At 45.1% G+C, this 72,089-nt stretch overlaps 2 protein-coding genes across 5 annotated transcripts; both read right to left on the bottom strand.

Moving 5' to 3' along the window:
- Positions 1 to 21,753: 21,753 nt before the first annotated feature.
- LOC136467744 (uncharacterized) lies at positions 21,754 to 54,285 on the bottom strand. Its single transcript, XM_066466522.1, has 6 exons — positions 54,090 to 54,285; positions 53,942 to 54,000; positions 53,624 to 53,857; positions 51,066 to 51,510; positions 21,907 to 22,718; positions 21,754 to 21,822 (listed from the first exon to the last, which is right to left on the bottom strand). The coding sequence occupies exons 1-6, from the start codon at positions 54,283 to 54,285 to the stop codon at positions 21,754 to 21,756; spliced, it is 1,815 nt and encodes a 604-aa protein (XP_066322619.1).
- A 1,216-nt stretch (positions 54,286 to 55,501) lies between these two features.
- LOC136550000 (MADS-box transcription factor 1-like) lies at positions 55,502 to 67,336 on the bottom strand. Of its 4 annotated transcripts, none has more exons than XM_066541444.1 (8): positions 66,985 to 67,336; positions 60,326 to 60,401; positions 56,995 to 57,056; positions 56,790 to 56,889; positions 56,665 to 56,706; positions 56,522 to 56,563; positions 56,234 to 56,312; positions 55,502 to 55,868 (listed from the first exon to the last, which is right to left on the bottom strand). In XM_066541444.1, exons 1-8 carry the CDS (start codon positions 67,167 to 67,169, stop codon positions 55,837 to 55,839), a joined length of 618 nt encoding a protein of 205 aa, XP_066397541.1. In that variant the 5' UTR covers positions 67,170 to 67,336; the 3' UTR covers positions 55,502 to 55,836. The 4 variants fall into 4 exon arrangements, with proteins under 4 accessions (XP_066397541.1, XP_066397550.1, XP_066397531.1 ...); XM_066541453.1 differs by having other exon boundaries at positions 56,234 to 56,306; positions 66,985 to 67,331; XM_066541434.1 differs by having other exon boundaries at positions 56,152 to 56,312; positions 66,985 to 67,329.
- Positions 67,337 to 72,089: the final 4,753 nt, after the last annotated feature.

The raw sequence follows: 72,089 nt of genomic DNA, 5'->3' as shown, positions 1-72,089 counted from the left end.
AAGAATTTCTTGTCCACGAAGTTTGATATGATGGATCTCGGTGAAGCTTCATTCGTTCTAGGAATAGAGATTCACCGAGATAGAGAAAATGGGGTTTTAGAAATATCAGAAAAGGCATACTTAGAAAAGGTTTTAAAGAAATATAGTATATAAAATTGTAAGCCTTCACCTGCTCCCATAGTCAAGGGCGATAGATTTGGAGAATTTCAATGTCCTAGGAACCAATATGAGATCGATCAAATGAAAGTGCATATGCTTCAGTTGTCGGAAGTTTACAGTATGCTCAAATGTGTACACGCCCTGACTTAGCATTTGTTACCGGGTTACTTGGCAGATATCAGAGTAATTCAGGAATAGAACACTAGAGATTAGTAAAGAAAATTTTGTCTTACTTGCAAGGCACAAAAGTCTCATGCTAACATATAGAAGATCTGATTCCCTACACGTAGAGGGGTATACAGATTTAAATTATGCGGGAGATGATAGAAAATCCATATTGGGATATATATTCACTCTCGCAGGAGGAGCTATATCATGGAAAAGCTCAAAGCAAACCGTCACTACATCATCTATGATTTATGCTAAGTTTGTAGCATGTTATGAGGCCATAGGGCAGGTGAATTAGCTGAAGAAGTCCACGCTCGTGTTAAAAGTGGTAGATGATATACATAAGCCACTCAAGTTATACTACGATAATAATCTAGCAGTATGTTATTGTCGACATAGAATTTTATCCCATACCGAGGACACACGCAGCAAGCCAAAAGGGTTCGCTCGATGGAGCAGATCCGCCTAGCTTCAGCGCAGGGGTGGTCGATCTTGCGCAATCCTCTCGAGGCATGCCAGTCAATTTGACCCTGCAATTGACAAGAAGAGAAAGTTCATCAGTAATTAAGGGTGGAACTTGCTAGTGTTGTCAGACAGTCACGAATGTACGGCTGTAAGAGCCGATATGAAAGGAAATCGGCTAAATAGCCGATTCCAATATATTCATGAGAATAAGTCAGTTAGAGCTCATGGGGTCATGTGAAGAGAATCGGTTATCATTCAGGATAAACATCATTTAAACGAATATTAATCAATGGCAATAAGATATCAATGATGATCGGTCCATACTGAGCCAATGATTATGAGTAACCGAACTCCTTTTTATATAAAGAAATAATTCAACATCACTTAATCATTTAATAAAGGTAAATCTAATGAACATGTTAGATCTCATCTACCGCCATGACCAGTGGGGCATGAGGCAGAATCATGCAGGCCGTAGAAACAACAATAGACTCGATGACCCTAACTCATTACTAATATCAGTGGGGCATGAGGCAGAATCATGCAGGCCGTAATACAATAACAAGATCATGGGGCTAACACATCTTTCAACTTATCTCTACTTCAACGATCTCGTGATGTGAAATGTTCATGAAAGCATTCGATATCAACTAAACAGCCGATTCAGACATAGCACATAGTTAAGGTCATGTCTTCTTAGGAATGGGTCTATCAACCAACGATCCCCACTCCACGGTACCAACAGTGGGATGAGAGGCAGAATCCCATAGGCCATGATGATGGGCCATGAAACAGTTCTCGCTAACCGATAGATCTACTCAAGATCAAACATGCCTTAACCGCACGCTATGCATGATTAAGATTGACGCAAAACAGCCGATAAAAACATAACTCATCGCTTAAGATGTAGATTAGATCAGTTTTAGATTAACAAAAACGATGAGTTAAACAAGGTATAAGGCCAATCCAGATCAATCTCAATCGGGCAGAGTGATATTGCTGTAATTAGATAAGCAATGAAAGCAATAAGTAATATCGGTAACTTAATGAATCTACCAAAGACTGTCGCCCTAAGATAGAGCCGATAACTTGACCTTGATCCAATTCAAGCAGTGGGGTGTGAGGCAGAATCACACATGCCATACTTGAATTAGGTAAGAGTCGATAACTAGCTTATACCAGAGCCGTAGTGGGGGTCGACTGGATCGATGCAGCCATACAAATAGATGTATAAACTATGACGGTACTTACAACAAGCAGTGGAGGTCGACCCGATTGATGCAGCCATACTTGCCAAAGAACTCACCAAGATCTACTCTACTCCTACTCCTAAGGGGTGGCCAGAGCCGAAAAAAGTAATTGACTTATGTTTGATTGATTGATTCATCTCTTACAATAGCTGGGGTTTGGTATTTATACCCGGAGCCTAAACACGAGTCCTACTCGAGCATGATTTGTTACAACCTTTGGCATAAAATGAAAACATTCCTAATTTAAGATAACTTGGACTCTAATTTTTTCCTTTTTGTAGAGTATGACATGTAATTTCCTAGCGTCGAGCGTAGCCTCTGTCGTTATCTGTTGGCGCTGTACGAAGAAAGCTGATTCCTAGATTTTGCATCTAAATCAGCTGTTTCTAATCCACCCACAACTAATCCCTTGATGATACGATCTTGGGAGCTTCTAGGTCCTTGTGACTCTCCTTCCAAATTTTGGTGCAAACACATGCCCCCCAATTTTGGGACAAAAGAAATTTTGTTCCAAAATTACCATGTCCGTGCTCCCGATAGGCCCGTAGTCATGGGTAAGGAATCTTGATCTGGGGTCTACTATTCGTCACCGTCCATATCAACCCATGAGCCCATGCTTCAAAACTTTTTCAGAGCATTATTGCTTCATGGGCGTTTGGATTCATGCTTCCAAGCTGGCTATAAAAATGGCTATCCAACCCTGGTGGGAGCAAACTCAACAATTCAGCCATGTTTCGCTTTTATCTGCCTCATCAGGTGTCCTCGATCTCGCTGGATCCTCCATGGTTTATCCCTTTGCTATGCAGATCTTGAGCGGTTAGGAGAATTCTTGTGCATAGGGTGATTGTGTCGCTCATTCTAGCGCCTTGTTGAGCAAGAGAATCAGCTACTGCAGCTAGAAGAAGTCTTATGATATCACCTATGTCTTCTCACCATGCTCATAGAGCTGTTCTAGTGTTTGCAAGGGCTAAAATGTGTAGACACCTTTCCCTTGTCTATTCCGCTAAACGCCCACCGGGAAAGCTACCGGCTTCTTCCCCATAGTTTCCTGATTTACCGAGAAATTGGCTGATCACATGCTGGGCGAGCAGTTTTCCCTCCATGTCAATTCATGTCATGATGACCTTTGGCCTTACAGGGTTCAGGCTCCCTTCAATCCAAAGAAGCCTTGATAGGTTGATCTCTGGTCAATCTTTGAATCTATTTCTGATATTTCACAATTTTGGGGAAGCAATGGGTCTGAGTCTGCTATCTCTTCGTTATCCATCCCCTGAATTCCTGGGGGTGTCGTTCTGCTTCCATCTCTAATTTCTATTCCACAACTTCGGTGAGAGCTATCTTCTCACCTTCCTGGGCTATATATATACGGGCCACGATTACAGATCTAACAACAACCCGCTTTGTCTCAAATCTTTGGTATCCCTTAGTACAGCTCCTGCTTTTCCATAGGTTCAAGATCTGGAGAACATTAAGAGATCTGCTGAGGGGGCCCTTGATGGATCTGCATCATCGTGTCAGCGCACCCATCGTCAAGAAAGTGCATCTTGCAACGCTTCCATAGTTCCAAAGCAGATGGCTGACTCTGCCTAGCCCCTGGTGTCATCCTTGGCACCGATTTGTCACCGACTCCTGAGAGATAACGACGACCTGATTACCTCCATTGGCTGGACTGGTGAGAAACTTGCTGACTGCCTCTCTATTGCGGAATCGGCTCTGGCCATAATTCAGGGCTGATCACCTCCTAAGGCCAACCCGGTGCGGGAGAGGCTTGCCAAGGTTGAAGTTAGAATTTCTAGTGAGATATTTACCATGAGTTTCTATTTCTCCCTCACTTCGCCTCTAGGATTCTTGATCATTCCTTTCTTGAATCTCTTAGATTTAATTGCTTAGTTGGAGAGTCTCCGATCAGCTGCAGATCATGCGGCAGGATCCATTAATGCCAGGGGTGCCGCTCCAGTGATTTGCTTGCATGACATTCCGAATCGCGTTAGGGAGGTCGCCCTCCACGGCATTCATCACGGTGCAGCTACAGCGTTGGCTGCTGCCCAAGTCCGTTCGGGCCAAGATCGCCGGCTCCTTCCCCATGACTTTTCGGATGCAGCGTATCCTGGGGAACATGAGCGCTTGGTTGAGGATTTTATGAATGTAGCCAATTCTGTAGCTTTCAATACTCTGGCTAATGATATAATAAGCAAAGTATTCTCTGGCCCATAGCTTGTAATAGGCGATGTTTAGCAAATAACTTCCCCGTCTTGAGTGATTTTCTTTTGCTTCATGATTTGTATACATCGCTCTGTCTGTGTTCGCCTTGATTCTATAGGTGATACATCATATCAGCTCTTACCCCCTTGGGTCCATTTTTGTGCTAGAGGCAATATCTTTCCGACATCGGCTATTAAAAGTCATCGACCGAATTAAATCTCTTGTTAAGTATTGATCCAAACGCTAGGATAATATTTCTTTAAATATTTCCCATTGATTGCTCGGTCAAATTCTTCCTTTCCTTTCAGTGTTTCCAAAATGTAAGCATTACCAGGCACACAACGTTTGATTCGATAAGGTCCTTCCTAGTTGGGCGACCATTTGCCGAATTTATTATCCTTTGACCCGATCGGCAATTTCACTTTCTAGACCAAGTCTCCTTCAGAGAATTGCTTAACCTTAACCTTTTTATTGTAATATTTTGCAACCCTCAACTTATTGGCTTCGATGTTTTCGAGAGCACGCATCTGAAGGCAACTTAGGTCCTCCAAGTTGTCTATTATGAGATTCTTGTATACTTCTGTCGACAAATCATTCTGTAGTGTGACACGCCATGATCCTGTCCGAAGTTCCCAAGGAAGAACTGCATTATGGCCATACACAAGTTCGTAGGGTGATGCTTTAATTGACCCATGGCAGGCCATCCTATATAATGTAGACGGGGATCCCGATCTTCCGTCAGGTTCAAGATAAACAACGATTTGTTCGGAGAGCGACACACCGATCCAGCTTCAGATCACAAAAGACCCAAACCCTGCAACCTTAGCACCACGTCTCCTCTGGTTATCAACCGTATCATAATCTGGTTGACCTCGCCAAGAAGGCTAATCCCTGCTACGAATCGAAGAACACAAGCAAGAACAAGATAAAAAGCAACTCAATTAAAGTGACAATTGCAGATGAATGATTAAGCACTCGAAGTTGGGGTCTTGCAAACCGATAACGGCGACTGTTCAATGACAGATTGATCTAAAACAAAACCCAAAACCTAATGTAGGTGATGGCTACTGATTATATAGCCTAAGGGACGTCCAAGGATCCCTCTTCACGTCCTAAAGGTGTCCCAACACGTTACAAGGCCCAATGGCCCAAAAGACGACGACGCAGCGTCGTGATAGATTCTGGACATCAAATTGTTTCGACGATTCCCATTGATTCTGATAGAATTTTGATGTTGGACCACTTCCATTGGTTTCCTTATGAAATTATCTTTCCATCCATATGTGGATCATCAAAAACATAGTTCGGATGCGTCCTGGGCGTCCGTTTTATTGCAGACTGGTCCTGACGACCGAGGCAGACTCGAACTCAGATTGGACTGGGCCTCTGGCTTAGCTTGGACGTCCTTGCTGGCCTCCTAAGGTGGTGGCCAAGGAGGAGGACGTCCAAGGACATCTCTTAGGTGTTCTCCATCTTCTTGGAGCGTGCTCTAACTTGGGCCTGGGTCCTAAGGATGTCTAACAAGCCCATGACGACAGTGTAGCTCCCGCCAGAAGTAGCGACAGAATATATTGCTGATTTGGAGGCCTTGCCTATGTGATATTGAGATGGAACCAGATCTATTTGAAATCTTATCAAACAAGCTTTCCATCAAGTGCTCATTGATCTCGATCGCACTCCGGATGGATGAGTTATGGCCTTCCCAATGAGGCACTGTCGGGCTGCTGACGAACCGAAAGTTCAACTTTGATGAACTTCCATTATGAAACACATTTGAACCTACAATCAAATAGTGACATGTACATGTGGAACCAAGTGAATTATAACCAAAGCCACTATACAAATGTAGGAATGAGCGCACCTTATAATCATTGTTCATATCCGAAGGTGCCATGTCCTCATCATCCTCCCCTTCTTGACAACAAATCGTCCTCGGTTTGAGCTTAGCTGGTGGACAAGTTGTCGATAGTAGCCAACATTGCTCCCCTTCTTGAAATTTAACATGTTTCTTTATAACAAAACTAGGGGAACTTGACATGACAAGATTATAGCAATTGCAATCCTTTGGTTGATCATACTTTTGCACAATATAAGGAGATTTCAGATTTGAACAAATATAGACACGATGCACCATATACTCTCCTTTACAATTATATTTTCCAATAAAATGATATGTATGTCTAGAGAACCATGGCAAATCAGCATATGCATAAAGTTTCTCCTCTAAAGAACTAAGATTACACGGAACATCAAATTCAATGTAACCCAAAGTATTTAAAGAAGACAACAATTTCAGCTCATCAACTTCACTAGCATTATGAATAACAAGTCTATTTTCAGCATAAGTGCTCATTTTTAGCACACATATAGCATGATCATTCTTCAATGATTGCATGGGTATAACATAAATATCATCATGCAAGTCATCTTTGTCATAAGAAACATCAAGCAAATTATCTTGTGACAAAGGTAAATCAAGCGAATGCTCCACTAAAATTTGCTCTATCATAGCATGATTGGTGGAAAAATTCAGCACATCAAGAGAACTCTCACCTTCTGTGAGTTTAGCATCATGGGCATTAGCTTTGCTCTCATGTTCAGCAGGGGTAATAGTTGATGGTTCTGAATTTTTACATGAGGCTGTGAGCTTCTCATTTTCTATCACGGCATCCTTGCTCTTTTCTACATTGTCCTGCAAAAGGTTAGGCATAGCAGGAGGAATAACAACAGATCTTCCTCTAAATGGTGCACCTCATCATATGAAGTCAAAACAGGAGGTGGATTAACAAAGGTTTCTCGCATAAGAAGTTTCATATCATTCCAAGTTTGAGGCTTATCAGAAGGATCTAAAGACTCCCACCAAGATAAAGCAGAATGTTGTAAAACACTAGCTGCATTTTTTACCTTCCTCCTTGGACACATAAAGCGAGTAGCAAATATGTTATCGATGGCAATTTCCCACTCCATGTACTCATCAGCACCTATACCATCATAAGTCGGTGGATACGAACAACCTGTCATTGTAAACACAAAAACAAGGAACAAACGGTGAAAGTTATCCCTACCAAATGACTATGTGGTTGCAGTGGTGTCACCTTTCATAGCAAGTGGAAGTGTCTTACCAAGCTCTTACAAAGTTCTTACCAACGCAAGCAGTGGCGGTACAACCGGCGGCTGGTTCATGATACCTGTGAGGCAGTGGTACCGAGATTGCAAGGGTCTTTTTCTGTACCGATCTGAAGTATATGTGGAGCTTGGGAGGCACGAAAAAGAACAAATATATATGTGGCACACAAGTCAGTGACAGACAGCAATATTGAATAAATGTCCAGAGCACTTGTCCTAGTTGCTAGCCTATACGTGTTCCTATCACCAGTTGTGATAAACAAGAGAGGAAACAAGTATCAAAGGTAGCAATGGATGTGAACAAGGCAAAAGGTATCACAAACAATAGAGCTATTGAGTGTTCCTTATATGCTCCTTTTCGATATCTTCTATTCTCTTTTACTATTTTTTTCTTTTATTTTTTGTCCAATCTTTTTTTTTCTTGCTTTTGCTCTTTTGATATTTTTTCTCAGCAAGGAGCTCACAAGAATAAACCACAAAAAATTTGAGCTCAATTGAATAAAAGATGTGGCCTATAGAAAATTAAGACTGTGCAACAAGACTTTGACCTAGGACACAAACTCAACAAAGCGAACTCTGAAACTGAATCATGCAAAGGCTATGGCGCGGATGGTTATAGGATAGAAAACAAATATGGCATTGGACTATGGGATAAAAGAAAAAACACTCGAACTAAGGGTAAGATGCGAACTTGACGGTATACCTGAAGCTCTGATACCACTTAATGTAGATGGGGATCCCGATCTTCCGTCAGGTTCAAGATAAACAACGATTTGTTCGAAGAGCGACACACCGATCCGGCTTCAGATCACAAAGACCTAAACCCTGCAACCTTAGCACCACGTCTCCTCTGGTTATCAACCGTGTCACAATCTGGTTGACCTCGCCAAGAAGGCTAATCCCTGCTACAAATCGAAGAACACAAGCAAGAACAAGATAAAAAGCAACTCAATTAAAGTGACAATTGCAGATGAATGATTAAGCACTCGAAGTTGGGGTCTTGCAAATCGATAACGATGACTGTTCAATGACAGATTGATCTAAAATAAAACCCAAAACCTAATGTAGGTGGTGGCTACTGATTATATAGCCTAAGGGACGTCCAAGGATCCCTCTTCACGTCCTAAAGGTGTCCCAACATGTTACAAGGCCCAATGGCCCAAAAGACGACGACGCAGCGCCGTGATAGATTCTAGACATCAACTTTTTTCAATGATTCCCATTGATTCTGATAGAATTTTGATGTTGGACCACTTCCATTGGTTTCTTTATGAAATTATCTTTCCATCCATATGTGGATCATCAAAAACGGAGTTCGGATGCGTCCTGGGCGTCCGTTTTATTGCAGACTGGACCTGACGACCGAGGCAGACTCGAACTCGGATTGGACTGGGCCTCTGGCTTAGCTTGGATGTCCTTGCTGGCCTCCTAAGGTGGTGGCCAAGGAGGAGGACGTCCAAGGCCACCTCTTAGGTGTTCTCCATCTTCTTGGGGCGTGCTCCAACTTAGGCCTGGGTCCCAAGGATGTCTAACAAGCCCATGACGACAGTGTAGCTCCCGCCAGAAGTGCTCATTGACCTCGATCGCACTCCGGATGGATGAGTTATGGCCTTCCCAATGAGGCACTGTCGGGCTGCTGATGAACCGAAAGTTCAACTTTGATGAACTTCCATTATGAAACACATTTGAACCTACAATCAAATAGTGACATGTACATGTGGAACCAAGTGAATTATAACCAAAGCTACTATGCAAATGTAGGAACGAGCGCACCTTATAATCATTGTTCATATCCGAAGGTGCCATGTCCTCATCACTATATGCCCACAACGCCTAACTTAGTGTCAAATGCCACTTCCTTGGCTGTTCCTCAATCTTCTTCTTGATTAACTTGATCATAATTTGGTTGGATGCCTCTGTCTGGCCATTAGCCTAAGCATAGTAAGGAGAGGAATTTAGTAGCTTAATACCCATACTAGCAGCAAAGTCCCCAAATTCTTCCGATGTGAATATTGTCCCTTGATCGATAGTTATAGTTTGAGGGATCCCAAAACGATATATAATGTGTTCTCTGACAAAATTGATCATGTCCTTTGAGGTTACCGTCTTCAAAGGAATTGCCTCGACCCATTTGGTGAAGTAATCTATTGCTACCAATATAAATTTATGCCCTTTGCTCGAAGGTGGAAAAATCTGGCCAATCAGATCAACTCCCCAACCTCGAAACAGCCATGGCTTAATTATTGGATTCATGGCCGATGCAGGCGATCTCTAGACATTGCCAAAGCGTTGACAATCCTGGCACCCCTTGTAATATTCAAAACAATCTTCCAGCATCGTTGGCCAAAAATATCCGTCTCTGCAGATAATCCATTTCATCTTATAAGCCGATTGATGAGCTCCATATATCCCTTCATGCACTTCTCCCATCAATACCTTATCTTCTTCTTGGTTTAAGCATTTGAGCAATACTCTATCGACTGTTTTATAATATAACTATTCATCCAACAAAACATATTTAGTCGACTTATACCTTAGCTTACTAGTAACTTTCTGAGATGGATCCCTAAGGTAATTAGCTATTTCAATTCTCCAATCATCAATTGAGGCTTCACTACTCAATATTTCCCAAAATACTCGATACCCTGATGCACTTTGAGCCAGACGGTTAGCTTCTTGGTTTTGCGCTCTTGGGATATGTTGGAAAGAGACATGAAGAAACCCCTTGATTAACTTTTGGCAGCCATCATAGTATTCTTTCAAAGTCTCTTCTTTGCACTCATATAGGCCGATCAACTGATTAATAATTAACTGTGAATCTCCAAATACCTCAATTACTTTGGCCTTTACTTCATGGAGAAGTTGAAGTCCTTTGAGAATAGCCTCATACTTCGCTTGATTGTTAGTAACCATTGGTTTAGTTGGGAAAGCAAAGTCAAAACTTGCCCCCCGAGGCGAAATGATAACAATACCAATGCCATCACCCTGCTTGCATGATGATCCATCAAAGAACAGTGTCTAGGGCATCGACTCTGCATAACTAATGCTTGGCTTGTGATGCTGAGTGATAAAATCGGCCATTACCTGTCCTTTGACTGCTTTAGCTGATTTGTACTTCAAGTTGAATTCCGATAACGCAAGAATCCACTTTCCCATTCTTTCATTTAGTATTAGCATTGATAACATGTGCTTAACCACATCAGCCTTGGAAACAATCGTGAACTCGACCGATAATAAGTAGTGTCATAATTTAGTGCAAGAGAAATATAAACATAAGCATAACCTTTCAGTGGGAGAATATCTTGTTTCTAGATCCAGTAGCCTCCTACTTAGATAGAAAACAACCCTCTCTTTTCCTTCGAATTCTTGCATCAGGGCCGATCCAATTGTCTTGTCGTCAGCCGATATGTACAACTTAAAAGGCTTACCTTGCTGAGGAGGGACCAACATGGGTGGACACTTCATATATTCTTTTATTTCTTCAAACGCCTTCTGTTGTATGTCACCCCACGTGAATTCTTGATTACTTTTCAATCTCAGCAAGGGAGAAAACGGCAGGATCCTTCTCGACAAATTTGAAATGAATCTTCTAATGAAATTAATCTTTCCCAACAGAGACTGTAACTCTGTTTTGGTGATTGGGGGAACCGCTTCGTCAATTGCCTTTACACTTTTCTAACCAACTTCGATTCCTCTTTCATGAACCATGAATCCCAAAAATTGTCCGGCTGATACTCCAAAAGCACACTTGTTAGGATTCATCTTCAAACCATGCTTCCTCATGCATTCCAAGGTTTCTCGCAAGTCAGCTAGGTGTTCTTTGTATCCCTTGGATTTTACCATCACATCATCGATGTAAATCTCAACAATCCTGCCAATCAACTTATGGAAAATGTAATTCATTGCCCTTTGATAAGTTGCACTAGCATTCTTCAAACCAAAGGTCATTACGACCCATTCAAATAGACCGATTACGCCGGGGCACCTAGAAGCGGTCTTTGCTACATCTTCCTCAGCCATGAAAATTTGGTTATATCCTGCATTACCATCCATGAAGCTAATAACCTTGTGTCCAGCTGCTACATCCACTAACATATTAGCTATCGGCATTGGATAACCATCCATAGGTGTGGCTCTATTTAGATCCCTGAAATCAATGCAAACCCTCAATTTCACATTCTTCTTATATACAGGGACAACATTCGATATCCACTCCGCATATCGACATGGTCGGATAAATTTTACTTCCAACAACCTTTCAGTCTCCTTTTTGATATCATCAAGCATGTTCGGGTTGAATCTCCTTAGAGCTTGTTTAAACGGCCGATGTCTAGGTTTGATTGGCAATCGATCGGTCCAAACCAGGCATCTCATAGTATTTCCAAGCAAAGCAATCTTTGAATTCCTTTAATAAATCAATCAATTCTCGTTTATACTCGGGATCCAACTTAGCACTTCGTACATCAGCCTAGGCCTATCTCTAGGACCAATATCTATCTCTTCTAATTCATCGACCGATGTAAAGCCCTGTCCTAGTTTGCCATTTGTGCCATCTATTGGATTATCCAAATTCTCAAAGCCGACTGCTTGGATCGGCTGTTGGCTTTCACCACTGACTTTGAATTCTGATGGCAACAGAAAAACCATTTGGATATTAGCCGATGGTTGCTTTATATCAGCTATTTGCTTGGTACGCCATACTTGAAGTTTACCGGGTGTCTGAGCCTGTTCCATCTCTCTGTTCCTTAGGCGCTGCACCCTCCTCTTTTGGCTTCTCATCAAATCTCCTAGGCACCACTGGCCTTCCTACCATGTGTATCTTCTTTCAGTGCCTTCCTTTTCATGATCAGCCCAGTCCTGTCCAATGACTCTTTTTTCCAACCGATCATGAACACTTTTGTTTTTTAAGCGCTAATCCATGTTGTTATGATGATATGCATCTTGAGCATGGATAGACCGACGGTTGGTTCGAGATTGCCTATACTCCTGATATTGATTGCTATATTCTAGACAGTCGTGTCTAGTAGGCAACTTCAAACCTTCACTCCAGCAATGCCTAAAGAAGGGACAATTCCAATGTAATTCAGCTTGTTCCCTTTTATACCTCTCTTCTTCTAATTGATGCTGGTATGCTTGATCTTTTAACCAACGTTGATAATCATTTTCCTTCTGCCGCTGCCATTTATTCAATAGAATCCGAGATGTGATCCGCGGCTTTGATGTCTCTGCTTTCGACGTCTTCCTCTGCTCGTATCGGCTCTTTTGTTCAGCACGACGTCTTCTAATCTCTCTATACTCATCAGCCGATATTTGCATTTCGGGATCGACTGTTCCAACTTCTCTCAATTTGGTCGATGTTAGGACCTTGGTTTTTCCTTTGAACAGCCCAACATCAATCATGTTCTGATCTCCTAGAAAAGGATTATCATCTACTTTCATCTTCCGAGGCATATCGAACTTGAGCCTTCCTTGCTGAATAGCCCTCTGTATATGCTGCCGGAAAATTCTGCACTCATTAGTGGAATAAGAAGTAGCATTATGGAACTTACAGAACTTCTTATTCTTCAACTGTTCAGGGGGTAATATAACATGATTGTCCGACAATTTGATCTGGCCCTTCTCAAGTAAGAAATCAAAGAGCTTGTCCGATTTTGTGACATCAAAGTCATAGCTCTCCTCGATTCCTCTTCCCCAAGAATTTGGTACCATTACTGTCTTCTTGCCCGAATTCTATTCAGCTGCAGCAACCTCCTCTTCTTCATCTTCATAGCCATCTTCAATTGAGTATGGATCATAAGCTTTGGCTATTGTGGTGCTCTTCTGGAATCGGGTATCTCTGTGCATACTCTTGAATTGGCTATTGAGCGCTACTACCCATTCAACCAATTGCCCTAAGTTATCAAACTCTTGTCCTAGCAGCTTTTCTTTCCACATTGGCAGCATTCCTTGGACAGCTAAAGATGCTAGCTGATCATTGGCCAAGCTTAATGAGAAGCACAAATTCCTAGTCTCTCAGAATCTCTGAAGAAACTCAGTGCCCGATTCATTAGTCCTCTGTCTCATGGTTGTCAAATCGGTTATCTTCTTTTCTCCAGTCCTAGTGTAAAAATATATATGAAACTTCTTCTCTAGGTCAACCCAATTAGCAATAGAGTTGACTAGTAGTGACGAGAACCAAGTGAAGGCTGGCCCTGACAGGGACAAGGAGAAGAAACGAACTCGATTGGCATCCTTAACTGACGCTTCACCCAATTATGTAAGATACCGACTGACATGTTCTATTATGCTTGTACTGTCTTGACTAGTAAACTTGGCGAATTCTGAGAGCCTATAATTTGTAGGAAGGGCGACCAAATTATACCATTTTGGATATGGGCGTTTGTATAAAAAAGTCATTCCTTTTGGCTTCAGACCGAACTGATTCTTCATCATCTTGGTCACTTTGAGCAGCAACTCGTCAGCTTGCGGATTTGGATTTCTCAGTACTTGCTGACCCGTCTGTGGATTGAAATCCCGCGTGCCTTGATATCCTAGATTTGGTATTATATGGAGGGTGTTATAATCCGTGTCATAGTGATAGCCTTGTGGAATCTCAATCTATTGGGTCCTTTGCTGGCTTGCTGCTTGAAGTCTCTGATTATAGACATAAGGATCTATATCTCTATGGATCCTTTGAATTGATGGCACTATCTTCTGAGCTGACGATGGTATGTGGCCTGATGTGCTAAAATTGATCATCTGGTTTTGACTTTACCTCGTCGGCTGCTGCACATGCTGTACTAACGGTCTAGGATTATACTGTATCTGATTTGTAGCAGTACCCGAGTTTGTTCAGATGAACCTTAAAGTGTCTGGACGCCACCATTACCAGTTGGTGTTGTTTCTTGATGACTGGTACCGACTTGATTAGTCCCTTGGGTCGACGGATCTGGAATATTATAACAAGTCAATCCAACCTGATCAACTGAAATTCCATGAATTGCCTCTTTCATGGCGTTGTGAAATGCGTCAATGAAAGCTTCATTGCGGCTTGATATGGCATCATGAACAGACTTGTCTATGGCTTCTGTAAAGAAATGCCTGTCTTCAGCTTCGACCGTATCTGTCTGCCCATGTAGTAGAACTCTTGGTAGTGGAAATTTCTGAATAATTGTGCTGTCACATGTTTTGGTGTAGGACAACAAACACTTCTTCTAAAATTCTTCCATAGCTTTGTTGATGGTATCTTTATCTTCATTAGGCAGGTCTTCATAATATACCATAAGGATGCTATTGTTGTTGTGAACCGCCATGACGATTGTGGTGTCCCACCGGGCATGCCAGAAACGTGTGTCGACACAGAATTTCGTCCCGTGCCGAGGACACACGCAGCAAGCCGAAAGGGTCCGCTCGATGGAGCAGATCCGCCTAGCTTCAGCGTAGGGGTGGTCGATTCTACGCAATCCTCCCGAGGCATGCCAGTCAATTTGACCCTGCAATTGACAAGGAGAGAAAGTTCATCAGTAATTAAGGGTGGAACTTGCCGGTGTTGCCAGACAGTCCCAAATGTACGGCTGTGAGAGCCGATATGAAATGAAATCGGCTAAATAGCCGATTCCAGTATATTTATGAGAATAAGTCAGTTAGAGCTCATGAGGTCGTGTGAAGAGAATCGGTTATCATTCAGGATAAACATCATTTAAATGAATATTAATCAATGGCAATAAGATATCAATGATGATCGGTCCATACTGAGCCAATGATTACGAGTAACCAAACTCCTTTTTATATAAAGAAACAATTTAATATCACTTAATCATTTAATAAAGGTAAATATAATGAACATGTTAGGTCTCATCTATCGTCATGACTAGTGGGGCATGAGGCAGAATCATGCAGGCCGTAGAAACAACAATAGACTCGACGACCCTAACTCATTACTAATATCAGTGGGGCATGAGGTAGAATTATGCAAGCCATAATACAATAACAAGATCATAGGGCTAACACATCTTTCAACTTATCTTTACTTCAACGATCTCATGATGTGAACTGTTCGTGAAAGCATTCGATATCGACTAAACAGTCGATTCAGGCATAACGCACAGTTAAGGTCATGTCTTCTTAGGAACGGGTCTATCAACCAACGATCCCCACTCCATGGTGCCAACAGTGGGGTGAGAGGCAGAATCCCATAGGCCATGATGATGGGTCATGAAATGGTTCTCGCTAACCGATAGATCTACTCAAGATCAAACATGCCTTAACTGCACGCTATGCACGATTAAGATTGACGCAAAACAGCCGATAAAAACATAACTCATCGCTTAAGATATAGATTAGATCAGTTTTAGATTAGCAAAAATGATGAGTTAAACAAGGTATAAGGCCGATCCAAATCAATCTCAATCGGGCAGAGTGATATTGTTGTAATTAGATAAGCAATGAAAGCAATAAGTAATATCGGTAACTTAATGAATCTACCAAAGACTGCCACTCTAAGATAGAGTCGATAACTTGACATTGATCCAATTCAAGTAGTGGGGTGTGAGGCAGAATCACACATGCCATACTTGAATTAGGCAAGAGTTGATAACTAGCTTATACCAGAGCCACAGTGGGGGTCGACCGGATCGATGCAGCCATACGAACAGAGGTATAAACCATGATGGTACTTACAACAAACAGTGGAGGTCAATCGGATCGATGTAGCCATACTTGTCGAAGAACTCGCCAAGATCTACTCTACTCCTACTCCTAAGGGGTGGCCGGAGCGGAAAAAAGTAATTGACTTGTGTTTGATTGATTGATTCATCTCTTACAATAGCCGGTGTTTGGTATTTATACCCGGAGCCTAAACACGAGTCCTACTCGAGCATGATTTGTTACAACCTTTGGCATAAAATGAAAACATTCCTAATTTAAGATAACTTGGACTCTAATTTTTTTCTTTTTGTAGAGTCTGACATGTAATTTCCTAGCATCGAGCGTAGCCTCTGTCGTTATCTGTTGGCGCTGTCCGAAGAAACCCGATTCCTAGATTTTGCATCTGAATCAGCTATTTCTGATCCGCCCGCAACTGATCCCTTGATGATACGATCCTGGGAGCTTCTGGGTCCCTGTGACTCTCCTTCCAAATTTTGGTGCAAACAGTTATGCTTACAACAATAAGTCAAGTGGTGCTTCCAAATACATTGACATAAGTATTATATTGTGAAAGACAAAGTCCAAGATCATATAATTAGTCTTGAGCATATAAATACATAAAAGATGCTCGCGGATCCGCTTACAAAAGGCTTACCACCCAACGTGTTCAGAAAACACTTAGCCGGCATGGGTTTAAGGGAAAGCATGTGATTCCTGGATAATAAGGGTCTAGATGAGAATCTGTCTCAAAACAGAGAGATGCATTATAATTGTTAATCTAATGGCAACTGACTATGACGATAAGGCACGGTCTATGCACTGATCTGTGATAGAATGGGAAAAGATAAAGTAAGTTCTTTTTAAGTCATAAGGTGAGATTAAGGGAGAGAATGTTAGGTTGATCTCTATCAACTTGGGCCAACGATCAATTGGGCCCTTGATCCGCGCCCTGATCGGGGACGCCTAACCCTATCTATGGTTGGTGGACCCCCGTTGCACAGCGTCATAAAAAAAAGGTGGGAGCTGGGGCACAAGGCACGAGGTTCACCTAAGCCGCCACAAAACCCCCCACCTACATCCTAACCCTAAGCCGATCTAGAGAGAGGGTATTGCCAGCGACAGGGAGCCACCACCGTTGTGTCTTCATCGCTGCCTCTGTGACCATGCCTCCACTATGACGTCCACACCGTCGCCGGACTCCGCATCACCGACACCGATGTCATGGCCAGCTCGTCTATCTCTAAAGCGACCGATGATTTGTTAACACCGCATACCTCTCTCTCTCTCTGTTTCCTAGCGCTAGTTCATATTCTATCATCCTGAGGACTTTCCTCGTGCGCTTCACCAACCCTGCGGATCTCGACGCCGTTCTCCATGGCCCGCCAGTCCATGGCCTCCGCCGGCGCACTGCGCTACAAGGTCCTCATCGCCATGTGCGGGATGCCAGCGCACATTTGGAACACTGACGCCGCCGAGCGAATCCTTGGCTCGTCGTGTGCAAGGCTAAAGGAGGCGCCGCAGACCATGGCTCGGGATGATCTCCGGGAGTACTTTGTTGCTGCCTGGTGTATCCACCCGCGTTTCATACCACAGCAGAAGATCATCGCTATCCCGGAGCCAGAGCTCCTCATCGTCGTTGAGCCACCGCTCTACCCGCGGGAGCATGAACTCATCTGCTCTGAGCTACCGGCTTTGCGGTACCTTGTGCGTATCAGGGTGGTCGAGTCTCAGGACTGGAATTCACCGCCGTCGTCCGATGATGATACGCCGGGGGGCTCCGATGACAGCTGCGATCCCGACTGGATGGAGAGAGGCCAGCGGGGCCGGTCTAGGCCTTGGCCGCGCCGCCACTGGTTCAGCAACGGCGACGGTGGCTCCAACGGCGGTGGTGCCTCCGACCCTCGTCTCGGCCTAGGTTGGGGGCCCACCATCCAGCATGCGATGCGTGTCGTCGTGGGGTCCATCGCTTGCCTGGTCCAATCCGGGGCCGGTCCTTGTTCGCCCGAGGGAGAAAAGCAGGTCCGCCTGTGACCCTCTGACGGTCATCAGCATAGACGTCAGAAGCCCTGTCGCCTTCCTCCTCCCAGGCATCCAAGGAAGCCAGGCAGTTCGAAATTCAACTCCTGCCAAAGCGACAAACAACGCCCAGAAGGATTGATCCCTTCCTGGCGGACACTGATCAGGGGGGCCATCTTGCGCCTACGCTTCTAGAGTCTTCCTTCCTGCCGCCTCCTCTGGTTGAGCCGGACATGGTGCGACAAAGTGAGCCTGCGCCCGCTTCCTGGGCGGCCTCCCTCATCGCTGACGAACACAGCCACGTGGTTGCCTCCTTCGTCTCAGCCGCTCTTCGCGGGGACGTGGACCCGGCTGTGGTTACCACCCCAGATTTCACGCCGGGTGCCAGCTACGACGGTGGCGACCGCCGTCCGGATACGACACACGTCTAGACGGGCTCGGGGGAGGACTTCCCCTTTTCTGGGCCGACATCTACGGGTGGACCTTCGCCTGGGCCGACAAACAACTCCGTGTCCGTGGGCTCCGATATCCCAGTCGCCAACCCTCCAGCCTGGCCCAAAGGCAGCACCTATTGCCGGATCGCCTACAGTGCCTCCGCCAACGGTTCCCGAGTTCGTTGCGGCCCTCAAGCGCCCGGTGGGAGACGTGCTGATCAAGACTCCACCACGCCGCCGTGTGTCGCGCCCGCTGCAGGACCGGGAACTTGTTCCCCGCCGTAGTTACCGACTCGCCGCCAAATCGGTTCACCGGGACCCCAAGCCAACGAAGCAGGCCAAGAAAGTGATGCTCGACAAATGGAAGCCAGCGTCGGCATCCGTCCGGCGCGCTGCTCCGACCACGCCCGATGCGTCCATCACGACAAGATTCCACGAGACCTCCAAGGAGCCACAGTCTTCGTCCAAGCGGGCAGCTATGCGGGAATTGTTCCCGCAGGCGGGTGCCAGGAGGGGCCGCGGCGCTGCCGCACTCAGCCTCTGAGCGTCCTCTGTCCCCGTCGCTACATCTGTGCCCCAATGAGTAACAACAACGTTCTGATTTGGAATGCCCGCGGATTGAATAGCCCTGCGAGGCGGAGTGTCGTTAGGAGCCTTGTCGTCCAGGAACATGCCTCTGTAGCTTGCCTACAAGAGACTAAAGTCGATTCTGTGTCTGTAGCTATGGCTAATGAATTAACCGGGATAGATTTTGACTACCTCTGTGTTTCTTCTGAGGCGGCCTCGGGCGGGATTATTTTGGCTTGGGATCGTAGCCTTTGGGCTGCCTCTCAGACGAGCGCTCGTGTCTTTTCTGCATCGATCAGGCTAAGGCCGGCACAGGGAGATGACTCCGATTCCTGGTGGCTGACGGTCGTGTATGGTCCGACCCTGTCGCACCTCAAGAGCACGTTCCTCCAGGAGCTGCGTGACGTTCGCGCCGTGCGCCCCGGACCTTGGTTGGTCTGCGGTGACTTCAGTATGATCCTTGACGCGGCAGACAAGAACAACGACAGGTTACACAGAGGACTGATGTGGCGTTTTCAGCGTGTGGTAGATGAGCTGGAGCTTGCTGAACTGCAGCTCACGGGGCGCCTCTACACCTGGAGCAATGAACGCGACAGTCCCACTATCGAACGGCTGGACCGCGCGTTTGGGTCGGTGGATTGGATGGCACGCCACCCGACACACGCTCTTCGCGCTGTCCTTCGCCTGGCTGGCCTGGCTCACCTGGCGCCGGCCTTCGATGCGGCCTTGATTGACTGGTGGCTTGAAGCACGGTCACAGCTCCCTCGCCTCTTTCGTCGCGGCTTCGACTCGATCACACTGCTGGTCTCCAACGCCTGGATGGGGGCGGGCTTCGGAGCCATGTCTATCTTCTTGGCGCGGAACGCCTAGTTAGTCGCAGCTTGCTCTAGTCGCATCTCTTGTTGCCGTATAGTAGCGTTGTGTCTCGTCGGCTGCGGCAACTCGCCTAACAGTGCTAGTCGTTTTTGTAAAACTCCGTTACTTCCCCTTAATGAAATACGTGGTAAACACATTCTCGAAAAAAATGTAGTTTCACAAAAAGATATATTGAATACTCCCTCCATATCGTATTTAGGTGTCGTTCTGGAGGCTAGGCCGGTTGCGGCAAAAGAAGTCGTTCACGATAACGAGGGTGATTTTGGACGTGATTACCCCTGGCTAGGCACGCGCGCCGCCCGTTCGCATGGTCTCCTCGTCATTAATCGCGGACTCCTCGATTGAAGAGATCGCCTCAGCACGCAGACCGCCCACAGCACGCTCGCTGCCTGTCCGCACGCCTACTTCATCTCCCTCACGCTCGCCTGTGGATTCCGGCGGCTAGGGTTTAGTACTGTTCGGTTCGTTTCGTCGCTGTGGAGACCGGCGGCGCGCGGGTGCTGGTCGCCGCGGACGGCGTCGGGCCGGAGTCAGAGGTGCTCGCCACGGAGGACATCGGGCCGGAGTCAGAGGAGGTCGCCGCGGAGGACTTCATCAACCCGCTACTGTCCGTGGACTCCGACCCGCTGCTGTCCATCGCGCTGGATTCGCAGGAGCCGGACGAGGTCATCGTGCTGCTCGCCGCGGACGGCGTCGTGCCGGATTCGCAGGAGGTCGCCGCGGATGGCGTGGCGCTAGACTCACAGGAGCCGGATGAGGGCAACGTGCTGGTCCCCGCGGACGGCGTGGCGCTGGACTCACAGGAGCCGGACGAGGTGGTGCAGGAGTCGCAGATGCCACCGGACTCCATCACGCCAGAGTTGGTGGACTCCATGGAGGTGGTGCCGGATTCCTTGCCGCCGGGGTGTTTGTATGCGGTCGTTGTGGTCTCGTCCATGAGGATCGCGAAGCATGGAACCATGCGCACTCGCGGTTCTATCCAGGCCCTAGCTGTGGTCTCGTCCACGCGGACTACTCCATCGACGTCATGCTCGGCCGCATCAAGGTGGACTGCGAGCTTTTCATGGAGCATTACAAGGGCTTGCTGCCGACAAGGACGACGCCAAAGCATCGGTAAGAAGCATGTTCTAGATAAATAATGCTAAACTATTACAAGAATGCCACTACTACTAATTATAGCATCAATCAAATTGTTTCATGCAGCAAGAATGTCTACTAATTATAGCATCAATCTAATTTTTTCATGCAGCAAGAGTAGCCTCGGCTTCATGTAGGCCTAGATATCGAGCCAGCTCGGCTCGTTACAGCTCAGCTCGTTAACATACTGGCTCGATTCGGCTCGTTATACAAACGAGCCAGCAGAGTAGCTCGGCTCGGCTCGCTAAAAAGCTCGAGCTAGCTCGTTTGGCTCGCGAGCCAAATCTTAAAAACACGATACAGGAAGATTATAAAAGCTAGTGAGCAACAAACACAAAGTACTTATAAATTTAACAATAGAGAATATAATCCATCCATCGATTGATCCACAATTCCACAAAGTTTTTGTCCAGCTAGCCCACCACGACCATGACCATGAGTCCATGATAGTCATACTCATACAGTTTACACATCAGTACATCGCCCATTCATCCATACAGAATTCAAGAACGAAGCAAAATAAATGAGCTACAGCTTGAGTGGTAAACTAATCAGTTTTGCAGGTAATATATATACACCAAAAGCAAGTCAAAAGCAGCCATGGAGCGCAGCCAACAGGTCCCTAGTTCCGTTCCCCCCTTATATCTTGTAACCTGTATGTGAAGAACACATCAAGTGAGAACAAATATGATATCCACCACAGTGCTAGACATTCTAAAATAGACTTACTAGTTGCTTTCCACCACACTGCTGGGAAGCTCCACACTCTCAATGTCACCATCATCACCATCTTCTCCCTATAAAAGCAGTAAAAGAATTAAGCATTACATACACAAACTTTGGGAAAAATGGAGTTGAAAAATAGACTAAAAATCACATACCAGAATAATAGGAGGAGTTTTAGAACCTCGTATCCAGCTAGATGCACAAACTAGTGCTTGAACTGTCGCTGGCTTCAAAGAACTCCTATAGTCATCGAGAATTCTACCTCCACAACTGAAAGTGGACTCAGATGATACGCTGCTAGCTGGGACAGCTAAGAACTTCTTTGCCATACTAGACACAACAGGAAATCTAAGAGCATTCATCTTCCAATAGTGAAGTAAGTTAAAATTCTTATCATGTAAAGGATGGTTTGCTTCATCTAGGTAGATAAGTAACTCAGATTTTGAACTTTCTGAAGCACTTGACTCTAGAAAAGACTGAAATTCACTTGAAACAAGACAAGCCACTGAGCTGGTTGTTTCCTTTGATGATGAGGCTGATTGAGTGGTTGATGAGCTGCTACTGCCACCCATTTTCCGGCGTTGCTCCAACTCATGCTTCTTGTAGAGCTCTTCTAACTCTTTTTTTATATCAGCAACCTCTTGTTCACACCTTGAGGAGTCATAAAGCTGACTAAAATAGAACTGAATATATCTCATTTTGAACCTAGGGTCAAGGATTGTAGCAATAACCATTACATTGTTCTTCTCTTCCCAATATTTATCAAATTTGTCTAATATTGCAACAGTCATTTTCTTTAAATATGGGTCCTTAGAATTTTTTGCCTTTAACAATGCAATCTTGACTTTCAAAATGTAAGGGTAGAAGACATTAGCAGTAGGGTAAACTGATCCTGAAAATGCAGTGGTTGCTCCAGCCATCTCTCCTAGAATTGGTCTAATCTTCTCATATATGTTCCATTCAGATTCTATAGGTTTCCATGCATAGTTCTGGTCTACTTGAGCATAATAACCAAATGCAGACCTATACTCAATGCAAGTGTCAAGCATTTTATATGTTGAGTTCCACCTTGTTTTAACATCAAGAGACTAACATTTCCCAACTTTAATAGCATAATCATTGCAAACCTCTACAAATTTGTACAGACGACTTGGAGACCTCTTGAAATATTTCACAGTATTCCTTAGGTCACTTATGAGACCTTCTATTTGGTCTAGACCATCATTAACAACCAAATTGACTATGTGAGCAGCACAACGAACATGAAAATATTGGGAATCAAACTGACCATTCTTTCTAGCAAGCAGCTTGGCTGACAAATTTTTAGTAGCAATATCATTATTTGAAGCATTATCAAGGGTGATTGACATAACCTTATCCTCTATTTTCCATTCCACCAAGCACTCAAAAACAGCATGAGCTATCACCAAACTGGTGTGGGGTGGATCTAACTCAACAAAGTTAAGAACACGGCATTGCAAAACCTAATCACTATTGTTGAAACTGGCGGTTCCAGACAGAGTGGGGGAGACTAAGGCCTCCGCCCGTCAGACGTCGCCCTCGGGCGGAGGCTCAGGACAGACACGACAGGAGGGCGTGTAGGGAGCTAGCACGGAAAGCTAGGGTTTCATCGATTCATTTCCCAACCATCAGCACGGTTACAAGTGTTCCTTATTTATAGGGCTCAACTACTTTATGACAGAATTTATTATAATGCCCCTCAACTGCTACAGTACATTCCTGGAATATTCCGCCGCTAGCCTCTTGTTTACGGGGCAATCCTACCATACCGTCTTCAAGTAGCGGGCCTCCATGAGCGGCCGGCCCACCATGCCTCGGTCTTCGGCCCAAAGGCCTAGGTTCCCGATGCTAGCCTCCATCTTCAGGGGCGCGCCGTTGCCTCGGCGGGTCTCCGTCGGTCCGGTCGGAGACATCACCCGCGAGGCTCCGCCCGGCCGCACGGGGGCCGTGGTTCCCGACGCTGGCCTCCGTCTTTAGGGGCGCGCCGTTGCCTTGGCAGGTCTCCGTCGGTCCGGTCAGAGACATCATCCATAGGTCTCCGCCCGGCCGCGCGGGGCCATGCTGGCGCGTTTGCGTAGACCACGGGCGCATGAGCTTGAGTACCTGCACACACTTAGGCAAGATTGCTTGTTTGATTAGTTTAGAGGTAGGGCGGTCTCCGCCCTTATCGCCGGAGACGCCCGTAAGCCGAAGCGGGGTGCCGCCCACCTAGGTGGTCGGAGATGTATGTGCCTGGCCCAGGCGGAATCCGCGACGAGGGCGTTGAACCTCGTGCAGCGCCCTTCGAGCATAGCTAGGGAAGTTCCTTTAGTCAGCGCCAGGTCTCCGCCCTAAGACGGTCGAAGACGCCTTGGCGACACCTCGTTGTCGGAGGCCTTCGCCACCCGCCGAAGCCATGTTACAATAGTTCCCCCCTTTTGAGACTGCAGTTCGCCTGAGCATGCCGTGAGCTCAAAACGCCTTGACCAAAAGCGTCCACGGGGGCGGAGGCCACACACATTGGCGTCTTCGAGCGAGGCCCCACTACTTCCCCCCTAGCCCGCTCTGGCGCGACCATTGGTCTCGTTGAGAGTAGCTGTTGGGCGGCCAATCTAGCCGTTGTCCTACAGTGTGGCCGTTTATGCCATGTCAGTTTTTGTTGTATACCTTGCGACTTTTTCGGAGATGACCGTTGCGCGGCAGGCGAATGTGACAGAACCGCCCAATTTATACAAGATCAAGTACGGCTGTCCCCGCTTAACACGTTGACACGCGCATACTCTCACTTATATAAACCCGGTAGTCCGCCGAGTGTCACGCAGGACCTCGGTAAATCAACATCACAACCAAGATCGCGTGATTAAGCAAATACACATCACATACACAGAGTTGCAGCGGAAATAATATTACAAATAGGTTCATAAATAATAATACAAGTTTGGATTTCAAAACCGATTAGTGAAAACAACATTGCTTTCGAAGGATTTCATTAATATGAGTTCCAAATACATTGCTAGCATAAGTGACATCCTCAGACAAAAGCATGTAGATGAGAAGTGAATATAGAGTCACCGAGCCCACCAGTGGTTAGCCACCATCCTCAGCAGGTCAAAACCTTACCTGCAACATGGTGGGATAAACCCTGAGTACTCGAATGTACTCAGCTAGACTTACCCGTCATAACCAGAAATAAAATTGACTCCAAGGAGTATGCAAGGCTTTATAAGTGGAGGTAGCTTGACAACAATTTGCATAAAAAGCGATTAACTCAATTATACAATTATAATTCTATCATCAAGTTAATTATAACTATCCATCTCTAGATTAGCAACTATCCTGTGCCAAACATGTGGTATATCTTTTTAGAGCATACAATAGTAACCATAGCAGGTATTGAAATTCCAAATTCATTCGAACCATCATATTCCATAACACAGTTACTACGATGTTGGAGCTAGCCAAGTTTCTCACTATCCGGGAGAGACGGCGATTCGAATCGATTTCAACCAGCTGGGAATTTATTCCTAACACAAACCCAGGTCTACCAGCCACGGTAGCCTTAGGTCACCTTTGGTACAACTCAGGTACACATTTCGCAGGTCCGTACTGCGCCGCACAATCTAGGACACCAGATGCCAGGATGTTCAGGCCTAGCCTGCCCTTGGGCTCAGTCTGATCGCCCTCCGCAAGGAGCGCACAACAAAACGGGTCCCGGCCTGAGTTGAGCTACTCGGCTTCGCGGTCGGAACGAGTTATCCGGCCAGCTAAGTGAGAGGCATGCGTTCAATCTTGTCAGAAGTGCCAACAACGGTACGGTCCTTAATCGGCACAGACGGAATCACATGAGTCAACCTACCATAGACTCCGCCCGGCCTCGATTTACTTTTCAACCCATGGTTCTTTTTCACGATAGCAAATATAGCCAACCGTGCTTCGGTATCCACCTATATCTCGCAGGTGACAGGAAATCACCCGACTTCTACCGATCTAAGCAGGGCTAAGCAAATATTCGATCCTAGACCTACATAGGGTTAAGGGTGTATATAACTGGACAAGGAAATTATATGCATCAAGTGTTTCCAGACAACTCTTATACCTAATGCATCAATCATAAGGACTCAATTAATATTTATAAAATACTGGGAGACTTAGAATGCTCCGGGGCTTGCCTGGGATCCGACACGAATCAGTCAAGTTAGCTTGCTCCGTCTTGACGACGTCTCCACTCTAGGCATGCACTCCAGGGTCCTTCCATCCTCGGGATGGATCCACCAACACCATCTTCAGGTTCGGTTCCAACCTCACGTCCTTCACGTGGTGCATCTAGCGTACCTAGATGAGATGCAACATGCAAGTGCATGAATATGAAGAATAGTACCATGAGACGCATCACAAATAGCAAGCAAGACAAGCATCGTTTACACTAAACACACTTAAGTATTTTGCGATGCTTAACTTAACATCACACAATCTATCATGCTAAGATAACAAAGAATATTATACATGGCACATAAATCTCACAAGATCTCAGGTGTATCTAACTTAATTACCAAGGACGTGAACCACACCTAGCAACATGCAAAGCAAGTCAAGGTGAAGCAACAACTATAACCGGAATATGCCAATTTCTGGACTTGCAAACAGCAGCTTCATAAATCAATCATATCTGGAGTTACACAAATCCAAATGACTTGTAAGAAGACATTATGGAAATCTTATGAAATTGTCAACAATTAATATTTAAACCTATAAGCATGATTCCAAAGTTAACAAGGTTAAACAGGCACATTTATCAAGGCTGGTCCAGAAATTCCAGAAAGCTATAATTTCTGAAGACCAACTTAGAACAGTCATAACTCACAAACTACTTGGTCACATGCCATGAAAATTTAACACAAGCTAGTTAGGTGAGTTACCTACAACTTTCTTATTATCATCTTAAGATGATTCTTCATATAACAAGGTCAATTCATCCAATGAATGCATCTCTGTCTAAAACATGGACAGAAAATGACATGCCACTTTAAACAGCTATAAGTTGAGTTCCACATGTCCAATAAATATGGTTCTAGAATTTTTGGAAAGCTTAACAAATTGTGAACAACTTTGCTATAAATATCTAGAACTAATTCTGCTACTAACAAGGTCACACATGGCACACAAAGCAACCCTGTCTGGGTTTGGGCAGAAACTGCCACAGTACTTTAAACCACTATAGCTAAACACATACTTAACCAAAAATTGTGATCTTTAGCTTTTTGAAAAGCTTATGAAAATTAATACAACTCATTTATTATCAACAAGGCATGATTCATAACTTAACTAAGCCAAACAATGCATACATGCAGAACTGTCCAGAATAGAAGCAAAGCAGCATATGTCATTTGTTATTTTTCATATCTCTAAATTGATCAAGCCTAAAATCCTGAAATTTTTACCACACATCAAACATCACATGAGTAGCATGCCACAAAAATTTCACTTCATTTGGAGCCCTACAACTGCAGTTATGAAAAAGACAAATACAACTAGAATCGAAAACCTAGATGCATAAATCCATTTTTACAGCTAAAATTTTAAACTAAAACATGAAAGATTATAGATCTACTGCATAGAAAACTTCACAAGGATTCCAAAAAGTCCTCATTTGCTAATTTACGAATTTCCTATGATTTACTATGAAGTTTCAAAGTTTTACCCGATTTACAACAAATAAGCCCTCGGAAGCACTATTCACTTGAGTCAATGACATTGCAGCTAGGCCCCTGAGTTAAGTCGAATTCTAATAAACAGTCCCTGACGGGATTAGGAAGCAGAGGAGGCACTGTGGCTCGTCGGTGACGGTCGTAGGGGGCTCGTCGGCGATGGTGGAGCGGCGGCGCAGCATGAGTGTGCCCGTGCGAACCAGTGCATGGCTCCAGCACGGCCCGCGGTGGCCTGCAGTGGCCCGGCCACGCACGCAAGCCGCAACCGCGACGGCGGCGCCGGTGGCGGCGAGCCGCAGGGGCGAAGCCGGCGAAACAACTCGATGGGGAGGTACGGCGCGAACAGAGGAAGGAGTAGGCGGGGTTGGTTAGGCCTGAGGAAAAGCCGGAGCAGAGAAACGGGGCGGCCATGGAGCTTCGGCGGCGACGGCCATGGCTGTGCACGCTCCAGCGGAGCCGACAGAGAGCAGAGAAGGAGTGGGGAGGCGAGTGAGGGCGTCAGGGCAGCTCGACATCTTTACATCGCGAGCGTGGGCGAGGTGGCGGTCATGCGAACAGGCACGAGGGCCACGCGGCGCTCGGCTCTGCATGGTCGCCACGGTGCTGTTCATGTTCTGAAATCTGAATGACAGAACAAAACCACCTCAAAAATGCGACTGCACATCCATATTCGTCCCTTCGTAACTCCCAAACCGTTTAGTTCTGTCACAAACCGTAGTAACAAAAGTTGTAGACATACGCTAGATCTACAACTTTGTCTAAAGAATCAAAGTCTAATTCGGCCTGTTTTTGGAGATACAAGGTTCCAAAGTGAGGTTCACAAAACTTAAAAACTGAAAATTCAGTTCCAACACTTAGCCGATTCTTGGAGCTTCAAAACAGCACTGCGTTGATTCTTGTGAGCTCTGTTTGACTAGGTTATGGACCAAACTAGCTCTTGACCCTTAAACAAAGTTTCTTCTACATAACATGAACTTCAACTTTTATTTAATGTCCAACTTCAAAACAGGTGCAGAAGCTATAGTTATACTTTGACCAAAGAAGGACCACGATAAAACTTAAATTATCCTTTGTGACCCATTTGAGCATTTTCTTGGCCTTTTTCTCAACATGAACCTTTCATGACTTTTGTTGTAGAGTTCAATTAGAGTCGTTTGTGCATAGTACCAAGGTTTGGTTGATGACCTATAATTCCTTTCACTTTAAAAACAATTCAGGCAAGGACATAACTTGTCATTTCATGTGACTTCTTGATTCCAAACTTCACGAAATTTTTCCATGGATCAATATAGATGGATATTGATGCGAGACACATGAAAGAAGCACCCTCAACATTACTTAGGTATATTTATCTGAAATGGCCAATATGCAAGCAAAGGCGCGTTGCTCAAGTTTAAGTTGGAGCTCGCTCTTGTAGATTTGATCTTGACACCTCCATCACCACTTAACATGCCATGGTTAAGTTTAAACCCATTGCTTAACTAGTGACAAACACCTGAGGTGTTACAGCCCTCCCCCCTTAAAGGAATCGCGTCCCGAGATTCGGTGCGAAAGACTTTTAAGGGAAGAGAAACTTGTCATCCAGTTTCCAACATCAGTGATAGCATTAGGCTACTTAAATTTGGAGTATCAGAGAGGCTAATTTGGTCACGTCACTGTCTGATACTTGCTCTTCGTCGTAAGCTGTTGTTTGAAGAATTTTCTTCGTTGGCGTCCATAAAGCATTGTTACATTGGGAGGAATCCAAGATAGCACTGTCCTACGTACTTCGTCCTCGATGTACGAAGAGTGATACCAGCGTAGACTAAATACTTGTAACATCTACTTCCCTAGTGGATATAGCATAGACCTATGGACTTTGCACTAGACCACAGTCGGTTGACGGATATTCCTTGCAACGGTGCTATATTTGCTCCCAAGGTTCGAAAAGCAGTTCTCTATTAAAGTGGCTTGAGCACAACTTCTCGTAAAGGAGGTGATCATAAACGGTAAACGTCCTTTGAGGGTATGAGAAGCTAGTTAACCAATATCCAAACTGGTTGTAGCGGTGCAATCACTCAGATGTCAACTGATGGAAAGCTACATAATGTTCCATGTGCGCAGTGCTCTTCCTTTGATAACAATATTGTATGGTCTAAGTCTGCTGAGTGAGTGGTAAACGTAGTAGCTGACTCTGTCGGCTCAACGTTCTCGATGATCATTCCTTAGGGAGCCTTTGGATCCAAGTTGCAACAGTGATCTGGGTTGAATCTGATGCAACCTCTTGGGTAAAAACACATATAAGGTACCAAAGGCATGTCAGCATTGGAGAACCATTGACGTAGAAGGATGTTAGAGAGGCTTGGAGGACAACACAAGTTGCAAGTAATCACAAAACTAGGGACTAGTTCACTACCAAGCAGGTTGAGTACAATTTGCCTTCGTGGTGCAGTTTCACATCAAGTTGGGTTGACTTGTATCGTAGCAAAACTAGCCTTCTTAAACTATATTTGACTTCGAGGCTTCCATTCTTAGGCCAATCAATATCTCAAAAACCATAATCCAAAAATCTATGGTTTGACACCTTTCCAATTACTTTCGAATTGCAAGGGCACAATTTAGCTTCTAGAACACCTTGACTGCTCACGCATTGTTGATCTAAGAGGGCAAAAGCAAGGCACATAGGGGTGCAATTAGTGTTCTCAAGGGTATGGAGGGTTGTCTAACAGCAATACACCTACAAGTTGTAATTTCTTGGCATGAATTACAAACACAACCTTCTAATGCAAAGGATGATCGTAGTCACAGTGAAATTGCAGATTCTGTACCCTTTTGTTTTCTATTCATATCTCATAAACTACTGCTCCAATATGCACAAATTTTGGTGGGTAGGTAGATCCTTGGGTCTTCTAACTACTCACCAAAATTCAACTCAACCGGACACCATTTGACCATCCAATCAATTCATCTATCGAAACTGCTCTGTTCTGAATTGACAGCAACCGAGCCAACAAGATATCTCTCAAATCCGATGTTTTACTCAACCAATACTCAAACCAACTTAGGACATTGAAGGGTCCTAAGCAAAGAATGAGATCACCAAGTTTGGGGTAATCGCCTAGCTTGAAGATACCCGGTTTAGTGCCACAAAATCTGGACATATTTCTCATTCTTCCTTTATAACCATGGTAGCTTTCTCGCTGAGGATGGAGGCTAGGGTTTTCCTTACATGCCTCTTAGGAAACAACCTCAACCGTTGATTTAGACACCAACTCGATGATGCACAAACATTGGACTTGTGGGCTATTTTCACAGGGCACAAAGCATTACTCCACATGGAGGGCATCCCTATATAGATAAGGAACCGTTTCTGAATATTCTCTGGCACCTCGTCCAATAGAGCCTTGAACAAATCCGTTTGTGGTACCTAGGGCACAATGATGCTGATCAAAACTAGGGATATGCTTTCTCTAGTTCTTTACTTAGCTGATATAACATCTTGCACTATATACGTGATTGTCCAAGATGGAATTAACTTGATAGCACATTTGGAGAAGAAGTAGCACTTGCATTGCAGGGCCAGGTTTGCTGTTTCCTTGATCAACATCGTTCTGTGAGATCTAGTCTTCATAGTTACCAACTATTTGTTACCTAACTAAAGACTAACTTTCCCACTGGTAACTAATCAGTTGTCCCTCAACACTAAAAAGGTTCCAAATCTTCACTCTTAATAATAAAAATTGTGGTCGAAGCATACAGATGGTCACCATTGAAGTCAGCAGAAAGGGGTCACACCAAAGAAGGTCAGTTCGTCTACGTGATCCTTATGCACCTAAAGATTGAGAACTTGGACAGGAACTCATATATACCAGGTGACCTATTACAACACATAATATCTTGGTCCCTTTATCATCCGACTAATAACTTGTTCAACCTTAAGTGTGGTGCACCTTTCTGATCCAACAAAAATGACATAAGTTGCTAACTAGATGACCGACGTCATTACAGGGACAGTCACGTCGAGTAGAGTCACTTGTCTACCACCTCTTGCAGTCTGCTTATGTTCCTGTTAGTGACATGTTCTTCAAAGGTTAACCGTTGGACGACTCCAGAAGGAAGTCCTATTGCATCTAATTCGACATACAGATCTTCTGACACGATAAGGAGAGATAACCAAGGAAGAGCTCATGTGAAAATAACACATCGGTGTAGTTCTGCAATGGATCATGACTAGAAACCTCAATACCAGCGCGTGCCGAGCAGCACAGCCTTGTGTGTGCACCCATAGGAGGCTCTCGGTTTCGTCGCGGCACCGTAGATCGCTAATCGTGGCACCATTACTGAACATACCACCCACAAGAAATCTCACATGGCATAAATTGGGTTGCATAGGAGCAAACACTATGCGAAGGAGGGATAGCAAACAAAGGTAGTCACAAGGTTAGGAGTCAATAACCAGTGGATCCGAAGATCAAAACACAACGCAAGAGAGCATAGCTTAATTGCCAAAGACAACTGAGTAGGGGACTTCTTCCCGAATTTCCATATACCCCTTGTGTCCACCAAGTGATTACCAGGTCAAGATTAACATGCGATTTGGTCTTGTCGAGCAGCAACATGAGATCAAGGCTGATAAATGTCCACAGACTTGAGAGTGTTGGAGACAAAACAAACAAGATTCAAGGGACAGAGCCAAGGCACTGACTAAGGATTCAGTGGCTAAAGCAACGACAGGATCTGCGAGGAAAAGGTTCCAAAGCCAGAGTAGATAGCGATTAGCATTGCATCAGATCATCTGTAGAAGTAGGAGCAATGAGGCTCGACAAGGATTTTTGAGCAAGGTCCTCCCACACAGGAGCGGGACAACCACGACACATGCTAGCGTTCAAGGGAACTAAACTTAGGCCTAATGTCAAGCAAAGGCATGGATAAAGATCTTCGTAGCGCAACGTTCAATGGCTAGCAATCACGTGTACCGGCTCAGGCTCCTAAAAGAGAACTTAAATGGGAGACGACAACCAAGAAATTATCAAAACTTAGACGCCGTTCTAGGATAGCGCTCTTCAACACTCGTATGCTTACCGAGGACAAAAGAGTGACCGCTACGGCACTACCTAGATAACGAGCATCCACACCTACATCCTGGCCTTAAACACGCCTTTCGAAACACTCAATCCAATTAGCTTAAATGACTATTATTAAGCACAAAGCTCGCACTTAACAAGTAGTCACCTATGACAACATTTCTACACATAAACATGCGAACCCGGTGGTAAGGTACTATTATCTTTTATTTCCTTTTTACCGAGTAGGTGGATATCTCTACAAAACAAGTTTTACCTACATTAAGCAATTTAGTTTTCAAAGAGGTGAACTTTTTGCTAACTATCATCTTGTCATCTATTTCCTTTGGAAGCAAACATACAAAGCAAAGCTAATCACATCCTATCTTCAAGCACAGCTATCTTCACACCAGAAAGATAGTAACATCACATTGATCACAAGTTACTTAGTATTAGAATAAGGTAAGGGAAGCATATTTATGCACAAGCACAATCATGATGCATGCTCGTCCTATTCGTCCTCACAAAATTGCCAGCCTAAGGCGGCAATCACGTTCTATGTTGGTGGCATAACACGTACTCTCTCGATATATAGCTAGTCGTCAGCTACATTCAATCTACGCATTCGTGGTTAGCATACCTGCAGGAAAATTCATTGTAGCCCATCCTCACAAGAGATAAATAAGCACACAATGAAAGTAGTAAACTAAGATACTCTCCATATATACATCCCCAGATATATATACTTTGGTATCCATAGCTACCCGACAGATATACCCACAATTAAGTACCTTCATATATACATGTGTGTAACATGTAAATATTCCAGTAACCACAACTAACTCTCTCCTAGACCGACAGTTGGACGGTCATGCTCTCACAACTCACACTTACCTGGGCGTAGAGGCAATTGATCCATACATTACCATTCAAGCGAATGGCATCCATACAATAGCACGCCCTATGGACGACGAAAGTAAAAACACCCATGTTAGTACTTAGATAGCCACCTAGTAGTCCTTAACTGGGCATAAAGGAGGATGTCGCTAGCATAGTTTTGCAAATTAGTTTTGACAAATTTGCCTGTAGCTAAAGTTGTAGTTCAAAATAGGCTTTTTAAAACAAAACTTTGTTTTGAAAACTAAGTACATGATAGTATTATGCTTAATCTTGCTCTGATGCCAGCTGTGACAGAACTGCCCAATTTATACAAGATCAAGTACGGCTGTCCCCGCTTAACACGTTGACACGCGCATACTCTCACTTATATAAACCCGGTAGTCCGCCGAGTGTCACGCAGGACCTCGGTAAATCAACATCACAACCAAGATCGCGTGATTAAGCAAATACACATCACATACACAGAGTTGCAGCGGAAATAATATTACAAATAGGTTCATAAATAATAATACAAGTTTGGATTTCAAAACCGATTAGTGAAAACAACATTGCTTTCGAAGGATTTCATTAATATGAGTTCCAAATACATTGCTAGCATAAGTGACATCCTCAGACAAAAGCATGTAGATGAGAAGTGAATATAGAGTCACCGAGCCCACCAGTGGTTAGCCACCATCCTCAGCAGGTCAAAACCTTACCTGCAACATGGTGGGATAAACCCTGAGTACTCGAATGTACTCAGCTAGACTTACCCGTCATAACCAGAAATAAAATTGACTCCAAGGAGTATGCAAGGCTTTATAAGTGGAGGTAGCTTGACAACAATTTGCATAAAAAGCGATTAACTCAATTATACAATTATAATTCTATCATCAAGTTAATTATAACTATCCATCTCTAGATTAGCAACTATCCTGTGCCAAACATGTGGTATATCTTTTTAGAGCATACAATAGTAACCATAGCAGGTATTGAAATTCCAAATTCATTCGAACCATCATATTCCATAACACAGTTACTACGATGTTGGAGCTAGCCAAGTTTCTCACTATCCGGGAGAGACGGCGATTCGAATCGATTTCAACCAGCTGGGAATTTATTCCTAACACAAACCCAGGTCTACCAGCCACGGTAGCCTTAGGTCACCTTTGGTACAACTCAGGTACATATTTCGCAGGTCCGTACTGCGCCGCACAATCTAGGACACCAGATGCCAGGATGTTCAGGCCTAGCCTGCCCTTGGGCTCAGTCTGATCGCCCTCCGCAAGGAGCGCACAACAAAACGGGTCCCGGCCTGAGTTGAGCTACTCGGCTTCGCGGTCGGAACGAGTTATCCGGCCAGCTAAGTGAGAGGCATGCGTTCAATCTTGTCAGAAGTGCCAACAACGGTACGGTCCTTAATCGGCACAGACGGAATCACATGAGTCAACCTACCATAGACTCCGCCCGGCCTCGATTTACTTTTCAACCCATGGTTCTTTTTCACGATAGCAAATATAGCCAACCGTGCTTCGGTATCCACCTATATCTCGCAGGTGACAGGAAATCACCCGACTTCTACCGATCTAAGCAGGGCTAAGCAAATATTCGATCCTAGACCTACATAGGGTTAAGGGTGTATATAACTGGACAAGGAAATTATATGCATCAAGTGTTTCCAGACAACTCTTATACCTAATGCATCAATCATAAGGACTCAATTAATATTTATAAAATACTGGGAGACTTAGAATGCTCCGGGGCTTGCCTGGGATCCGACACGAATCAGTCAAGTTAGCTTGCTCCGTCTTGACGACGTCTCCACTCTAGGCATGCACTCCAGGGTCCTTCCATCCTCGGGATGGATCCACCAACACCATCTTCAGGTTCGGTTCCAACCTCACGTCCTTCACGTGGTGCATCTAGCGTACCTAGATGAGATGCAACATGCAAGTGCATGAATATGAAGAATAGTACCATGAGACGCATCACAAATAGCAAGCAAGACAAGCATCGTTTACACTAAACACACTTAAGTATTTTGCGATGCTTAACTTAACATCACACAATCTATCATGCTAAGATAACAAAGAATATTATACATGGCACATAAATCTCACAAGATCTCAGGTGTATCTAACTTAATTACCAAGGACGTGAACCACACCTAGCAACATGCAAAGCAAGTCAAGGTGAAGCAACAACTATAACCGGAATATGCCAATTTCTGGACTTGCAAACAGCAGCTTCATAAATCAATCATATCTGGAGTTACACAAATCCAAATGACTTGTAAGAAGACATTATGGAAATCTTATGAAATTGTCAACAATTAATATTTAAACCTATAAGCATGATTCCAAAGTTAACAAGGTTAAACAGGCACATTTATCAAGGCTGGTCCAGAAATTCCAGAAAGCTATAATTTCTGAAGACCAACTTAGAACAGTCATAACTCACAAACTACTTGGTCACATGCCATGAAAATTTAACACAAGCTAGTTAGGTGAGTTACCTACAACTTTCTTATTATCATCTTAAGATGATTCTTCATATAACAAGGTCAATTCATCCAATGAATGCATCTCTGTCTAAAACATGGACAGAAAATGACATGCCACTTTAAACAGCTATAAGTTGAGTTCCACATGTCCAATAAATATGGTTCTAGAATTTTTGGAAAGCTTAACAAATTGTGAACAACTTTGCTATAAATATCTAGAACTAATTCTGCTACTAACAAGGTCACACATGGCACACAAAGCAACCCTGTCTGGGTTTGGGCAGAAACTGCCACAGTACTTTAAACCACTATAGCTAAACACATACTTAACCAAAAATTGTGATCTTTAGCTTTTTGAAAAGCTTATGAAAATTAATACAACTCATTTATTATCAACAAGGCATGATTCATAACTTAACTAAGCCAAACAATGCATACATGCAGAACTGTCCAGAATAGAAGCAAAGCAGCATATGTCATTTGTTATTTTTCATATCTCTAAATTGATCAAGCCTAAAATCCTGAAATTTTTACCACACATCAAACATCACATGAGTAGCATGCCACAAAAATTTCACTTCATTTGGAGCCCTACAACTGCAGTTATGAAAAAGACAAATACAACTAGAATCGAAAACCTAGATGCATAAATCCATTTTTACAGCTAAAATTTTAAACTAAAACATGAAAGATTATAGATCTACTGCATAGAAAACTTCACAAGGATTCCAAAAAGTCCTCATTTGCTAATTTACGAATTTCCTATGATTTACTATGAAGTTTCAAAGTTTTACCCGATTTACAACAAATAAGCCCTCGGAAGCACTATTCACTTGAGTCAATGACATTGCAGCTAGGCCCCTGAGTTAAGTCGAATTCTAATAAACAGTCCCTGACGGGATTAGGAAGCAGAGGAGGCACTGTGGCTCGTCGGTGACGGTCGTAGGGGGCTCGTCGGCGATGGTGGAGCGGCGGCGCAGCATGAGTGTGCCCGTGCGAACCAGTGCATGGCTCCAGCACGGCCCGCGGTGGCCTGCAGTGGCCCGGCCACGCACGCAAGCCGCAACCGCGACGGCGGCGCCGGTGGCGGCGAGCCGCAGGGGCGAAGCCGGCGAAACAACTCGATGGGGAGGTACGGCGCGAACAGAGGAAGGAGTAGGCGGGGTTGGTTAGGCCTGAGGAAAAGCCGGAGCAGAGAAACGGGGCGGCCATGGAGCTTCGGCGGCGACGGCCATGGCTGTGCACGCTCCAGCGGAGCCGACAGAGAGCAGAGAAGGAGTGGGGAGGCGAGTGAGGGCGTCAGGGCAGCTCGACATCTTTACATCGCGAGCGTGGGCGAGGTGGCGGTCATGCGAACAGGCACGAGGGCCACGCGGCGCTCGGCTCTGCATGGTCGCCACGGTGCTGTTCATGTTCTGAAATCTGAATGACAGAACAAAACCACCTCAAAAATGCGACTGCACATCCATATTCGTCCCTTCGTAACTCCCAAACCGTTTAGTTCTGTCACAAACCGTAGTAACAAAAGTTGTAGACATACGCTAGATCTACAACTTTGTCTAAAGAATCAAAGTCTAATTCGGCCTGTTTTTGGAGATACAAGGTTCCAAAGTGAGGTTCACAAAACTTAAAAACTGAAAATTCAGTTCCAACACTTAGCCGATTCTTGGAGCTTCAAAACAGCACTGCGTTGATTCTTGTGAGCTCTGTTTGACTAGGTTATGGACCAAACTAGCTCTTGACCCTTAAACAAAGTTTCTTCTACATAACATGAACTTCAACTTTTATTTAATGTCCAACTTCAAAACAGGTGCAGAAGCTATAGTTATACTTTGACCAAAGAAGGACCACGATAAAACTTAAATTATCCTTTGTGACCCATTTGAGCATTTTCTTGGCCTTTTTCTCAACATGAACCTTTCATGACTTTTGTTGTAGAGTTCAATTAGAGTCGTTTGTGCATAGTACCAAGGTTTGGTTGATGACCTATAATTCCTTTCACTTTAAAAACAATTCAGGCAAGGACATAACTTGTCATTTCATGTGACTTCTTGATTCCAAACTTCACGAAATTTTTCCATGGATCAATATAGATGGATATTGATGCGAGACACATGAAAGAAGCACCCTCAACATTACTTAGGTATATTTATCTGAAACGGCCAATATGCAAGCAAAGGCGCGTTGCTCAAGTTTAAGTTGGAGCTCGCTCTTGTAGATTTGATCTTGACACCTCCATCACCACTTAACATGCCATGGTTAAGTTTAAACCCATTGCTTAACTAGTGACAAACACCTGAGGTGTTACAGCGAATTCTCCGGAGACGACCGTTGTATGGCAAGAGCCGGACCGCCTGGCCGTGGCCTATATAAGGGTGTTGTTGGTGGCGGGGTCCCCCCTACATTGCTCATTCGCTTTCGCTGGCTCTGAGAAATCACTCTCTGCCCTCTTTGCTTTCTCCTTTTGCTGCCCTCGTGTGTTCTGTCTTTCTGCCTGCGTCTCGCGCTTAGGCTGCTGTCGCGGTGGCTTTCTTTTCTGCCTCCGCCCAAACTCGCTGGCCTGCCTTTTTTGGTCCCTATCGCCACCTTCTTGGCGTTAGGGCCATCGGCTAGGGTGCGCGTTTTGAGTAGTGCATGCTTGCCTCTGCCTCCGCATTGGAGTTTGAAAAACTAGTGGAGGAGGATTTGGGGAGCGTGTTTGCGTCCGTCGGAGACCTGATCGCTGCGGATTCCATAGATATGGTGATAAAGTCTTGGGATTTCGGCCCCTCCTCCATTACTGAAGACGCAATCGTGGAGATGTTGAAGGAATCGTGTTTTCCTTCTTCGAGGGTTAAAATCCCTCTGCTTGGCCAGACTGTTTTGGAACCGGAGGAGGGATATGCGGTTGTCTTTCGGGACTTCTTCACCTACGGTCTTCGCCTTCCCTACATCCCCTTCCTTCATTGGGTGTTGGAGACCTTCAATGTCTAGCTTCATCACCTAACTCCTACTGCGTTCCTCACGCTTAGCAAATTCTGCTGGGCGTGCGTTTCTTACGGTGCCGAGCCAGATGTGGACACCTTCTGCACGTACTATGAGCTGCAGAAGCAGCCAAAGAAGAAGAAGGAGGTGCGAGAGGGCAAGGAGGTGGAGGTGACCTGCCAGTACGGTAGTTGCACTTTTATGTCTAAGAGGAACCAAGGTGTGGACCGCCTGGAGATCTCATTTTGCTAGAAGGGCAAGTAGGACCGCGGCTGGCTCGAGCAGTGGTTCTACGTGAAGACCTACGGGGTCCGTAGCACTACCGAGGATGGTGTGGAGCTCTCAGAGTACCCATTGACTTCACGGATGGAGGAGATGGCGCCGCACACACGCGTGGATCCGCCGGAGGAGGTGTCTCCGACGAGGGAGGCTTATGATCAGGCTTTTGCGTCAGTGTGCCGCTACTCTGGTGGCCGTGATCTGGTGGAGGAGATTATGGCCTCCAACTACTGGCCCCTGGGCAAAAACAACCCAGCCTTTCGGCTGGAACAGGTGAAGGTTCCTGTTTTCGGGCCGAAGGCTGGGATTCTGTTCCCCCGCTTTGGTCGGTCCTTGGGGGAGGGGGTGACAGAGGACGGTTTCATCTCCGAGGTCGAGGAAGCCGCCGTGGGGTTGGTTGGCAAGATTTCCGAGCATGAGTACACGTCTCGGATGGCTGTGGCAGGCACCATGCCGTGGCTCAATCGAGTTTTTGAGGAGGTCGGGATCGTCTATCAGGAGCACAAGGTTCCCGCTGAGGTCCTGGCTTCAATTGAGAAGAAGAAGAAGAAGGCCTTTGTGAAGAATGTTACGGCGGAGGCCGAGTCTAAGAAGAGAAAGGGCACCATCGTTGCTCGGGCGCCCGCGAAAAAGAAGAAGAGTGGTGCTCCATTGATCGCGACGGCCATGTCTTCTGCCGGTAGTGCGGGCGCTGCCTCCACCGGCAGTGAAGACGTTGAGAGCTCTTCCGTCCCGTCAGCGGACACGTGGGTTGCGAGCGGAGGGGACCGCGGCTCTCCCGTAGCTCTGGTGTGCCCTACGAGCAGAGCTGTGAGCGGTGCCGGGCGTCTAGAAGCCGGCGCGATCCCGGCATGCTCCTCGCATGGTGCTATGAGCGTCGGCGAACAGCCAGAAGGTAGCGCCGTCGAGCCTATGCCCGACGTTCTTGGCGGGCTGTGCTCAAGCTCTGAAGAGGACACAGAGGCCGTCCCACAGCACGCTCCTTCATCCCCTATTGTTGTCGTGACTTCACCCATGCCGGCGGCCGACGTCGGGCAGCTGGAGGCCATGCTTGCTGAGCAGGCCCCGGCGGCTTGGCCTTCTTCGAGTCCTCCGCCCGCCAGGCCGCTGGCCGAGGAGATCCGGCCCCTTGGGCCTTCGCCGCATGATATGGTGGAGACTTCTACCTAGGGGGCGCGATAAGCTGCCCAGCCTGGGCTTTTTATGAGTAAGTCTGTTCGGCGCACCTTTTGTGTTTACTGTCTTCGCCCGGTTCGTTTCTTTAAGTATTGTGCTAAATGCTAACACTGTGTATCTGTTGCTTTGCAGGTGATGTCATGGCTGGACTCCTTACCCTGGAGGAGCGAGCAGCTGCCGCCGGTGTTAGGTTTGGTCCAGGGCAGTCGGGGCTGACGACGCCGGGTCCGAGTGAGTATAGAATGTTTTTATTTTGATCATCATTTGCCTGTTTCTGATTTGCCCTCCGACCTGAGCTGTTGTTGTCTTCTCTTTTTTTTTACGTAGGTTCCTCTAACACCTCTATCTCAGGTTGGGACGAGTGTTATCTTGCTATTCTTGGAGACGTCGGAGGTGGTCTTTGGCTGTTGGTGTGTTTAACGTGAGATTTGCTTTTCTCACCTTATTGTTTTGTGTTTGTTTGTTCTTCTTTGAGCAGATCGCTTCAAACAGCGTCTGAGGGACATGGATTTCTTCCAACTTCTCCGTGTTCATCTAGAACACCAGAGCTTGGTGCATCCTCGGCGGTTTGTGCCTTTCCTTTTTCTTTGTGTATGCTCGCTTCTAGACTTGTTTTTGATTTCGTTGCTGATCGCTTTGGCTTTTCTCTCTCTGGTCGCAGGGGTATCACACGGGCATTGTTATGGAAGAGTGCTGTACTCGCGAGGTCTCCGACCGAGATGCTATGATTGAAGCGCTCAAGGCGGAAATTGAGCGCCTGGAAGGTGAGAAAGGGGGTCTATCTGACTCCCTTGCAGCTCTCCGCCTATCTCTGGTGGAGAAGGAGCGAGAAAAGGATGGTTTGAGGGCCGATCTTGCCAAGGCCCAGGATGTAGAGGTTTTGTCCATCGAGCAGGCCCGTAGGGCGAATGAGCTGGCCAAGGGTCTCCGGCGAGAGCTTGCCTCTAAGAAGGAATCCGCAGCAGCGGTGAGGGAGCAGTTGTCTTTGATGACAAGGCATTTGGACTCGGTCAAGGGAGTCCTTGCTGCAACCGTTGGCCACTACCGGGCCACCGTCGCCGAGCTCGGAGGCGAAACCTCCGCTCCTCCAGAGGAAGACAGCGTGTATGCCCTCGCCTCCTGGCTAAAGTGCCACCTTGTGAAGCTCCTTGGTCTGATCAACGGCTGCACGGACTATGGGGTGCTAGCAGGAGTAGCGAATTATGCCAAACTTTTGGCATGCGGTGGGTGTACGCATACCAAAAGTATTCCGAAAGGAGCGCTGCCTGGCCTAGAGGAGCTCGGTGAGACTTCTCTTGGTTTGCGAAAAACCTTGAGAAATTTCATTGGGCACTTTTGGTCTCCATTTGGGAGGTCTACGGCCCAGAAGCTAGCGGAGGACAAGAGGGCGAAGGTATTTGTAGTCTTCATAGCCGCCCCCCTTTTCTTTTTGTTTTTGGCGATGCTACGAAGGCTTTCGTTGCTTTTGCCCCTGACACTCTAGCCTATGCTGCAGGATGTGCAGAAGAGTCTTGCGGGCAGGCCTCCGTCAGTTCCACGCTCGGCGACTGCGGTCGGTGCCTCCGCCACTGGTGGTGCTCTAGGGGGATCTACGATCAGCGGTGGTGGTCGAAGGCCGCAGGCGCCGTGCCCGCCCACAGTTGATGCGGGCTCCGCTCCAGGGACTTTCGTTGCGGCCAATGCGCCGGAGGTCTAGGCTCTTTGTAGCACTTAGTTGTTTTAGCGTGTATTTTGTAGTCCAGTTGGAGTTTTGTGAATAAAGTTTATTTTGTTCTGAATGGTTCTATGGAAAATTTTAACCTTGCGCAGGTTCCGAATCGGGAGCCTTCGCAAGATGTTGCACCTTTGACTCTCTACAACGATGGTATTTATGTGAGCGGAGAGCTTTGGGAGTATTGGCGTTCGGCCTTTCCCCGCAGCGTTGCACGCGATGTGTTCAAGTCAGTTAGGTTTGACATAGACGATGAGAACGCTGGGTTTACTCACGCGCTCGCTTGGCGCGGACCTCCGCCACAATAGTTAGGATTTTATTTCAAGTTGGTGTCCTGTAAGAATGTTTCTTGACGTTTTATGGAATACAAGACAGGTTCACTTTCTTGATCGTTTGTGCGGTGGCTTGAGCCCGTCGTGCTAGTTTACATATCTCGTCTAGTCCCGAGCTCGCACACCGTTGTCCTTTGCTTGGGCGAACACGCGCGATACAGAGGTGGTGGCCAGGACCTTCACCCCATTTTTTCTCATTCTCTGTGCTCGCTTGATGGCTGGGGTAGAAGTCTCCGTAGTTTTTCGACTGGCGGAGGTGTACTTGAAGTCCACCTGGCGAGGCTTGCCGAATCGGTGTTTGATCCGACTGGAGGTTTGGCGCAGCTTGTGCAGATGGCGGAGACTTTTGATATTTCTTTAGCTGGGTGTTTTAGCTGTCTGGAGGTATGGGTCTCCGACGCTACACACCCGTGGGACATGGTTGATCTTTGGAGATGGCAAGTTAGGTCTCCGGCATTAGGGGGATGTTACGAGATTTTGTGTGATATCCCCCTTCTTCTGTAGGCCTCTACTGTTCATCACCATGCCGTAGGTCCTATCTCTTTTCCCACTGCCTCCGACTGTCTACTGTTGCCTCCGATTTTACAAGTTTTCGTACAATATCTACGGCTGAGTTGGATATCTAAGGAGACCCCTGCCTCCATGGCTATTGCTGTGGCTTTTGCCTGTGCTATGCCTTGCTCCCCCTTGTGCCCTTGCGCCCTATGCTGACTGAGTTTTTAAGGGCATGGAGGCAATCCGTTTTTATAGTGGGGTGGTTGCTTTCGGGTGTTAACATTTTTGTACGTTGTTAGTTGGATCGTATCTTGGCTTTAATAGCCTATATCTTGCCTGAATTATTCATCCCCCTTGAGATCTTTTGAAGTAAAGAGGCTTGGCGCCGCAGTGGTGGCAGTGTTTTATCAGGCACTTTCTGTTTTTCCTATTTTCGATGGCGGAGGCCTTGGGTAGCTTTCTAGCTGGAGACCTTCTTCCTGGTTCTAGCGGTACAAATTTGTTACCCCTGATGCTAGGGGTGTTTTTTGTTAAGGTCGGAGGCCTGTTTTGCCGAGGTTGTTTTTTCCTTGGCGCTTGAATTTGTTCTTCGAGGGTCGGAGGCTTTTTTGGCTCTCCCCCTTTTTTTACCTTGATGCCTGACTTTGTTTAGGTTTTCATCAAGGGTCGGAGGCCTGTTTGGCCAATTTTTGCTGCCTGACTTTGTTCAGGTCTTTGGCAATGGTCAGAGGCCTGTTTGGCCAAAATTTTTTTGCCTTGATGCCTGACTTTGGACAGGTCTTTGTCAAGGTCGAAGGCCTGTTTTGGCTATTTTTTGCTGCCTTGATGCCTGACTTTGGACAGGTCTTTGTTAAGGTCAAAGGCCTGTTTGGCCATAGAGGTCGTTTCAAATTGCCCGTGCCTATGGCTGGCGCTTTGAAAGGACCTGTATGTTTTGTTTACCGAATATTGCGGCGCCAGAGCTGGCCACTTTCGGTTTTGGGTTTTTGGAGCGTTCTTTTGGGGAATTACCTCTTTGTACTTGTAGAGGATTTTTACATTGAGCCTACCTCGTTAAAAACCTCACCTTCGCTTGGAGTTCCCCTGTGAGGAAAAGAGTGCAGGCTCTTTTACATTTTGTTTTGATTGAAGTAAAAAAACTTAAAGGTAAATAGATTGAGGGGCCTCCGCTTATATTTTGCGGAGGTTGCCCTTTGGTACATTGCCTAGATGTAGTATCTGTGAAGGCTGTCGATATTCCATGTGTGTGTTGTCGTGACACCTTTGCTGTCGGGCAAGTGGAAAGAGCTAGGTCGGCCTGCTGCCGTTGCTGTGTATGGGCCTTCCCATTTTGGTTGCAACTTGTCGGCAAGTTGTGCGTCGGGTTTTCTTCTGAGTACGAGGTCTCTGTGTTTTATGTCCTTCCTTACCACCTGGGAGTCTCTCTAGTTTTTGGTTTGGGACTGATATTTTGCGATGTTTTCGACTGCTTCCAGTCTTATTGCTTCTATTGTTTCTTTTGCATATTCTTCATCTTGCAACATCAGCTGACTCGTTGTGCGGAGGCTTTCATGCTTTATTTCTTCTGGCATCATGGCCTCTTCTCCATAAAGTAGGTTGAATGGTGTGAATCCTATTGTTCTTGAGACGGATGTGTTGTATGACCAAATAACTCTAGGTAATTCATCTACCCATTTTCCTTTGCGTAGGCCCAGCAATGTTTTTGATATTGCTGAAAACACTATTCTATTTGCTCTTTCCACAGCACCATTGGACTCTGGGTGGTATACTGAGGCAAAGGCTAGTTTTGTCCCTATGCTTTTGCAGAATTCTTTGAAGTTCTCTGAATCGAATTGTTTTCCATTGTCTACTGTCAAAATCCTTGGTACACCGAATCTGCAAATGATGTTTTGCCAGAAGAATTTTCTGATAGTTTCTGAGGTTATCTTCGCCAGCGGCTTTGTCTCTATCCATCTTGTGAAATATTCCACTGCTACTACTGCGAATCTGTTTCCTCGGGATGGCGGTAATGGGCCGACCAGGTCCATACCCCATCTTTGCAGCGGCCATGTCGGAGGTATAAGCTAGGTCTCCGACGATGGTTTTGACTGCCCTAGAGAGAATGTTTGGCATGCTTTGCATGTTCTGACTGTCTGCTCTGCGTCTTGTATGTGTGTTGGCCAATAAAAGCCTTGCCTTATTGCCTTTGCTGATAATGCTCTTGAGCCAATGTGTGACCCGCAAATTCCTGAGTGTATTTCTTGAAGCAACTCTATGCCTTCACTCTGCGATATGCATTTGAGGAGAGGCTAGACTACTCCTTTCTTGTACAGTACACCATCTAGGATTGTGTAATTCCTTGCTCTGGCCTGTATTCTTGCTGCTTTTGCTTCATCTTCTTCGCTGGTTTTGCCTTCTAGGAATTCTGTTATCGCCTTTCTCCAATCTTCATTTTGTAGGTGTAGTATTGCCTTTAGTGCCTTAGGTGTCTCCGCAGTTGCTGGAGACTTCAAGATCTGGTAAAAAGTATTTGGTGGCAGTGGCAGGTTGTTTGCTGCAGCCTTTGCCAATTCATCTGCCTCTGCATTTTCTGCTCTTGGTATGTGCTTCAGGGTGAAGCCCTCGAATCTCCACTCCAAATTTCTGACAACGGATAGGTATTTGATGAGTTTCGGCTCTCTTGCTGTGTATTCTTTCTCTACTTGGCCAGTGACCACTTGAGAATCTGTTTTGACTGTCAATGTTTTTGCCCCTAGGGACTTTGCTTTGCTTAGCACTAGGATCAAGCCTTTGTATTCTGCAATGTTGTTTGTTGATTTGAACTCTAGCCTTGCTGTGTATTTCATTCTGACACCGGAGGGTGCCGTTAAGACGGTGGAGGCTCCTGCTCCGGCTTGGCCCCAGGCTCCATCCATGAATGCTGTCCAGCCTTGGCTGATTGGTTGTACCTTGGTCTCTGTCGGAGGTGTCCAATCTGCTACAAAATCGGCTAGTGCTTGTGATTTGATTGTTGTTCTGGGGATATACGAGATACCAAATTGTGATAGCTCTGTAGCCCATTTGCCTATTCTACCGGAGGCTTCTTTGTTTCTAAGTAGGTTTGCAATGGCAGTGATGTTGGAACTGAGATTTCGTGGGCATGGAAATAGTGCTTTAGTTTTCTTGATGCCATCAGTACTGCGTAGGTGACTTTTTCCACCTCCGTGTAGTTTAGCTTGGCTTCGGACAGTGCTTCTAAGATAAAATAAACTAGCCTTTGAGCTTTGCTTGATTCTTTTTCAAGCTCGTGAACTAGGACTGCGCTGACCGCATGGTCGGAGGCCGCCACGTACAGCAGTAGGTGGCTTTCTAATTCTGGGACGGAGACCACCAGTGAGCTTGCTAGATACTCTTTCAAGTTATGAAATGCTTCCGACTGCTTGGGCCCCCACTCAAAGTTGTCTCCGCCTCTCAGGGCTTGGAAGAAGGGAAGGCTGCGTTCTGCTGATTTTGAGATGAATTTGTTGAGCGCTGCTATTCTTCCCATCAGCTTTTGCACTTCTTTCTTGTTTTTGGGTTCTGCCATTGTCATTATTGCTCTGGTTTTGTCCGGGTTCACTTTGATGCCTTCGCTGCTTATGATGTATCCGAGCATCTTCCCTTTTGTGACTCCAAATATGCATTTTTTTGGGTTGAGGCGGAGGCCGGCTATCCTGAGGTTGGCGAAGGTCTCCTGTAAGTCAGAGACATGATCATCCTTGCTCTTGCTCATGACCACTATGTCGTCAACGTAAGCTATGATGTTTCTATCTAGTTGTGAGCCCAAAACTTCCCTTGTCATTCTGGAAAAGGTCACGCCAGTATTTTTGAGGCCTTCCGGCATTCTGGTGTAGCAATATGTCCCGAATGGAGTTGTGAAACTTGTCTTATCTTTGTCTTCTTTTTTCATCTAGATTTGGTGGTACCCAGAGAAATAGTCAAGTAGAGAGAACCTCTGGCATTTGGCTGCCTTGTCGACGGAGGCATCTATTCTTGACAATGGGAAAGGATCTTTTTTGCAAGCTTTATTCAGATCTGTGAAATCTATGCACATTCTCATTTTGCCATTCTTCTTTGGTACCAATACTACGTTTGCAAGCCATTCTGAATACTTGACTTCCCTGATCACTTTTGCATCTAGCAATCTTTGCACCTCTGCCTTTGCTGCCAGGATTCTGTCCTCCAACATTTTTCTCTGTTTCTGCTTTCTTGGTCTCATGTTTTCATTGATATCCAGTTCATGCTGTATGATGTCCTTGTTGGCTCCTTGGAGGTCAGAGGCTGACCAGGCGAAGATATCCTTATTTTTTACTAGAGTTTCCATGAGCTCTTCCTCCTCTGCCTTGCTCAATTCTGAGCTGATTGTTACTTTTCTATCTGGTAACTCCTTCTCTAGAGGGATCAGCTTCGTCTGTTCTTGTCCTGCCATATCTGTTTTTCCTCTAGGCATATCCAGAGGCTCTTGTTCTTTGTCCGCCGACTCGACTACGTTGATGTTTCTTTGGGCTCTGTAGATAGCTTTTTCTATGTTTCTTGCTTCTTTTTGGTTGCCTTGGACTGTTATAATACCATGGAGTGCTGGTATATTCATGCACAGGTAGGCCATATGTAGTGCTGCATTGAATTTGGTTGTGAACCCTCTGCCCAAGGTGGCATTGTATGGGTAATACAAATCGACGACGTCGAAGGTTATGTACTCGGTTCTAGCATTTGCTTGGGTTCCGAAAGACACTGGGAGTGATATTTTTCCTAGTGCTTGTATCTGCTTGCCTCCGAATCCTATTAATGGGGATTTAGAGGGCTGTAATTGATTTCTGCTGAGCTTCATTTGGTTGAAGGTATTTGCGAAGATGATATCTGCTGAACTGCCAGTGTCAATCAACACTTTGCTTATCTCCCATGCTGCTATGTTTGTTTTGATCACCATTGCGTCTGTGTGAGGATAGCCTTCTAGCTGGAGATCTTCTTCTGTGAATGTGATTGGGACTCTGGACCAATCTATGTATTTTGCTGTGCCCTGGACTGCTACATTGTTTACTAGGCGGAGGTGATTCTTTTTCTGCTTTTTCATTTAAAACTCCATTGATGATCCTCCAGCAATTGGCAGTATCATGCCTATTGTTGGCAGTGCTCCATGAGGGTTGACTTGGTTTTATGGGTTTGGCTCGTTTTTTGGTGTTGGGGGTTGGTTGTGAGGTGGAGGCGGAGGCAGTTGTTGCATTTGCTGCTGTTGCGGTGGATACTCGAACCTGCTTTGGTTTTGTGGCGATTGGTTTGTTTCGAGGTAGGTTATGTGGGGAGTTTTTGGGTTTATGTAGGTCAGGCTTGCCTCTGACCTATAGCTGCCCACCGGGGGCTACTGCGAGGGCGTTGACCGCCATGCTGGTAAGAATTCTAGGTAATAGGCAGAGGCCAGTGTGGAGGGATGTATTTGGTTTGCGTTAAGCGCTGGGTACATCGGGCAGTACTGCTGGTGGCCAGTTGTGTAGGTGGTGTTGACCTCTCTTGTGTTCTGCTGTGCCAGAGGTTGGGTGGTCTGCTTGTTCTTCATTCTTTCCTGTGTCTCCTTTGTCTCCGGACAATCTTTGGTGCTGTGTCCTGCGCTTTTGCCGTGAAAAACGCAATATGGCATGCGTTGTTTGTTGTTTTGGTTTTTGTTCCAGTTTTTGCCTTGGTAGCCTTGCCTACCTTGGTTCCTGGTCTGGGTCTTTGGCCCTGCTGGCCCTGGCAGTTCCTCTTGTTCGTGGTGAGGTTGACCCTCGATGCTGAGCACCTGCCCCTGGCCTGGTTTCTGATTTGATGCGTTCTGGTTCGCATAGCTCTTCTGTGAGTTTTTGCTGTTGTTTTGCTGTCTGTTTTGACCCTGCTCCTCTAGCCTTTTCCAGAGGTCATTGTCTGATCTGCAGTACTTCTCGAACTCGTCGTACAACTATTGTATGGAAGTTGGTTTCTTTCTTGCTAGGTGTGCTACGAATGGCCCGATTCGGAGCCCTTTGATCGCTGCTTCAATGGCGATCTCTTCTGGGACATCTGGTGCCTTCGCCTTTAGTTGCACAAATTTTTGAAAGTAGTCGTGTAGTGTCTCTCCCTGCATTTGTTTGCATTGGAACCGATCTGTGGATGTCAGCGACTGTGCTGCTAGCCCCTTGAAGTTTGCTAATATCTTGTCCCGGAGATTTTCCCAGGAATAGACTGTGCTTGGTTTGAGCATGGAATACCAAGCCAACGCGTCACCTTCGGCAGCAATAACAAATGACTTTGCCAGGATGGCGTCGTCTTCGCTGGCGGAGGCTACTGCTGCCTCGTAACTCATGATGAACTGATGGGGATCTGTCTTGCCGTTGAACTTTGGTAGTGTGATTGGCTTGTACACCGTTGGCCATGATGATTGTTGTATGCCTTCCGAGAGTGGGGACTTGGGGTCGATAGGCCTCCGCATCACCTGAGATGGCATTGTGGTTGGGCTAATCACTGGCGGAGGCATGTTTGCGGTTGGTGTTGTTGTGGAGGCTGGGATCGTGGAGGTTGATGCTGGTAATGCATGCTGCATACTTAGCATCTCAGCATGTAGGACTGCCAACTGCTGCCTTATTTCTGCTGCTTGTGCTAACGCTTGAGTGGCTTGCTGATTAGCTACGAAAGCTGCTGCCATTTTGTACCTCTCTTGTTGCGCTCTTTGCAGCTGTGCTTGCAGCTATTGCAGTTCTTGCTCAAGTGTTGTACCTGAGTTTGGTTGGGCCTCCGGATCTTGGATCTCTGGATGTTGGGGTTCCTGTTGTTGACCCTGGGCATCTACTCTGGTGCTATCCTCCACTGGTGAGGTTGCGTAGGTGCTACGAGTGGTGCGCCTAGGCCTTCCTCTCTGACCCGTGGTCGTTGCTGCTCTGGTGGTGGTTTTTCTTTTCCCTGCCATCGTTGGTTTGTCTCGGCCAAACCACGATGGGCGCCAATGTTGAAACTGGTGGTTCCAGACAGAGTGGGGGAGACTGAGGCCTCCGCTCGTCAGACGTCGCCCTCGGACAGAGGCTCGGGACAGACACGACAAGAGGGCATGTAGGGAGCTGGCACGGAAAGCTAGGGTTTCATCGATTCATTTCCCAACCATCTCCACGGTTACAAGTGTTCCCTATTTATAGGGCTCAACTACTTCATGATATAATTTATTACAATGCCCCTCAACTGCTACAGTATATTCCTAGAATATTCCGCCGCTAGCCTCTTGTTTACGGGGCAATCCTGCCATACCGTCTTCAAGTAGCGGGCCTCCATGAGCGGTCGGCCCACCATGCCTCGGTCTTCGGCCCAAAGGCCTGGGTTTCCGACGCTGGCCTCCATCTTCAGGGGCGCGCCGTTGCCTCGGTGGGTCTCCGCCGGTCCGGTCGGAGACATCACCCGCGAGTCTCCGCTCGGCCGCGTGGGGGGCCATGGTTCCCGACACTAGCCTCCGTCTTTAGGGGCACACCGTCGCCTTGGCGGGTCTCCGCCGGTCCGGTCAGAGACATCATCCGTAGGTCTCCGCCCGGCCGCGCGGGGGCCATGCTGGCGCATTTGCACGGACCACGGGCGCCTATGCTTGAGTACCTGCACACACTTAGGCAAGATTGCTTGTTTGATTAGTTCAAAGGTAGGGCGGTCTCCGCCCTTATCGCCGGAGACGCTCGTAAGACGAAGCGGGGTGCCGCCCACCTGGGCGGTCGGAGATGTATGTGCCTAGCCCAGGCCAAATCCACGATGAGGGCGCTGAACCTCGTGCAGCGCCCTTCGAGCATAGCCGGGGAAGTTCCTTTAGTCAGCGCCAGGTCTCCTCCCTAAGACGGTCGAAGACGCCTTGGTGACACCTCGCTGTCGGAGGCCTTCGCCACCCGCCGAAGTCGTGTTACAACAACTATCTATGTATTGTGCCACCAAACACATGTATTGAACATTTTGATTGGATGTCCACAAATCAGTTGTCAAACTTATTGATTCAGCCTCTCTAAGACTCTTCTTTAGCTGCTCTTTCTCAGATTCATAAACTTTCATGCATTCATTTTTAATAGTTTTCCTATCAATACATTCATACTTGCTATTCATCGACTTCATCAAGATATTAAACCATTTATGCTCAACCATCCTAAACGAATACTCATGGACAATTATCATCTTTGCAATCAATTTTCTAGTGTGCTCATGGTCATATTCACTAGGATTAACAACAAGACAGCCATCATCTACAACATAGTTGAGTGTACCTTGAGCAAGTTGTTGTTTAACCTTAGCAAGCTTATTTTGAAACTGTGTGCAGTGGGCAAGGTGGCGGTTCAGCTGTGAAGTTGCCCCCCCTGGATGGTATACATAACTCTTATGACAGAATCTGCACTTAGCCTTTGTCACCATAACACCAAACTCCTTCGCAGATTGAACACTTATCTCCTTGAAATACTTCCAACAACCAGCCCTCTTTCCTCTCTTTACCTTGGTCTTAGAAGGAGATAAATGAATACCAGCCCCAGCCTTCAATTTCTTCCGCCCTCTAGCTGCCTTTGAAGAATTTGATGGCACGCTTACATCATCTCCATCCTCCTCCTCCTGACTTTCATCATCATCTGACGGCATGCTTACAGATATAGCGGTAGCATCATTCATGTCAAAGTTCTCTCTGCCATCCTCATCCTCCGCCAAAGGCTCCATGTGCTGCTACATAGATTACATACATGTCAAAAATCAATTTTGCTGCACAACTAGCGTACAGACTACAGTCTACAGATTACACAAATCACATATGCTCACATGAATAAACATAAATATATTGGCATAGTGGCATCCTGCATGGTTGCACATGTTCACACGAATCACACACATGACACATTCTAGGCTACATCTCCTACAGAACAAAGCATCAAGAAAAATACATACCGTGTCCATTTCTGCTGATATGGAGGCCGATGGAGTAGTGGACTTTGTGGCTACAGATCCTCAACCACGACCGCGGCCACCATGATTGCCTATCGAGGGCGGCACCATCTTGTGTTTGCTCCTCGATTCAAGACTTGCTGCCACCGGAGGAAGCATCCCTCGGACCTCTTCCTCATCCTCCATGACCAGCTCGAGCTCGGGATGGGATGGGGCAAGCCGGCGAGCTGCGTGTGGAGATGGGAGACCAGAGAGGAGCTACGTGCCTGCGTGTGGCGAGGAACTACGTGCGGTGTGGTGCGGCCGAGCACGTGCGGCGACTCGGGGTCAGGGGTCGGGAGGGGGAAGGGAAAAGACCGTGACTGTGACTACGGTGGAAGTGGAGTCGACTGCCTGCGTGCTGCGGCTGCTGGTGTGTGGTTAGGGTTTCACGAATGGGCTAGGCCGAGCTGCCTAGGGATGTATGGCCATATGGGCCGACCCAATTTTAGTTGCTGGCTTGATAATTGACTGGCTCATTATGGCTCGCGAGCAGCTCGTGAGCTGGCTCGAGCTGGCTCGTTATAAACCGAGCTGGTTCATTATAAAATGAGTTCGCTCATTATTAAACAAGTCGAGCTCGAGTCGAGCCATTAACGAGCGAGTCGAGCGAGCTAGCGAGGTTTGAGTTTTTCGTCCAACCTTAGCTTCATGTAGCAATGATGGATCACAAGGGATACAAGATGGCAGCCGATTTTCTCTTTCTAGTGTCTCTTTTTTCATGTGAGGTATCTTGACTTTGTTGCAATCTTTCACTTTCATAGCTACCATCAAGACACCTTGTAGTGTTAGAAACATCCGGTTTGCAAGGCGTGGTGAGTACTCCAAAAATGCCTACAAAACAATTGTGCAAGAAATGAATGAATGAGCAAATTTGTTGTTGAAAAAGACATTGAAATATGTGTGAACAATTTGATCAAATTACCTGTTGCACGACTGGAACAAGTGCTTCAATTGTTTTTGCATTCTTCTTATATTGAATTGTTTGTATAGCTCGAAAAAAATCCAAGTCAAGAATGTTGAAATCCGAAGAGTTTGGTGGTTGACAAATTAGGCGAATATCGAATCCTCCTAGCTTAGCGGCCTCACAAAAATCCAGATCATCCAATTTCAAATGAGAGGGTGCATTATCCTGTTGGATGAATATTGGTTTACCCACATATTCTCTTGGCCATTTCGCTCTAATGGCCGGCAACACTTGGTTGATCATGAAATCTCTAATCATGTCTCTTGTGATCGATGTAATGGGCTTCATAATCAAGTCTCCACGGATACGGCCGGTTCTCTCATTGCCTCTCATATCCGGTTCATAATGAACAAGAGGAAAACATCCAATCCTACCATCAAAAATACAATTCACATCCCTAAACCTTGGCCGAGCGCAAACACACAAGAGCATGAGCCTAGGGATGTAGTTCTTGTTCTTACAAGTCCGATGGGGTTCATCTTCTTCGGGTAACAAATAATATCTTTCAAATTTTTGACATAGGTAGAACCATTTCTCATCAATGAACACAAAGTCATACAACTCCTTAAACCTTGGATCATCAAGCAACTCCCTATTAACCATGTCAACACACCATTGTAACCTAGACCTCTTGTTAGCTTCAGTGAGATATGGCTTGATGCTACTAGAGTGGCGTCTAAGGTAACCTTTTTTCAAATACCTTTGAATCTGCCATTTGCTCATATTTAGTGCGGTGCACATATCATCTATAGTCATTCTTTGCTTTAGAGGAATGTTTCTCAATGCTTCTAAATCAACAGGGATGTGCTTACGGCCTACTCTACCCTTCTTTAGACTAGAAACCACAACCGGAACTGAGTTTGCAAGTTGTATTTTACCTCTCCGCCATACCCTCTGAACTGACCGAATATTAAGCCCAAATTGCTCGGCAACAGCTGCAGTGTCATTCTTGCCTAGTTTCCCATTATTGCTCCTAGCCAACAAAGCTTGATAAACTTGTTTTCGGAGGTGTTCAGACATTTCTTTCCTTCGGTGAGGTCGTTGAACTTGTTCTTCCACGGTGGGGTTCTCCACAGCAGCATGTTCTGTTAAAACAAGCACGTTCATTAGTTCCGGCAGCATGATCTGTTAAAACAAGCACAATCATGCAACTTACAGACGGCATATTCTATTCAAAAGATTGTGCTAACAAGCACTTGTAGTACGTACCAGCATGGTTATGTAAATAATCAAAATCAACGGCTCCATATTCTGATCCAATTCAACAACTCCAATTGTAGTTCAAATCAAACCCTATCTAATAGGCACAGAGTACTTTTGCATGGCTGCTGTGAATATCATAAAAAAAGACCATTACCATTGTTATTCTGATCCTCCATCGGAGGCATGTTGAGATCGAACGCAGCGGCGTCGTCGTCATCTTGAGGCTCGTCGAGATGAAACGCAGCGTTGTCGTCGCCATCTTTGTGCTCGTCGAGGTCGAACGCAACGGCGGCGGCGTCATCTTCAGCGCCAGGCTCGTTCAGATCAAACCCAGTCCACAAATCAGCCATGCTAAGCTAAAGATATGGCTCAGTACTACTCAAACGAAGTGGCATGAAGAATAGATGTGGCGTGATGAACTGAAGGACTGCGGCGCTTTATTAAGCTGTCTGCAGGTATCCCAAACGTCACATGCACGAGCGTCAGGCTGAAAAAAATGAAAAATTGAATGGCAGGAGCGCCCAAACTCGATGGTACCACGCCAAAACTGGAAGCAAACGCGCGCCCAGGCGCGAGCGCGCACGGCAGACTCGTTCCGCACAGTAGCATGCAAAATCGCCATGCAAAATAGCGAAATCCAAAAATATGTGCGCTCATCAGGAATCGAAGCTGGGACCTTGGGGCACTAATAGCACTGCGCTAGCCACTTCAACTCTGATTCATTCTCGTATACAATGCATTCGCAGGCGTATTTAATAGGAGCAGACAGGAAAAATATCCTCTAATTAATGACTCATTGGTAATCACACTCATGTCCTAAACGACTTCTAATTACGATATGGAGGGAATATATTTTATAAATAATTAATAACAAAAAGTAATAGTCAAAGTTATTTTTTTTTGAGACCGTGTCGCTGTCTAAAATAATATCTTTTAGAAAATCGGAGGGAGTACGTGCTAAAACAAAATACTCCTAGTTTTAATATCCGTTAAAATCGAGGAGTATTCACATAAATTTTGATAGATTTTGCTTCCGAAGATTCACAATGACTTCTACTCGCGTCGGCACGTAGTCGAGTAGTGCGGCGTGTGAAGATGATGATGCGGGCCACGGGCCATGCGCACGGTGATGCAGGCTGCTGGCCAGAGGGAGGGAGACGGCCCAGGGATCTCCTGATAATTCGGCCCAGACACCACGCGCACGCGGGTTCGGACTCACTTGGTCACTTGGGACTTGGGAGTTGGGACGCGCTTTCGCTTCGGCGCGGATGCTGGAGCCTGGAGCAGAGCAGAAGTGCGGAACAGAGTTTTTGGTCCCCTCTTCCCGCGTCCGCGACAGGCAACTCGGCAAGTCACTCGCAGTGGCCAACACGAGCGACGGGCGAGGCGTCCGTCGCGAGGGCCATGGAGAACTGAACGGTGGGACCCGGCGCTCTCACGCCCCGAGGGCAACTCGGCAAGAATGGGTTTGAGATCTCCAAAGTCTGAACTGAACTGAAGCCCAGAAATGGCGACGGTTTTGCGCAGCTCCCAGAAAAGAAATAGAAAGCCATCGGCATGACACAATTGCCACACAAATACCTTACATACATATATAAAGTTCCAAGCTTCGCACACAACACAATACACACGAGGTCTACAGATAACCATTACAATCCCACACACACACAGTGCGTCCTGCCGCATGCTACGGGGACACCACGCTGCAGTTTGCCAGTAGAACACGCGCTCGAATTATTCCCCTGTTTACTTAATCGTTTGGGGGAGCTTAAGGGCAGTGCTTCAATACATAGTTTCGTGCAGGGTGAATTCCTGCTATGCATCAACTTATTTGGTCATCAGAGCATTTCATATCCATCCAGATCGACCGTGCTCATTTGGGTCCGCCATGTCCTCGTTGTTCAGCTGGTCCATGTAGGCTTGTTGATGGTACCTTTGCCCAGGACGAACACACACTCATTAACGCAATTAAGGTATGATGAAAGCAAAGCATGCTAAAATTAAAATGCGGAATGTGCAGTGGTAGGATTCTATTTCACTACAGGAATTGTGATGATGTGTCATACTGTCATGGCCTCATCCATGCGAGGCTAACTCTGATGCGATTGTGAGATAACAGTAGTGTGTGGCTTATGTTTATATATTTTTGTCTTTTTTCTCTATCTCCATTCTTTCATCTTTGCACATTTTGTTTTATCTATCTTAGCCATTATCACCTGAAGAAAACTTGCCCAATCTGCAGGGAAGGATCATTCTCTGGGTGCTGAAGGAGTCCCTGATAAGGATCAAGAACATTACCACTTGCGCCACTGTGCCCACCTTCCTCCCAGCTGGAAACATGGAGCACGTTCTCTGGACTTGTTTCTTGCAGCTGGCACTTGAAAGACATCAGTAACGGAGCAGCAGGTTTACGTCAAGTAGGCATATCGGAACAGAGACGCATATAATGTTTTTAGTTTAAAAGTTGTTCCAGTTCTCATCGACAACACAGTAAGAAATGTATGCGTGTAAACAACTTAACATCAAGGTAGGTATATATATATATATATACACAGAGAGATGTTTTAATAAGGTAATTGACGTTACCTTTTTCCTTAGGTCTTTATTAAGATCCTGCAATTCTTGTTCCTGCAAAACATAACTGTTAGGTCGGCATTACAAGGTTTGGTACGAATGCATGGAACAGAAATAAAATTAGGCAAAAGGTAAGCGGAGCTCATCATTATTACCTTACTTTTGAGATCAAAGAGCTGATCAAGTAACATTTGATTCTGCAAACATATCAACCATTGTCAAATGCAAGTGAAAACAGTGTACCGTAGAAATATATGAACCACGCAGTCAAGTTTCCTACCTCTCTTGACCTGATATGCTTCAGAGATGTCTCAATTTGGTTCTCCAGCTGCTCAAGCTCCTTCATGCTAAGTGGACCCAGATCCTCACCAAGAATATTTCTACAAAAATGAATTAGTAGTACATGTCATACATAATAAGCCCATTAACAATTTTTGTGCACCTGAAACAAGCAATCAGTAGTTCAGTACCATTTTGAATACTACCTTTGTGTAGTTTGAAGAAACTCAACTCTTGTCCTCATCTTCAAATAATCCTGGTAGTTAATCTAGTTTTTACAAGAAAGAGCGCAATGAAACAGAGTAAGTCAACGTGAGATCCTGCTTGGAAAAAGGGAACAGACAAAGTTCAGGTCAGTATATAGATCATGTTTGCCAAACAAACGGACAAACCTAGTTCTAAAGGAAAAAGAAAATAGCGTCTATTTCTAAAATAAAAATCCTGTCCCACTGAGCTACTCTAGAAATCGTAGAAACAGAAGGGAGGGCTTATCAAATGAGATGTAGATAGGGTTCACAGTAATATATAAAATAAGTATAACCATATACTCTAAATATACATACATATTTATCATACATAGTATCCTAGATGGTCTAGTACGATGATATACTCCATCTACGTACACTTTCTCGGACCATATACGTCCTAAATCTAGAGATATACACATGAGAGTAAGTACTCCGTGTAAGTAGTAAATAATTTCCCTATTTACTCCATCTACGTACACTTCCTCGGACTATATACGTCCTAAATCTAGAGATATACACATGAGAGCAAGTACTCCGTGTAAGTAGTAAATAATTTCCCTATTTACAAGTTATATATATATCACTTCCTCGGACCATATACATCCTAAATCTAGAGATATACACATGAGAATAAGTACTCCGTGTAAGTAGTAAATAATTTCCCTATTTACAAGTTATATATATATATATATATATATATATATATATATATATATATATATATATATATATATATATATATATATATATATATATATATATAACTACTTACTCTCATGTGTATATCTCTAGATTTAGGACGTATATGGTCCGAGGAAGTGTACGTAGATGGAGTATATCATCATACTAGACCATCTAGGATACTATGTATGACAAATATGTATGTATACTTAGAGTATATGGTTATACTTATTTTATATGTTACTATCATAATATTATATAATATATTAAAAAATATATGTTCTTTTGAAATTTTTTTCACGTAGTAAAGATTTGGAGTATCTTAATATTAGTATGTCAACATACTCAAACTGATAAATGAGTATATACATATACGCAACGTGACTTATTTATTATGAGAATAACTACTATATATATATAGATCTTAATTTTATTATTATTTTTATGCCTCAACTCTTCAAACACAAGTTGTAGTATCTGAACTTATGTACCAACTTACACCACCACACGCACACACTCACCCACACATGCCTTAGTGCACAAGCTAGATTTACACTTACACGTGGCTAAGAGGTATTTAAAGTTATTGAGGCTACGAACGTGATGGGCACGTCACCCTAGATCTTATTTTTTTATATCTTAACTCTTCAAATACGTAGTAGAACTTATGCATTTCAAATCACGTTACACGTGGATAAAGGGGTATACAAAGTTATAGCACGTTACCCTATGCACCACAAATCACGTTACACGTGGATAAGGGGTATATAAAGTTATTGAGGCTTCGAATGTGATGGGCAGGTTACCCTAAGCAAATCCACTCGTGAGGCAACGAAAATTATTTTTCGAATAACTGTTGGCGGGCGAGGCACCGCGCCGGCCAGCGCTCGAACGGGGGTGGGCTGCCCGAACCCAGTCGGAACTAGCCAACCAAGCTCCCGCTCGGCCCTCTTAATTTTATTAATTTATAAGATCTTCAACAAAGCTTCTACAAAAAAACAAAAGATAAATAAATCTTAGAAAATTATAACAAAATCAGAAGCACGCATCCATTAATTTGGTAAGAGAGATGGGCCGGAACTGTATATGATGGTCTCCGCGAGAGGAAGATAGGCATGTTTGTATATGGCCCAGCTGTCCAGCCCACAGCCCAATCCCCTACTTACAATCCAATATAAAGGCTGAGCCCGTCAGCTTGATATCAGGGCCACAAATGGTGGCTAATTTGAGCTCTCATCTTCCCTGCAATTTATTTTGTTCTTATTATAGGGACAAAAATTCTAAGTTGACATGTCAAAAAATGTTGACGTTTGCTCCTTCGTTTACCCGTTGACGAAAACCAAACTAAGAACCAACGCTCAACTAACTGAATCTCTACAGCACTGGAAATATACTTCCTCCTTTCCAGAATGTGAGGCATTTTAATTTTGTCCTAAATTAAACTTCTCTAATTTTAACAAAATATAGAAAAACATTAACATCTATGATTCAATAATTAAATGCACTATCAGGATATACTTCTTATGAATTTTAGGAAACTAATTTGATGCTGTATAGTTGGTGCATTTTTTATAAACATAATCAAAGTTAGAGAATAATTAAATTACGGTTTAAAACTAAAACATCTTACATTTGGTAACAAAAGGAATAGCTCCTTTTCTGATAGCACAATTCACGCACACTTACGCATTCACGTACACACATCACAAGTAAATGTGCCCAGATGCATCCATAAACATTTTTTTAGACAATAAACTAGCACATGTCTAACAAGAAAGCACAGACATATATGCGCAGGGGTGGAGCCAAACAGATCATGCGCCCAGCAAATACTAAACAAATTAGACTTGTCTTTAACCTACGCCACATGAAATTATGTGAGATTACTGTGCTTGGACAGGTGATGCAGCACCAGTACTGTCTCCGCCACTACATATGTGTCTACAAACGCGGAGGTACGCACCGGCACAGGTCTATCTAAAAACTTAAACTCGGATAGGACAAGATTCTTCAATGCCGTCCAAACCTAAGCTAGACTATAGTAAATATTTTCTTTATAGTAAATTCAATTCACAACAATATTTCGTTCACAGAATATATATATATATATATATATATATATATATATATATATATATATATATATATAGGCCAATCCTATCTATCCCTTGTAGACAATGCTGAGCAAGAATGTCTGCACACTTTTTGGACTGTTTAGGAAACTTTATGATGGAAAAATAAATCTACCATTGTGAATTTAAAACAGGAATTTAAGCATAAAGTATGATATCAATTAGCTTTGGAAAAATACATGAACATAATCATTTGACCGATGATAAAGCAAATCTGGTTAGTTCATTTTTTTGGGTGATTGGTGTCGCTACTGAAAGCAATCAATAGATTTTTAGCTTATCTTTATAAGACAAAATTACAGATGATTTTTGCCCTCACAAAAATAAATTTACAAATGCATTGTCATGTCGAGAAAGGATGTTAAGGATTCATTACGCTTACTTCACTGTCCAGTGACAGATGATTTTTGCCCTCACAAAAATAAATTTACAAATGCATTATCATGTCAAGGATGTTAAGGATTCATTACGCTTACTTCACTGTCCAGTGGAGCTTTTACTTCCTGTGAGATGTAGTTGGAGCTGCGGTATCTCTCGAGTGTTTTGTACATGCTGTTGGCACAAGGAAATCAAAGTGATCAGTGGCAGCATTTAAAAAACGACAGCTAGCAGCACAAACAAACATTCTTTGATTTCGTCTTGTTGCTCCTTTCCACTGCTTTTTTTAGAGGAGACTTGACACTAGAAACATATAATTACGAGGGTTCAATTGCCATCCTTAATTAATTTATTTTTTTTAGGATTGTATTAAATTCTGTTCAGTGGACATATCCATGGTGCATAGAAATGTTGTGCATGACGAAGTTCTGTTACAAAAATAGAACACTTGCATACAGTGATAATTAACTAAGAAGGAAGTTTCTTTGGTATGATCCCAACCAGCGGCGAAGCCACAGTGCATGTGTCGGGGTCATGTGACCCCGATAACTTTGTATGAATCAGTGGAACCCCGCGTATTCCGGCCAGCTACGACCCCATCAAATTGAGTTCATGAATCTGTGCGACCCCGGCAGCAGTTTAGTTTAGATTCGCCGCTGATCCCAACAACATAATTAGCTTATGCTGTGTGTGTGGTCACTTTACATCTAGTTTTCGTATAGAACAAAATGTCAGCACACCGTGAAAATATGTTAATTTAACTCCAATTTATTAGATATATTTCTTTGTATAATAAAGGTGCAATACATATTATTATATAAATTTGCTGCTGCTTTTGTGCACCAACCGAGCATATATACTATATATATACTTCCAATATTTATTCAGTTCCGATATTAGTTGGAAAGAAGCTAACAGTTCCACTTTGTAAAACTGCCCATATGATCCCCTTTAACTTAATTTGGTGAAAACTAACCCGGCACCCAATCATCTTTCATTACTTAGGCTACGTAGATGTTGCTGTCATGGCAAGTAATTAAAAAAGACAGATATAGAAGCAGTGTCTTCATAGAGATATATCTAGTCACAAAAAAGGCATTTTTTTGAAAACCGCATTCACATGTTATGAGCGAGGCCACTGTCATTCATACCAATTAATTGACGTGTGATTTCTAAGAAACAATGCCATAGTATTATACATTGTAATTTGTAAGTAGCATTTGCTCTTTAGAAGACATGGCATGTTGAAAGAGTGTGACATGAAACAATGAATAGGGAATAGGCTTATAGGTAATGACGGTACAGTTCATTCACACTTCCCCTGTAAATGCGCTTATGATTAAAAATCCAAGGATTGAGTCTAAGTTGCAAATACCCTCGCACAATAGTTGAATATATAGTTAGTCGTTATATATTTGGAAACTCATTGCTTTTTTGTGCCACTCCTGGGTATGAGATTGCAGCAGAGTGAGAGATGCTAGGGTGCTAAATGCAACTATATTTAACACACGTATAGAGTGTTTGCAGGAATTGCAGCTGAGACTGATTTACAAACTACAAGGGCTTCGTACCATTCACCTTTTTTCCCTTCTCTTTAATCTTCTCACCCATGTCTATGTTTATTTATTTATGCCAACGGCACCTATAGGAAAATATATTCCAACCTTTTTTTCAGGACAAAAATGAGAATCTAATCTCCCTGGGTCCCAATCATGGTCCAAATTTGGGTGTCAACGCAACAGAGAAAACTTGCGATGTTGTGCATGTCTTAGGGCTGACATGTGCTACGAAGAACGGGCACCAACCAAGGCAGAGAGAGAGAGAGAGAGAGAGAGAGAGAGAGAGAGAGAGAGAGAGAGAGAGAGAGAGAGAGAGAGAGAGAGGCGTTGCATGGTAGTGGGGAAGCGCTGCTTGCATTATGCAGTGTAGCAGAGAGCTGATCTAAGCATAGGCATAGCAACCAAGTTGAGGGTTCAGTATGTAGTACGTACGTATTTGCAGCTGCAGCACAGCAACCGAGATGTATGGCATAAGCCATACGGTGCCAATGCCAGTTCGTTGTATTGTGAACTGGAATATTTTTTTAGAATAATTTTGCAACTACAAGAAAAATATATGTTACGCCTATTATATCTATCCCGTTGGAGGTTTAGTCCAAGTGAATTGAACTTTTAGTATCATACCATAAACTAATTAAATATTGAATGCAAAAGCGCAAATGTTGTATTTTATGTGACACAAATCTTATAACGAATTTACTTGTGAAAAAACCATGCTAATGGAGTTATGGTATATAGTTCATAAAAAATATCTAAGCAAATAACTACAATCTCCACTAAAGAAGGTATAGCTATATTGGACTCAAACGCACCAGAGAACTCCACTGCATGGCAACATTTTTTTATCAATAAGATGGTCAGTGCTCAAATGATAACCCTTTTTTGAGAACAACTAATGGTTTGTTATTGGTTTATAATAACCACATACTGATCAATCCTCCTAGTTGGAGACAATAGAAGTCTGTCCGCAGTTTCAGCACATATTTACTGTACAAAACTAAAGTGTCACAATTAATGCCACTATAACATGGACATGTACGTGTACCATAGTATTTTGATATTGTAGGCTCTACATTTAGTAATATAAATCAACAATCATACATACTTCATTCGACCCATGCATGAATTGGATATATACCATGAAGTTGATGAATGATACCGACCTTGACTAAACACGTCAAACTCAAACTTAAAAGCGCAGAAGTGTCAACTTCTGACTTCATCAAGTAGATTAAAAGTACAATATTGCCTTTTTAACTAGGTACAATAAAATATAGCTAGATTTTCCAAATATTAATAGTGAGAAACATCTTGCAATCTATATGGCCAGACTGGTAATAATATTTGTAGATAATTTATAGTCTTTGAATGCAAGACTATATGTTTATATCTATGATTCTAGCCAACTCCAAAAGGAAAAGGATGTCAAGTTATAGCTCTACATTTTTTTACTAGTACATAGTTTTTTACTTAATTAAAACCATAACTAAAATAAAAGGGGGATTCAACATCATGCATGAAGCCATGAATGGATCCAAGGGTAAATATTTCTACTAATTGAGTTGTGCTGTAAAATTAGGAAAGTACTAGGTCTAGAAACTTCGAAGACCAATGACTCTTCCATGTAATTTATGTCAAGACTTGATGTCTACTAATATCCATGACTCTTGATTTAACTCTGTAAAGCATATTTAGACAAAGTATTAGGTTTGTTGGTGTTTCAATTATACGCCTAACCCATGGATTGCCATGGGTTGACAACCTGTAGATATAATACTTAGTGGAAGTAAATAAGGTACGTAATGTAACATGATCAATATCATGATTAATTAATATAACCATGTGTACTTTCTTCTTCTTCAAACAGTGGTAGATTGATAGCTGCCATCTATTTTTAAGTCCTGTATATGCTAAATTATCTTTTCAAAATTCTTGAGGTCCTCAATAATAACATAATGTAGCTAGTAAGTGTGCATGAGGGAAAACAAAAACATACATGCGGATGCCAGCAGAAACAAACACAATGTACTTTAGTTTGGAAACCAATTTAAGAATCAAACGTGTTTTATGTCGGAAACAAGAAGAAACAATTTACGTTAATTTAGAAATTGATTCTTAGAATAAAACAAATTATTTGGTTGTTTGCTACTCTAATCACAATTGTATAACAGTTATGCATATGTACGTCCTTGCAGTCCAGTGTTCAAATAAGTCTCCTTGCAAAATGTGGAAGACCATGTAATGTCAAGTATGGTGGGTGTGTACTAGAATCCATTAGTTGGTATGGAGTTCCTTTTGTAGATTCTAATGCACGATGCTCTAAGGTTGTGACTCATCCACATTAAAACCAATGTAATTAAATAGCTTTTGGATAATTGCATTTTCTAACTTATAAAAAGCCAAAGTTGAAACAAAGAGCCCTAATAATTAGTGTCGCTAGGATGTCAGTTAGTCAGTACCCTCTAACCTAGCTAATTGCTGGGGCGGAACTTGGTTAAGACCAAGGTAGCTAGGCCATGGCCACCCTTGCTCAATGTGATCCCTATTGTCTAAATAGTGACATTTTACTATTCATTAGTGTTTAAATCCTCAATTATATAGACTCCCCCCTAATCCTTTGGCCAAGCTCCACTGCTGTCTAATTGATGACATAAGATATGCCACCAATTGGCCCATAACCACAACATTGCCTTAAACAATTAATTAAAACACTTGTACAAATTAATGTGCACACTTACTCCATTTTTTAATTTACAAATTATATCTTACAACGTAAATCATGATTCTTCAAAGATCTAGTCAAATTCCTATCATTTATAGTGGATGTATATTACATAATTATACGTGGATTAACTGTGCTTTGTGCCTCCACGCTACAATTGAACAATCATAGGGGAAGAACAATAAAATATGAAAATGTAATGATGGTACAAGCTCTCTACATACTATTACTATCTAGGATCAATAAAGTTGTGCATATATACATATTTCCATGTCCCACCAGTATTACTAACTAAAATTATTCTGTTATGTTTTCCCTTTTGTTTGTTATTTTATTACTTATGTCAACATTTCTACAACCGAATTGAGCAAACTCCCTATATACGCTCTAATGTTTTGGACAACGACATTGCCCACATGGTCTATAAAATATAGTTGGACCATGCATGTTATATATTAAAATGTATTAGAAAAAACTAGTAAACTTATAGTATCATCACAGTAGTATTCAAAATAAATCTTCACAAACTATTTTCATGTTTTGATTTTGTAAAAGCTTTGATAGTCAAAAGTTTTAAAATCAAAGTTTGACCACAAATAGCGACTAGAGGGTATATACTATATATGTAGTAGTTCGTCCAGTCAAAAGTAGTTGAGGTCATTGACATTTCAAAGTATTTGAGTTAAGACTTTGATCGTTATTATATTTTCTATTAAAACATGTTTATATATCTACAAAATTACAAGATTATGAATTTCCTTTTCAAGCAAAAATCTGTGACTTTTACATTTTAGACTATAAATGTTCTAAACTTATTGACGGAAATTCTTTCAAGAGTTCGACTGAATCTTGTTTAAAACATCAAGAATTTTTGACTGGATAAAAAAATAATATACATAGGAATCACCTATCAACAGGGATACAACCATAAATTCTCCACCTATGGATCAGTCACTAAAAGGGAGGAAAATCTGTGAAAAATGGCAGAGAAAATCGGAAAAACAATATTGAACTGGAGACTGAGAAAAATCTTCCATGAATGAGATCGAAAAGGCAAAGGAGGAGGCAATATATATTCTGGTTGCTACAACTTCCAGAAAACACTGAAATTAATGATAGACATATCTTCTTCAGGAAAAAAAACTACGAAATGAAAATGCTCCTGCATGCGGTTAAATAATGCACTGCACATCGGTTTTTGCTGCTTACGCACATGGATGAAAGCATGACGTTGAAACTTCATAATATTGCATGCTGTATATGCTGAGCTGCTTGATATGACTCTACACGGGACTCAAGAAAGATGCGAGATAGCATTTCGAGATCTGAACAGCAAAGAAGATTTGTGTAAAGAATGGAACAGTAGCATCTAGACCAGCAGATGAGGGCTTCAAACAGCTCTAGTGACTGAACCGGTGAGCTAAGCACTGCACATCAGCTAGCTCGTTTGGAAGATAAAATGAGTTGACAAAAATAAAGGAGATATGATGCACAGGCCAGCGATCTGACGAACAGAAGGGGAAGAGGAACCCGAACGCATGCAGTAAAAATAAAACTTGGGAGTGGATAATTGGATACGGAATTTGGCAACTGGCAGTCTTGCAACCATGCTAGAGAAAGGGAAGGTAGAAGGCAGTAAATAATGGACTGATGTTTTTTACTCGATCTTGCCTCTTATTGCAAGAGAACAAGTTGAAAAACACAAATCTTGTTTGAGGTACAGGTCTACTATCCATCAAGCTCACGAGATCTACCTTGGGAAGTGGAAGAACTGTATGCATATATGTATGTAATTGTAGTTGTGAAGAAAAACCTAAGTTTTGATGATGAACTGTAAGCAAAAGCGTGGATATACTCCACTATTCTTTTGAACAAAAAGACGGTCATAATATCTTGTTCCTTGTACTATACAGAAGTACTCGTAGAACACAATTAATAGAGGAAGATCTAGGTTCATGTTCCCAGATCTTGGTTACACCGTACCCCGCAGTGATCAAACGAGGTACGTAGGAGTAGTTGTTAAATAAATGACGAGAGCAGCCCAAGGGAAAGGAATCATCAGCCCAGACCAAAAGGAAGAGAGAAAATTGCCCAAAGAGATTGAGCTCAGTGACCATAAATTCCAAATCAAACGAGGACGAACAGACAGACAGCATGAATGCATGAAAACAAAGCCGCCAAAGACTAAAAAGAAGAGAGAGAAAGCTTTCCAAATAGATAGATACAAAAGATCTATGAGCAATTGTGAGTCTTCCAAGCCATATATAAATTAAGAGGGCAAATCCAACCATAAAAAACGGAATGCTAAAGTGAACAAAGCGAGAAGATGAGGGGGAAAAAGACCCAAAGTGCAGGTGCTCTCCTTTAGTATATTAAATTAATTTTGTTCGTTTTGGGGATGCATGATGCGTTGCAGAATATACATAGATCAGATGCATGCAGGGCAGGCGGGAGAGCGCATGCGTGTGCGTCGTACCATGACGAGCTGGAGAACTCGAAGAGGCGGCCGCGGCCGGAGAAGATGATGAGCGCGACCTCGGCGTCGCACAGCAGCGACAGCTCGTACGCCTTCTTGAGCAGCCCGTTCCGGCGCTTGGCGAACGTCACCTGCCGGCTGATCTTGTTCTCGATCCGCTTCAGCTCCACCTTGCCGCGACCCATCTTCCTAGCTAGCTTGTTTTGCGTCCCTCTTCTCTCTCTCTCTCTCTACCACCGTCCTCTCTAGCTCGGGAGTCCTGGGTTGCTTTAAGCAGGCAGCACCGCAGCAGAGAGATATATGCTTATATTGTGTGATCGTACATACCCTTGGGGCCGGGCGAGGTGTTTTTACTCAACGCTTTTATTTGGAGAGTTTTTTCAACCTTCTGCCTCGCCCTCTCTCTCTCTCTCTCTAGTATTTATCGTCTTATCGATCTATCTACTTGGCAGTGACGCCGTGACGATCCATCAGGTAGCGACCGATCACTCGCCCACCACGGCACCACCAGGAGCGGTTGCTTTTTGCGAGTTGCATGGTGGGGGCCGCCCGGAGAGGGGACGGGGCAGAGAGCCCTGATCGACGCGTGATGGCCGATTGATGTGCCGCCAGTTCTCGCCCGTACCAGCGCGCGCCCTCTCGGCCTCGCTGCGTCTGCGTGCCGGTGCCCGGTGCTGCGCGCTCGCGCTGGCGTGCGTCCAAACCGCAATTATCTCGCCAGGAGGAGCCGTTGTCCGTGGAGGAGGGCATGCCGCATGCGATAGCAATAAAGGTTGCCGTACGCGGGTGAGTCAGAGAGAGAGAGAGAGAGGACTCTGGCAGGGCACTAGGGCAGGAGCACTAGGCGAGCAGAGCACATGTCAGAAAGTGAGCGACGCGTGTCGATGCGCGTGCGGCTGGAGAGTTGGAACCGACAGGACTGACCCCATGCCCTGCTGGGTCTACGGCTTGAAGGACTTCGGCTTTCTTTCCTGTCAGGGTTTTTCTTTTGGCTGCTCTCTGATACAGTGTTTTCCCTTGTTTTTATCTAGGAAAACAATTGGAGCCTCGACGGTTGCATACGTAGCTAGCTCAATTTCAAAATGCCTGTGAAGTTTTCCCTTGGCCTTGTTTAGATTGCCTCAAAATTTTAAGTTTTTTCATTTTCTTTCCGTCACATCAATTTTTGGACGTATGTATGGAGCATTAAATATAGGTAAAAAAATAACTAATTGCACAGTTTGGTTATAAATCACGAGACGAATCTTTTGAACCTAGTTAGTCCATAATCGGACAAAGTTTGTCAAATACAAACAAAACGTGCTACAATGTCCATATTGCAAAAATTTACAATCTAAACAAGGCCTAGTTCGATCCGTATTCCGTTGGATGTCTTTCTTGTTTTGCGGCTTCAATCAGATTTGGTGCCCATTAGGGGTTCCCTGCAGCTGCAGGTTCTTGTAGCCAAGTTTTGTTAGATTCACATATGGGAAGAAGCTTGGCTGGTCTTCTTCCGAGTAAGTCTAAAAATTATATACTTATTTTTAGCATATATGTCACAGAGAAACTAGAATTTTTAGTCCCCACACGCACACTCCATCCATATGGACACTTTCTAAAGACCGAGTCACTAGATCTCGAGATTGACAGAGTCACGGACTCATCGTAAACAAACACTTCTCCCACCATTGAAAGATAGTGTCCTTAGATGCTAAAATAAAAGAGTAAAATTCACTAGCGCCGCCCCTAGATTTGCATGCTAGTGTCATCTAGGTCCCTAACTCTCGACTTGGGTCCCCAACTCTCGAAGTCCAGGATTCCAAGTATTAAAATTCGAGAGTTGGAAACCTGAGTGACACTGCAACACAAAGTTCAAGGACACAATATCAAAAAAATTGAGAGACCCAGATAACACCATCATGCAAGTTTACAAAACGCTCAAGAATTTCACTCTGAAATAAATACAAAAAAATACCAGCATGTGCCATGTCCACGGCATGAAGCCTAATAGGCGCATTGTCTACCATTGAAATAATAGCGTCATTAAATCCTAAATTAGATCTAAAAAATACAAGTACTCATGTGTCGGGTACCATAAAAAGGGGTCTCCTAAGCAAGAACCGAAAAAATCGCTTAGATCCTGTCAGAATCGAAGCCAAGGGACAACTACCGGCTAACCTCCGCCTTGTCCGAGGCTACCGATTCTCCGCCTCGCTCGAGGCCTCGCACGTAAGGCCTAGGACGGGGAGCCGATTCTCCATCTCGCTCGAGGCCTCGCACGTAAGGCCTCGGACGGGGAACCGATTCTCCGTCTCGCTCGAGGCCCCGCACGTAAGGCCTCGGAAGAGGTGCCGATTCTCTGCCTCGACCGATTTCCCTGACAGAACATCACGTCCAACTAACGCGACCAACCACTCCTGCGACGTCAGCCGAACGACAGCTCGACATAGCAGAGTGACCGACGAGATGGGAGTCGCCTCAACACCATGCCGTCCGGGACGGGATGGGGCAGGGGTTACCGGCCGCTGTGCTCAGCACTGTGCCCACGACTGACACCCGTACTGCACTGTGCTACCTAACCCCTGTTCCGAGGATAGCGTGGCGTGGGGAGTCAAGTCCGAGTCCCTGTAGCCTCGGAATCAGTATACAGGACCAGCTGCTCCCTCTGAGCCTCGGCAGTCCGCTTCAGGGTCTCGGTAGTCTCGGGATTCACGCCCGCCGAGCCCCCCCCCCCATGATGGTTCAGCCTCTGCACCAACTGAGCCTCGGCTCTTTACGCTGTCGACATACAGCGACCGACACGTCGTCCGCCATGCCCTGCGTCAAGCTATCACTGGAGCTCCCACGTCGCACAGGATCGGGCGTGACCGTACGTCGCTCCAGTGCATCAAGGACAAGACCGCTCCATCGACCATGCCGCCACAGTGGCAAGCTATAGGGCTCGGACACGCTGCCTCCGCTCGCAAGACGTCGCGTAGCGAACATATGTATCACCCCTGTCCCCCCTTCAACTATAAAAGGGAGCGATCGGGGCTGTTTCTAGGGAGACTCACGAGACACAGACAAACACGAGCACACGAGCTCATGGGTTCACGAACTCACGCATAGACGCACGCACAGACAGACGAAGATTCAAACACACACACACACGCAAGCAACGCACAACACTCTATAATACGCACGCTTCCCCGCTGCCTGAGATCAACATCTCAAGCAATCCACACCGCTCCACGTAGAGACCTGGACTAGCTCCCTCTCTCGCCCAGCTTGTAACCCCCTACTACAAGCGCTTCGGTGCAACGAATATAAGATCGATCTCTCAGACTGGACGTAGGGCACCTATTGCCTGAACCAGTATAAACCTTGTGTCTCTTTGCATCACCATCCGGGATTAGGGGCACGCAGTACATTTTCACTAGTTGGTTGAGGGCCCGCCGGTCCAAAACACCGACAGTTGGCGCGCCAGGTAGGGGTTCTACTACGTGTCAGCTTCGTCATCCCAACAAGTTCCGGATGGCAGACCCCGTACGACCACTGCGTCTCGGCACGATGATCTAGTTTGGGAGCCTAGAGTTTATGTCTTAGGATGTGAGTACGATATGGTACTCCTCACACCTAGAGCCCCACCGACCGGCGACGACGTCACGCACCAGCAGCCCAGGCGCAGACGGTGCTCGGGCACCGCTCTCCTCGTGCTCGCTAGGCACGACGCGGGCAGGACCACCCTGACACCACGCAAGCTCAGGGTGAGGCACCACGCTCTGCCGATACCCCATGACCTGTCTAGCTTAAGCTTGGGCAAGGGAAAGGCACCGGTGGCATGCGGCGATGCCCCGTCATCAAGCTCTGCCCCGCCACCTCCTGAGGAGTCAACTCCGACGGAGCAAAGCCCGGTGATGGCACCATCCCCATACCCCTTCGGGTTGACTAATGCCGCCGCCGCCTATGCTTCTGCTCACACAGAGCCCTCAGGACGCCACCAATGCTTCGCCCTCGACCTCGACGCTATGGCTTCGACCCACACCCATGCTGACTCCTCGAAGGAGGATGAGGCGTGGGCCGGAGCGGACTTCTCCAGGCTTTGTGACCCTAAAGCCATGCACCGCTTCCTGGCCGCGAGCGACTACTGCTTTGGCTACTCCGACTCCTACGACAAAGGCACCTACGATCCCACTCGAGAGTGCTTCCACATCGGACTCGGGATGCCAAGAGTGAGCGATGAGGATGAAGGGGCAGGCGATGCCACACCTCCACGCGTCGAGCCCCTAGCAGCATGGAACGAGAACCCCACCCACAAGGAGCTTCGACGCCTTGACTTGGAGCAGCTCCATGAGCTTTAGGCCAAGGTCGAACAAGATCGATTCCTTCTGCAGTAGCTCTGAGACAATCTTGAGCGAGAGCAGCGGGGTCACGGTGATGGCGGAGCAGCCCGGCGGAGGGCTCGCGATGTCAACCGCCACATCAACAATGACGAAAGGGGCGAGCAACCCCCTATCTTCAATCGCGCTAGCTAGAATGTCATGGCGGTGGCAATGCTACTCCGAACGATGCCCGAGCCCTCTACCACAGGGGGGCGATGGGCCCACAGCGAGCTCCGAGACCTCCTTGAGACTGCCATGGTGCAGCAGGCCGAAAGTTCCACCTTACGACAATGCGGAGGCACCTTAGAACTTTCCACGACACCGCCTCAGTAGGATAGGGAGGCCTCGATTCATCCCAAGCCCGCATGGTGCACGATCGCCTTGGCGACCGACGTGAGGCACAAGGCGACCACGATGTGGTCAGCTGGCAACGGTGCCACGACAACAAGGGGCCCACCCGAGGCTACCATCCGCACCGAGGCAGTTGCTATGACAGTGGGGAGGACCACAGTCCTTCTCCTGGGCCACCTGGTCCTTGAGTCTTTAGCAGGGCCATCCGCAGCGCTCACTTCTCGACCCAATTTTGGCAACCGGCCAACCTCTCAAAGTACAGCGGCAAGACCAACCCCGAGCTTTGGCTGGCCGATTACCGCCTGGCTTACCAGCTAGGTGGTGTGGACGATGACCTGCTCATCATCCGCAACCTCCCGTTGTTCCTGTCAGACTCAACGTGAGCCTGGCTCAAACACCTCCCTCCCTCACAGA

This window comes from Miscanthus floridulus, chromosome 1, assembly GCF_019320115.1.
Source record: "Miscanthus floridulus cultivar M001 chromosome 1, ASM1932011v1, whole genome shotgun sequence".
Taxonomy (NCBI): domain Eukaryota; kingdom Viridiplantae; phylum Streptophyta; class Magnoliopsida; order Poales; family Poaceae; genus Miscanthus; species Miscanthus floridulus.
Note: the sequence above shows the minus strand (reverse complement) of the source record. Positions and strands in the feature narration are given on the sequence as shown.

Excerpts from the sequence above, each read along its gene's own strand:
- LOC136550000 (XM_066541434.1), bottom strand. The coding sequence starts at position 67,169 with ATGGGTCGCGGCAAGGTGGAGCTGAAGCGGATCGAGAACAAGATCAGC. Across the intron at positions 56,313-56,521 it reads ATAAAGACCTAAGGAAAAAG|TGCCAGCTGCAAGAAACAAG; the intron begins GTAACGTCAATT and ends ATGTCTTTCAAG. Across the intron at positions 55,869-56,151 it reads ATTGGGCAAGTTTTCTTCAG|GTACCATCAACAAGCCTACA; the intron begins GTGATAATGGCT and ends TCCTGGGCAAAG.
- LOC136467744 (XM_066466522.1), bottom strand. The coding sequence starts at position 54,285 with ATGGCTGATTTGTGGACTGGGTTTGATCTGAACGAGCCTGGCGCTGAA. Across the intron at positions 54,001-54,089 it reads GGAGGATCAGAATAACAATG|TTGTTGAATTGGATCAGAAT; the intron begins GTAATGGTCTTT and ends CTACAATTGGAG. Across the intron at positions 21,823-21,906 it reads AAACTCCTCCTATTATTCTG|GGAGAAGATGGTGATGATGG; the intron begins GTATGTGATTTT and ends CTGCTTTTATAG.